This window comes from Pecten maximus, chromosome 8 (genome assembly GCF_902652985.1).
Source record: "Pecten maximus chromosome 8, xPecMax1.1, whole genome shotgun sequence".
Taxonomy (NCBI): Eukaryota; Metazoa; Mollusca; class Bivalvia; order Pectinida; family Pectinidae; genus Pecten; species Pecten maximus.
The window spans coordinates 22,023,757-22,094,416 of NC_047022.1; the positions used below are offsets into that span (position 1 = coordinate 22,023,757).

A 70,660-nucleotide genomic window follows, 5' to 3' on the forward strand; every position below is an offset into this window, starting at 1 on the left:
CTTAATATCATTGTAGTATTGAGCATCAACATCCTTATCGTACTGAGAAAAAGACATGGATGAGGGACTTTTGTTAAAAGTGTTATAAGAATGTGCCCTTGGAAGCCAATTGTATGTTTTTTAAAATCATATTCACGTATATTCAAATAACTCAAATCAAAACAACGTTAATTAGTTTTCCAAAGCTACGAGATTTGTTAGACCGACAAGCTTATTGAGTAAGGGATTCGGTAGAAAATATACATGAAAAGTTTACGACGGCGCGTGACGATGGAATATTATCTATAATACATATTACAACTTTTTCTGTCAACATAAGGCGTACAAAAACACATTATCTTATCTATGTCTACTAGTTTAAACGCCGTCAGATTTCAGTACATTAGTACCTGGTTCATATTTTCTGACATATAAAGTAATCACAACAAGAGGAATTATTCTACATGTAGTCTTTAATAGGCATTAAAAGATGCATTACAAACAGAACACGGATTGGTCGTCGACAATCCTAATGGATGCTTGTTGATGTGTGAACTGTATGACCTAGTGACAAAACCAAATCATCGTTTAGTTACTAATGATAAAGGCCATGATCTTATTTACTTTAACCAATTCAATTAATTATCACTTATATTTGATATTAGATTTATGAGATTTTATATCAAATATATTCCAAAGTTTGGAGTTAAGAAAATACATAAATACACACAAAAAGTTTTAAGATATGCCTCTTGATACTTTGGTTTGTTTGGTTGTTTTTGTTTAACGTCCTATTAACAGCCAGGGTCATTTAAGGACGTGCCAGGTTTTGGAGGTGGAGGAAAGCCGGAGTACCCGGAGAAAAACCACCGGCCTACGGTCAGTACCTGGCAACTGCCCCACGTAGGTTTCGAACTCGCAACCCAGTGGTGGAGGGCTAGTGATAAAGTGTCGGTACACCTTAACCACTCGGCCACCGCGGCCCCTCCTCTTGATACCGTTTAGTACAAATATACTGCTTATATTTAATATATTTCCACAAATATAACCAACTGATAAAATTTTCATATCTCTTACCAGATCCACTGACTGTGACGGTCAATGTTTTGGCAGCATCACCAACTGTGAAGGTTTTCGTTTCCAACACATTTCCATTTTGTTTAATTGTCACTGAGTAGTCTCCCTTGAAAGCCCGTAGATTGTGATTAGCTAAGGACTGCGACACGTTTGTCCGCCAGGTTTGACGAAGCAGCTGGCTGACCTTTTCACCAGCCGCGTTCGGCTGAAAAAAAACGTAAAACGTTTTTTCAAGAAACGTTCGGCTCATCAAAATAAGAATAGCAAAGAAAGTAGATATTCTGTCCTTTTCAATAATAGGGAAAAGAGAAAATATTTTTTTCGGTGATGAAAACAAAAAATATGAAATTTAGAATTTCTTACAAACATGTAGTATTTGTTATAGAACAAATTCTTTGTTGAAAACCACAGGTATCTTAACGCATCCCTTAACTTTAAAAGAACCAAATCTGTCCTTATTTCAAAACAATAAGGGTAATGAATGGAAAGATCAGAAAACGGAATGTTTTACACCATCAAAATCAACACTCACGTGACACTGAGGTCCGAGGGCGAGAGCACATTGTTTACATTGCATGGCCTCTTGACAGAACCCCCAGATGATGATGCCCTCGACGGCAGGGATGACTAAAGTACAGAGTGAGAAGGTCCTCGAAGGTCTGGGCCTTTCTGTTAGCATCAGAATCAGCCACAGAAAGCTCAGTAATCCACAGGGGAAGGTTAGCCTCTGCCGACTTGTCCAGGCGATACTACATAATACATTGAGTTAAGTTTATCTTTATTTGCCGTTTATGACAGTGATATTCATATTAAAGCGTGGTAAATAGCATGTATACTTTTGAAAATGATTTGAGTACCGAAACATTCTGTAAGTTGGTTCTTACCAAACAAAGACAAAATACACCGTCAACACGAATGTACATGTGTCTGTCGCTTTTATCAAAGCCAGATATCAAAGGTATTCTTAACTTACACATTCTCAAATAAACTTGGGATGGGTAAATTCACGTGATGTAGAAAAACACAACTTGCAAGCGCTATGACGCCATTCATATTATGGTAGCGCCATCATTTGATGTAGCGTAACTATTAGGCAAATTGATAAAATAATTACGTTCGACGCATTTTAATGATGACGCGATAAAAAAAATCACATCAACTTACAATTTGATACTCGTATTAAGGTATTAAGAAAAACATATCTTACGTGGGTCTGTACCGTGGACAGTGATATCTTTAACACTCGTGTAAGAGTTTGGCCGGCCAGCACTGAGCAAGCCTCGTGTTGACCCAGCCAAACTCTTACACTTGGGTTTAGATATCCCTGCTCATAGAACAGACCAATGCAAAATTCTATTATTCTCTGTAAAGATAAATCTAAATGAAATTTAAAAGATAACTTATAGCTATCAACAACTACATGTTGTTAAATTTTACAGATGGTGTGTTATTTAGATATTGTTTCATTATAAACAGGTAGTAATATCATACCGACCCCAGAAGTTGCGAGCAGTACATCGGTAAAGAAAATGGCATCCTTACCTTTACAGTAGACATGTCGTCATGGCCGTGATTAAAATGACTTTGTTCCCCGATGCCATAAATTGGAATCCCAGCATCACGGAATATTCGGCCTTGTTCTTTCAAAGACTTTAGAAAGATTTATATCATATAATTCATTATCAGCGCATTACTATAATGCCATAACGATTTCATCATAATAACATTACCTGTACGTAAGTTTTCATGATCCTAAAATGATATACATATCGACTGATAATATCAGTAACACTGTCACGTAAACCGAAAATTAACCCCATTTAACGACATGAATCACAATTAAAATAAATGATATTAAGTTAATGTGACATCAAATTTATTGTATAAGCCACAACCAATCAGGTCTTCTCGCTTGAAAATCAGGTAAAAATACGAATTTCCTGATAATACAGCCAAATAATACCGCATAACAAATATGGACAGACATGACGCAGTGTGTTTATTTAAACCATATTCATATCACCCGTAAACTGTAACTTACAGTCGTATAACGACCCGAATTGAGAGCGTTGTATTCGTTCAAGAAGAGTTTAACTCCGGGTTCAGCACTGTGCAGCCACTGAAACATATCCATGGTTATGTTTGGGTGTCCAGTTTTCTTCTCGAAATAATCGCCGTGTAGGTTCTCATTGTTGACATCCCAATGGGCAAACCTTTTTCAGAAAAAGTAATTATGCAGTATTACTTTAATCACTTCCAAAAACATAAACATAAAAAAATATATCATATAATCGTAACATTTTCAGAATAATTAATATCATGTTATTCTCCAAATATAATGTAGATAATATAAATCAGACTTTAATTTTGAACAAATGTTTGATTATGCATAACATGGATGTGCACAATGGCAAAATTTGTTTACTCTACATGAAAGTAATATTTTGACTGTATACAAGAGAATATGATGCTACAAAAAAGATGACATTAAACACGTAACTTCGGGAATTTATTATATAATATATTTATATCTCAATCAAACAACTCACTTCCCCCGGGTATGTGAAATCATGTCATTAATGTGAGTATGCATAGCTTGTAATACTTGTTGTTCGGACAACTGATCGAGCCAGGCCGGATAATGGCCATGTACACCCCAGTACATGTTGTGTCCCCGCACCGTCATACTGTCAAACAATAGCACCATGTCAATGAAATCATTTACAATTCATATCAAGAGCAACATAATATACTTTAGTATTTGTTTTTGTAAAAAAAATACAAGGATGGTGATAATGACCATCTTCCAATTTTGGTTTGACACAGTAATTATAACGGCTTTCGAGCCATTTCGACTTTAGCATTGTGGAGATGGACACATTTTTCTCTTTAACATATCCCGATTATTATTTCCCTTACGATGGTCGTGATCTTAATCATAGTACACAATAAATCAATGGTATATTCCTGTGACAATCAGTGGTTACCAGACGTATTCAGTAAATATAATTATATTGTTCACTCCGTTTTAACACATCTAAATGAAAACATATTGGTATAAACAATGGTTTAAACAACACAAAATGCTATAGACAATGACTTAAACAATAAACAATGGTTTAAATAATAAAAAAAAAAACGTTTTAGACAATTGTTCAGACAATGAATAATTTCATAAACAATGACTAAAAAATAAACAATGGTTTAAACAATAGAGAGTGGTATAACAATGGTAGAGACAATGGTTTATATTATTTGAAAGCTACAACACAGTAAAGTATGCAATGTTTAGAGAATATGAATGACTTACCCTTTTGCCAGTAATGCATTTAAAGCTCCCATACCATGGTCAAAGTTGGGATGGCCCTGCAACGAGAGTAAGCTTTCTTATATCTTAAGAAGAATCTATTTTGAGAGAGCAACATATGTCTTGGAACGTGTATGATAAATTCACTATTCAGGATCATTTTTTTTTTGTGTGTGAATACAGAATTTATAATAATGATATATAGATGTTTCATAATCTATAACGTTGGTGTGCATTACTCATTGGAACAGGTAAGTATTTCTATTGATCAAGGTAACGCACGGATGCTCATGTAAATAATATATATATATATATATCGGCGATGCTTGTAGGGCAATGAATGAGTGTATCGAAAAAGATAGAGAGTTGTTTACAAACTTTACACTAATACCGATTTAGTTTAATTGCCATAGTGGATGGTTTAAAACTGTGTAGTGCAGTTATAGTATGTTTAGAAATTGGAATATATATAATTATTGAAAGCATTATAAACATATACCTGTGTGTATTCCATTAGTCTCCACTTAAAGGCGTTTGCAACAGTAGCCCATTCAAAATTATCGTACAGGTATTTCTGATATCCAGTTGCTGACGGGTTGGTCACAAGGTCAAATCGGACGGCAGTTCCGAACGCAAATGCACTCGACGTTTGATTAAGCTACACACAAAACGTAAAATCATGATGCACAACTCATTAAATCTGCATATTTATGTAAAACATCACATAAAAGTCTTAAATGCTCCTATAAGTATTCCATTTTATAATGACGTTATAGTGCTAGAAACCAAATAAAATTTTATTATAAACCAAAATTACATATTTGCGTTTTATAAGCAGGATGTTTTATTTTCTAGTTTTTCTTCTTTTTCATTATGACAGCATAATAAAATGTCCTATTACGATTCATCTTGACCTTTAAGAAGGTATCCTATACTTAACACTGTGGTAAATACAATAGGAATATATACATACCACATTTTCATATTGAAATGTAGTTTAATCAGAATGTTATAATTACTTTTATACGGAAATAATGATTGTCAAGTGATATTCGATTTAAGTCTAACAATACGTACCTCAACTGTTACACCGTGAAGATTAACGTTCCCATGATTAGCTACTCTAATTTGGAACACAAGATAAACTATTATTTATTATATTGAATTAGTTATCAAAGTTAATCAATAATATAATTCATATCCTAGATATACACACATTGCCCACTTATATTAATGTTATGAACAAAAAATGTAACTCAACACTAATGATTAATATACAGCGTATTTTGATATTGGAAATATACTATGGCAATACATAAAAAGTTTTATTCAACATCATGAAATTTAATTTTAAAAGAAATATCAATTGATATCTTTATAATATCATTTTGGCATTAGAAAGTTTTCATGGGATAATCTCAATCAACAGAGAGAAAAAACACCGACATGATAACAAAACTATAATTCGAACTCAAAATCGACAAAGCTAGAACAAAACAATAAAAATATATAGATTTGCATGGAAATTCTTCAACAAGACCAGGTGTTCCTGAAGAAGAAGATAAAGAATTTCCTATAGATGTGAAAAACTATCATGCACAGACAAATGTAAAGAAATAAAGAAATAGAAAGCACGATAGGAAATGAATTAATATTCAATATCCACATAATGAACATCAAGGTCAATTAATTCCATAATGGGTTCGCGTACATGCACATGAACGCAGCATAGTTCTACCTGAAGGGATTTGGAGAAATCATCTAGAGTATAGAAGCCTAGTGTATAGGCCCACCAGGTTAAACACGTATTATTGTGAAAATAAACCAAAAAATATAAATTCCACGAATGCCAACTATGCCTTTCCAAAGGAAAGTGCAACGTCTAAAATTACTAATATTGGCCTTTAGATGAATCGGGGAAGGGGAATGATTGATATATTTAATATCCTGACAGGGAAATAAAAAATGTTATCCCGGGCTGTCAAATTTTATCGCACCTAAAAGAAGGGGAAAACGCCACTGAAAGGGGACTTGAACCTTAAGTATGTAAACAACAAAAATGAAATGAAAATTTTTTTCTTTAGCAAACAGTAGATTTTGTCTTTATCGTATGTGATGATTAAGCCAATGGACACTTAACTACATAATTGTAAGGATTTTTCGAGCTTAACATAAACTGATCCAGGCAATATATATGTATTTACTATGAGGAATAGACTTGTTAGTTGTCTTTGTTGTAATTATCAGATACAGACCTGCCCTACAGCCAGACTAAGATAAACACATATACAATAGCATAGGTTAATGGTGATAACTCCAACTAAATCATTAATTAAACTTTCGATATATACAATATATTTCAAATATGCCATTTGTACGGTGGCTGATTTGTGTCATTTCGTTATTTCGTCTTTTCGAAAAGACGAAAATGAAATATCTAAATTCTCGTTCTTTCAAACGAAAAGACGAGAATTAAGGTTTCTTAAATTTCGTCTTTTCGGGGCGAAAAGACGAAAAGACGAGAATTAAGGTACGTTAAATTTCGTGTTTTCGGGGCGAAAAGACGAGAATTAAGGTTTGTTAAATTTCGGGGGCGAAAAGACGAAAAGACGAAATTTTTAAACACGAAAAGACGAGAATCAAGGTCGCTAATTAGCGTGTTTTAATTTCGTCTTTTCGCGTATGACTTGTCGTCTTTTCGAGGCGAAAAGACGAGAATTAAAGTTTGTTAATTCTCGTCTTTTCTGGGCGAAAAGACGAAAGAACGAGAATTTAGATATTTCATTTTCGTCTTTTCGGGCGAAAAGACGAAATATCGAAATGGCACAAATCAGCCACCGTACATTTGATAAAATTTACGTATATTATGAAAATTCCTACTTGATATGAACATCATTTTTACGCATTTGCTCTATCCTGTTAAGAGCCTCAGATTTCCAGTTGGTATCTAGTACGAGTTCCTGAAAACTTGCTCCATCAACAAGATAGTTCACGCCAGGTTCGTTTATTTGTATATAGACGGTGGCCTTGTCCGAACCTAATACCCAAAACGAAAACAAATCTACACAAGAAAGCAAACATAAAAAAGAAGACATAAACATCGCTACTCTCAATGTAATAGTTCTGATTATGTCTCAGATTGTTGAAATATATTTCATGGTAACATTATAAGCATTACACCTAAGCGCACGTAAAAAGTGTTGAACAAGTGTTGAAATGTTTGTGATACATATTATTGAACATATTGATAACATTTCTGGAGGTATTTATGATATTGTTGCCATAACAATGTAATTGTACAAATAGTGATCTTAGAAAGATTATTGTCCGGGATCAGACATGCTATTTTACCTGTAAGTTTATACGTAGTAAATGATCATGTGACACAGTTATTTATTTACCATCAGGTATAACTTTGTCGAATCCTATCTCAACCCACTGTGACGTTTGTTGTACGTATGGACTCTCTCCGCACGTTATAAATTTACCGTGGCCACCTGCAATGTTAACATGATTTGATTTAAAATAGTTTTCTATACTAAGAGAAACAATTATTATTACCACCTGCTTTTATGAAACACTATATGCAAAATTGGATTAATTGATTTTTATGTTTACATTTTAAGTTATTACTAGTCGATTTGTATCAAAATTATGTTTGTTTGTTTGTGTGCTGGGTTTATCGTCACGTCTTTTTGGGGTGGGGTCTCCTTGTAGTAGCTGGTGACTACCTAATGGGAGGCCCGTCGCATACCATTCCGAGCAATCTGGGTCAACTCATTTCGAGAAATACAAACGACATCGGTAGGGAGCGTCGAAACACGCACCTTTGATCTTCACCTGAGGTTAAATATAGCCTGCGCTGACTGTGTTAACCATCGGTAATGTGAGTTTGAGTTAACTATCGGTCAGATGAGGTTTAGTTAACAAATTGTCAGATGAGTTTTAGTTAATCATCGGTCAGATGAGTTTTAGTTAATCATCGGTCAGGTGAGGTTTATTTAACAATCGGTAAGGTGAGATTTAGCTAACCATCGGTCAGGTGAGGTTTAGTTAACCATCGGTCAGGTGAGCTGTGTTTACCATCGGTCAGGTAAGTTTTAGCTAACCGTCGACCAGGTAAGTTTTGTTTACCATCGGTTAGGTGAGTTGTAGTACCCTATCGGTCAGGTGAGTTGTAGTAACATATCGGTCAGGTGAGTTTTGCTTACCATCGGTCAGGTGAGTTGTAGTAACCTATCGGTCAGGTGAGTTGTAATAACCTATCGGTCAGGTGAGTTTTAGTAACCTAACGGTCAGGTGAGTTTTAGTAACCTATCGGTCAGGTGAGTTGTAGTAACCTATCGGTCAGGTGAGTTGTAGTAACCTATCGGTCAGGTAAGTTGTAGTAACCTATCGGTCAGGTGAGTTTTAGTAACATATCGGTCAGGTGAGTTGTAGTAACCTATCGGTCAGGTGAGTTTTAGTAACCTATCGGTCAGGTGAGTTGTAGTAACCTATCGGTCAGGTGAGTTGTAGTAACCTAACGGTCAGGTGAGTTGTAGTAACCTATCGGTCAGGTGAGTTGTAGTAACCTATCGGTCAGGTAAGTTGTAGTAACCTATCGGTCAGGTGAGTTGTAGTAACCTAACGGTCAGGTGAGTTGTAGTAACCTATCGGTCAGGTGAGTTGTAGTAACCTATCAGTCAGGTAAGTTTTAGTAACCTATCGGTCAGGTAAGTTTTAGTAACCTATCGGTCAGGTGAGTTTTAGTAACCTATCGGTCAGGTGAGTTGTAGTAACCTATCGGTCAGGTGAGTTGTAGTAACCTATCGGTCAGGTGAGTTGTAGTAACCTAACGGTTAGGTGAGTTGTAGTAACCTATCGGTCACGTGAGTTTTAGTAACCTATCGGTTAGGTGAGTTGTAGTAACATATCGGTCAGGTGAGTTTTAGTAACATATCGGTTAGGTGAGTTTTAGTAACATATCGGTCAGGTGAGTTGTAGTAACCTATCGGTCAGGTGAGTTTTAGTAACATATCGGTCAGGTGAGTTGTAGTAACCAATCGGTCAGGTGAGTTTTAGTAACCTATCGGTCAGGTGAGTTGTAGTAACCTATCGGTCAGGTGAGTTGTAGTAACCTATCGGTCAGGTGAGTTTTAGTAACATATCGGCCAGGTGAGTTGTAGTAACCTATCGGTCAGGTGAGTTTTAGTAACATATCGGTCAGGTGAGTTTTATTTAGTCATTGGTCAATAGAGCAGTTTGATATGCCCACAATTTATCAAGAACATCGCTGTCATTTTAGGCTTTTTTTATTGAACTCAAATGGAAACATTTTTCCTTGTTACTCAGTAGCAACATTTTAAAACTTTCTATCGATCACAGTAAGCAATTTTAAGCTTTCTACCGATCACTGGTTGAAGTTGTGCGGGGTTGTAACTTTTAATACCTTTGGTTTGACATTTATTTATTTTATGACAACATCTCCGGCAAACATAATATTGCCCGAGAGCGGCTATTGATATAAAGCTCGTTCTTCAAAAAAGAAACTTACTGGAGTGAAATATATTCTATATTCAACAACCACTCGGTGTGTAACCTCTATACCTCGGGGTTATGATGTGATGAGTTATCCCTGACAACTTAAGGTGATGATGTGTGAGTTAATCCTGACAACTGAGGGTGATGTTGTGTGAGTTAACCCTGACAACTGAGGGTGATGTTGTGAGTTGTCCCTGACAACTAAGGGTGATGACGTGGTGAGTTATCACTGACAACTAAGGGTGATGACGTTGTGAGTTATCCCTGACAACTAAGGGTGATGATGTGGTGAGTTAACCATGATATCTTATGGTAATGGTATGACGAGGTATATCGGGGTGATGGCTTGACGAGGTATATCGGGGTGATGTTATGACGAGGTATATCGGGGTGATGGTATGACGAGGTATATCGGGGTGATGGTATGACGAGGTATATCGGGGTGATGGTATGACGAGGTATATATGGGTGATGGTATGACGAGGTATATATGGGTGATGGTATGACGAGGTATATCGGGGTGATGGTATGACGAGGTATATCGGGGTGATGGTATGACGAGGTATATCGGGGTGATGGTATGACGAGGTATATATGGGTGATGGTATGATGAGGTATATCGGGGTGATGGTACATGCATGACGAGGTATATTGGGGTGATGGTATGACGAGGTATATCGGGGTGATGGTATGACGAGGTATATCGGGGTGATGGTATGACGAGGTATATCGGGGTGATGGTATGACGAGGTATATCGGGGTGATGATATGACGAGGTATATCGGGATGATGATATGACGAGGTATATCGGGGTGATGATATGACGAGGTATATAGGGGTGATGGTATGACGAGGTATATCGGGGTGATGGTATGATGTGGTATATCGGGGTGATGGCTTGACGAGGTATATCGGGGTGATGGTATGACGAGGTATATCGGGGTGATGGTATGACGAGGTATATCGGGGTGATGGTATGACGAGGTATATCGGGGTGATGGTATGACGAGGTATATCGGGGTGATGGTATGACGAGGTATATCGGGGTGATGGTATGACGAGGTATATTGGGGTGATGGTATGACGAGGTATATCGGGGTGATGGTATGACGAGGTATATCGGGGTGATGGCTTGACGAGGTATATCGGGGTGATGGTATGACGAGGTATATCGGGGTGATGGTATGACGAGGTATATTGGGGTGATGGTATGACGAGGTATATCGGGGTGATGGTATGACGAGGTATATCGGGGTGATGGCATGACGAGGTATATCGGGGTGATGGCATGACGAGGTATATCGGGGTGATGGTATGACGAGGTATATCTGGGTGATGGTATGACGAGGTATATCGGGGTGATGGTATGACGAGGTATATCGGGGTGATGATATGACGAGGTATATCGGGGTGATGGTATGACGAGGTATATCGGGGTAATGATATGACGAGGTATATCGGGGTGATGGTATGACGAGGTATATCGGGGTGATGGTATGACGAGGTATATCGGGGTAATGATATGACGAGGTATATTGGGGTGATGGTATGACGAGGTATATCGGGGTGATGGTATGACGAGGTATATCTGGGTGGTGTTATGACGAGGTATATCGGGGTGATGGTATGACGAGGTATATCTGGGTGGTGTTATGACGAGGTATATCTGGGTGGTGTTATGACGAGGTATATCTGGGTGGTGTTATGACGAGGTATATCTGGGTGGTGTTATGACGAGGTATATCGGGGTGATGGTATGACGAGGTATATCGGGGTGATGGTATGACGAGGTATATCGGGGTGATGGTATGACGAGGTATATCGGGGTGATGGTATGACGAGGTATATCGAGGTGATGGTATGACGAGGTATATCGGGGTGATGATATGACGAGGTATATCGAGGTGATGGTATGACGAGGTATATCGGGGTGATGGTATGACGAGGTATATCGGGGTGATGATGTGATGAGTTATCGCTGATATCACCGTCTACATACCACTGGAGGAGGTAGCATGGATCATAAGTTCAACATTGTGGTATGGTAGCGTGTGGCTGAGGAGCTTGATATACGCTTTGAAAACGTAGCGATGATTTCCTTTGACGTTCACTGTCTGAGAAAGACCGGCCCAATTATGTGATCTGTGAAACATGAACATTTTTTTCAGAAAAATAACGTCCGAAAAATTAACAAAAAAGCACATATAATAGTGGAAATATGGTACTAGGACAGGATTTCTATATCTGATATAGCAAAGGAACGGTAACAATGAATTCCGAATGTAGTATACCTTTGAGTTATCTTCGCACTGCTATGGCCATGGTAGCTGTCGGAACTCTTCGACAGATGGCAACCATTGCAGAACCAATTGCTTGCACCAAAACTACTTTCAAAATCAGGATTATGTAAGAGCTCCGATGCCGCTTCAGCTCTACCAATTAGTGATACAGCTAAAAGTAAGGCTAGCATGATGGCCTCGCTAACTCGACCGAAAATGAAGTACTACAAAGATACTGACTTATGTGTGTATTCGAGTCTTATCTACTGACACATAGCTGACCTGTCCAAGATACGTCTACAGTATTATGTAAACTATGGGGCAGTGAAGTACAAAAATAGAACACGTATTCCTACATTGCACATACAGTATTATTATGAATCATATTGTTTTCAATGTAACAAATGTAATGCTGAAGTCCCTAAACTCACTCAAAAGTCTTGGAAGGACGAAACAGCTGTGTAATGCAGTTTATATTCGGAACCTGAGATTATAGGGCCGACAGTATAACGGAATGAGCTTTTGCGGAGTGTATTAGAACACAGAAACAAATCATAAATGTTATACACCATGACCTCTTCAATAGTTATCAAGCAATGTGAAAAACAATTATAATTGCATTAAAAGGATGTTGTGATTTCGGAAAAAAAGATTGACGACCTACAGTAGAAAATTTACTCTTTCTACAATAAAATCTCTTCTTGGTTTGACATTTAGTTTTTCTAACAACTGATAAAGGTCTGACTTTAATATGCCTCACGTAAAACTCATATTTGATCAGTAACTCCAGCGCACAACCAGTAATTTTCAGTAAAAGCAGAACAGATTGCACATATTTTTTGTGCATTTGTTTACAACAGGTAGGGTATCTGTCCTTTTGTATTCAGTCTCGTTTGTCCTGGGGAGGTCATAGTAAGGCCCACACATCCCCCCCCCCCCCCCCCCCCCCCCCAAAAAAATCCATAAAATCTTCGTAATGTACACCAAGTTCGCGAACCCTATATACATGTATAATGACTTAAGGCTAGGTCTGCCTCGAGACATGACGATGATAAGACACTACCGAGCCCTATCGGTCTTGTATAATCTATAAAATATTATATGAGCAGTTTTTCACCTCAAACCGGCATCTTAAAATATTATACCTAGGTTAGCTGATCTTGGGTCCGTCAGGAGACATAATTTGTAAGTGAAGTCTGGCAAATAAACACAAACTCAAGAGATATAAAGTTCATGTAGTTTTATTAAGCCGGTATCAATAAACAAACGGCTACATGGCCCTACTCCTATTGAATAGACGACGACATAATAGTCAAGGCAACAAGGTCATACTCCTATTGAATAGACGACATAATACTACCGACTACACGGCCCTACTCCTATTGAATAGACGACATAATACTACCGACTACACGGCCCTACTCCTATTGAATAGACGACATAATACTACCGACTACACGGCCCTACTCCTATTGAATAGACGACATAATTGTAGCATAGCATCACTGGACAGCTAATGTCAACAACTGGCGGCAAAAAACGCTTAATACCTATTAGCTCAGTTATCACAAACCTAGTTCTCATTTTGAGACAATCTATATTTTACCAAAAGTGTCGTCGATGATCGAAAGACGATTACTCTTTCGGAACACCTGGTCTGATTCTCCTGGTACTTTTCGAAGGTTGTCCTCGATTTATCAATTTGGGGTTAGAATTACGGGCCTTTATCATTATGTGATTATTCACTGTAGTTTTGTTTCATTTTTTCTTAGACATAATCCAGTGTACCTGATCCGAGCTATGCAATATTGTCAACACAAGACCAAGAAAAGTTCGGATCACACTTCACCGTCCTCAAATATGGTTTTCTACTATTTGTTCTTACAATTATTCATGATTGTTTTCCATGAAATTTCTAAATCGACTTCTTAATGCGCGAGCATTAAAGGAAAGGTCTACAACATTATCTGAACCGCTCATTTTTTCTATTGTATTTATTCTTATTTCCAGGCGCTACGTGATCAACAAAAAAAAGGGAAAATGGAAAAGTTCAGCTACACATCAGCAAGCAACCCGAATCAACAACAGTACAAGTCCATAGTTGATGTTCTCAATGAAAGAGCTAAGTCTACCCCGATAAAGAAATATGCATATACAGGTTACCTGACGGGAGAAGGAAAACTCTCACATATGACGAACTGACGCGGAAATCTACAAAACTTGCTAAGTATCTGGTATCTAAAGGGATATCAGTCGGAGACAGCGTTGCTATTATGGGATCAAATAATCTGGAATGGATCGTTGGTGAGTTCGCCATTTTTATGGCTGGTGCCGTGGCTGTCCAGTGTCAGGGAACCTGTGAAGTGTTCAACGAAACTGTGAGTCTGTTGAAAGCTTCCAAATGCAGAGCTGTTCTGCTCGATCCGCAGCTTGAACCTGTGTATCAGTCGGAGATGGAGAATTTTTTTCAGCAAAAGGAAACGCCGATGGTTGTGTTACTTAGAAAGCCTACGGGTGTTGATTTACCTTACATTGGTGACGTATTATCCGCAGAGGAGGAACCTGCCGTGTCATTGCCAAGAGTTCAACCAGAGAGTTCAGCTCTTATTTTCACGACTTCTGGGTCGTCTGGAGTTCCAAAAATGGTTGAATTTACGCATATGGCAGTAACCAATTCACCAATGGCAAACTTTTTCTCTACAGAGAATGATATCACTTTCTCAGATAGACCATTTTTTTGGTTAGGGGGAACCCCAATCTACAGCATTGTAGGAGGATTTCCTCGAATTTTCACAAATCCAAAAATTGTTCTGAAAGGGGAGAACATTCAATATGTTTGGAAAATCCTGAAGATGGAAAGGTGTACTATTACATCGCTTTTCCCGTATGCTTTGAAAAATCTTCTTGACAATGAAGAAGATATCCTGATAATGGAATACAAACCTATTTTGATTGCCACTGGTGGCCAAATACCTGGAAGTCACCTGAATGCAATTTCTGGAAAATTTTGCGAAAATATATACAGTGTCTATGGAATGACAGAAACAGGTATCGCAACAAAGGTATTCCTGACAGTGGATACAGAAGTAGGGCACGTTGGAGAAATGGTACCTGGATATGAAGCCAAAATTATTGGAGACGACGACAAAACTCTGAACTGTGGTAAAATTGGTGAAATTGTCTTACGATCTCCGTGGATGTTGAAAGGATATAGGGACTCTCCAGAATTAACCAAGGATTCCTTCACTGAACGAGGTTGGTTCCGCACTGGTGATATTGGAGTATTCACTGAAGACGGAAAGTTGTTTGTTAAAGGAAAGGCAGCAGATGTTATAAAAAGAGGTGGCAGAAAGATTCGGATCAGCGCTGTGGAGATGGCAATTAGTAATTTTCCCGGGGTAAGAGAGACTGTCGTGGTAGCAGTACCGGATGAACGTCTTCTGGAAGATGTCTGCGCATGTGTCATCCTAGAAGAAGATGACAATAATTCAGAACAGAAGTTACAACAAATGTGCTGGGATAAACTTGAGGATAATATTATGGGGGATTCTCCAACGTTTTATCTTATGTTTAAAACCTTCCCCCGTTTTCACAATGGCGAAATAGATAGAGTAAATATCAAGAAAGACTCCATGGGAATGTTAAAACTTAGAAACGTTTGATGAACTGTGTATCAGATTTGCAGAATTATGACTTTCACTGTTGAGGTCTGCCCGTGAATCTTAAGTTCTTTATTTTTGCATGATCTAACGTTGGTATCCAGACGCAGGCTGTAGATGAAAAGGGAGATAACTTCAACAATTATCCCAAATTGACAGATGCTTAATCATTCATGAATTCCAAAGCCATAAAGTCGCTTTGTATAACCTTGCGTTTGAGGGTATGTCCGCTAATTTAAGATAATTTTATTCAGTCATTGAAGTGTTTTAACTCAGCAGATATACCTTCGATATTCTACATCAGCTATATCATAACGCTAAATATTTGCTATCAAAACATCTATCCTGTTAAGTCTGTTAGAATAGCGATATAATTTGGTCTTTCTCCCACATTTTACAGCATAATCTGCGACATTATAAAATGTGCAATTAAGTAATTTCTAAAACGACTTATTTAAACAGTATATCAGTATAAATCGCACAAATAATAAATATACATATATATGTGAAAATAAGATAAATGTGTCAATTCCATTGTCTTCTATTACTTAAAATTAATATATCTTTTCGTTTTAATTACTAACGGGTTCTACATTATGTGGTATGATGGCAAAGTGGTAACAGACTTGCCTTTCACCTAGGTTCGATTCCCCGATCAGACGTAAACAGATATGGGACCACGTGGGTAGTTTATTTTCTCTCCTATACTATATACTGCCATCTAACATGTTTATACGACTCGTTTCGCAATTGTTGTAAAATAGGTAGATTTTACATTCGAAGCTTCGGCTTTGTCCTCATTAATGTTGCATTTTTTCCTGAATCAGTTGACGATATTGCTTAACAGAATATAATGAAAACGTTTGATTAGGTTTTTTTTAAACATCTCCTTTGAAGACCCGAGAGTGATATCAGCCGCTCCCACAGGGTGGGTCCCAAATCTGGTCAGTTCCCTCGTGACATCATTGTCCGATTCATTTCATATCGTGTACGTGCCTCAGTATATGCAGCCAGATTCTCACTCTTCAACAAAAGTACTGTTTCTTCTCCCTCTTCTCAACGTCCCTACAAGTTATATGTAAACGAGGCGCTTACAAAGCAGAGAGCGATGGTCTTTTCTAAGGCCCGTTATCTTAAGTCAACAGGAGCCATTTCTGGAACATGGACTAATGATGGGAGAATAGTCATCAGGCATACTAGTGGGGCCAAGGCCCAAATTACCCACCTCAGTGAACTGGGTTCCTACCCTGACCCCCCTCAGCAGGATCAGCGACGCGATCCGCCATCCCGTGTCAGAACTCTAGCCTCTCAACAGAACCAGCGTAAACCCAAACACCTATCTAGGCCTGGTACTTCAGCCCCATCCTCCTCAACCAACCGATTTGTCACTCTTTCCAATGATAAATAACATTGTTTCTTTGTCCAATATGTAAATATTGAATATATGTATTATGTTCTAAGCATCAGTGTATATGTTAGCAATATGTACCTTTTTGTCATATATAAGTCTGTTTTATGTCGTGTATGAAGATAATGTGAATAACTATATTTATATACACGTATGTCTATAGCACCCATTTCGGTATGTACAACAGCTGTACATGTATTAATACACGCGTACGGTAGCACCCATTTTGGTACACATACACATCAACTGCTTGTTACATGGTAACTTTCTTATTTATTATTCACTTGTTCTGTCACATTACTCCGATATGTACACAGTAATGATAATATTGGTATTATATGCCATGCATGCGTCTGTAAAATGTACTTACACTAGGTGTAATGAAAAATGAGGAAACTTTGCCACTGTTTTAGATTGAATCTTTATTAACTATTTTTATCACTGTATCGTTGTTGTTGTCATGTGCAATATAAAATGCACTCAATGTTCAAAATCTGGTAAAGTATTAGCACGCGCTGGCTTGCTCTGCTGTATTATACTGTACAAAATTGTATCGGTATTCAAACACACAAAAATATAGCTATATTCTAGTATATTGCTAGGTTGAAATTGCCAAATATTATATGCGGACTTACCGTGGATACGAATATTTAAATCCAATCACTCTATTGTGTACAATTAATCCTTTTTGACAATCCTTCTGTATAATACTATAGTCTATATATTGAAGTTACTTCCAATGTCACGTATTTATTCGCTACGCTGTATGTTAAACATTACGCTCGCTTTTCTCAAGCAAGTGTTTGAATGCATTTTTTGTGAAAATGCGAATGAATCAATGTTTGATATTGAGTCGTGGAAATGTTCCGTATTACAACGTTATAAACTTATTCGCTCCGTTTAGCTAAAGGAAGGCGAACATATCACAGGGGCTTGTTGTGTTAGTTTAAACAATCTCGTTTTTATTAAAGATTCTACTACATTTCTCTCTCTTATACGCATACTCAAAACAATTTAACTTTTATAATTATGTAATTACCCTACTCAACCAATTTATTTTTTGTTTATCTACAATTATTTGTGTGTATTTATAATTATTTTGTATTAAAATTCATGGTGAAATATTTCGAGGACCTATGCTTTCAAGCGTCCACTGCACCTTGATGAGTCATGATCACTTCCGTTTCCCAAAGTTTGTACATGTGCTTCCAAGTTTATGATGTTAAGAACAAGTTGCTGTCCTTCCAAAAAAGGACAACAATACCTGGACGTAGCAAATTTGTGATATGACTGATTGAAGTTATGACGATATAGACAAACAATTGGGAATATTACTGCTACTATGTTAAAGTAAAATCATCTCATATGTAGGTATGCTATCATGGGGTGAAACTTAAGTTATTGTGACCTTTAAGATATAACAAAGGCCTATCACCAAGGTGATAGTAAAAGATCATGAGGCAGAACCGTAATCTATAACTACTTAATAGGTGTAGGATGCAAGTTGATACCAATGTATCATGAAGGTCATTGCAAGGGTCAAACACTTTGGTTAATGACCATTTTATATATATATATATAAGTCATGGTAGAGGTCACCAGTGGTTCTAAAGTCAAATTTTTGTCTGACCATTGAAAAGAAACTCCACAAATTTAAATTAAGATATGTTTTAAACATTTATTCTTTTTAATATCATAATATTGTGACTAGATGATATTTAAGAATGACTAGTATTAGCTCTAAAGTCTAAAATAAAACAAAACATGTATACATATAAATGGGAAATTGGATATGAGTATGAAGTATTGATTGTTTTACATTGAGTATTAAAATAAAATAAGCATGCTAATATGAAAAGAAAGTTGGAACAACTGAACATTAATTTTCGGTGTATAAGCTGTCAGGATTTTTTCAGGAGTTTACATAAGCAGATTTGTTAACATATATACATGTATTACCATGAATACTGTAGCTTCATGTATAGGTAAATTATCTAATTTTGTACTGTAAAGGAGTCATTGGGGTACCATAGCTAGATCAGCAAGATCAAAAGAAAAGACAGGCAGGATTTTGTTTTCTTCAGAAACTTGAGACAAACTATTTAAATGGTGTATAATGTATTTGTTGATAAAATTTATTTTTCAATATATGGAAGTGGTAGAAAAAGTTGTATGAAAGATACATACAGTGTAATTTAAATAACTGTACAATGGCTTTTAGGTACTAAAAAGTGCTTATAGGCCTATTATATATGGATGTATCAGTAAAATGTATAATGTATTTACGAATTATAAGTATGATGTAATCAACTTGTACCAGATGTTTTCTTTAAAGAAACCACTGTAAAGGGGTTATTCCTATAATTTAGACCCATCCTTTAATTTGAAAAATTGTACCCACTTTTCAATATCAGTGTGGGCAATATTTTAATACTTTGTAAAAATATCTTAAATCATTGAAATTGCAAAATATTTATGCAACAGAAAAAATACATCATTAAACGATCTACATTGCTTTCTAAGCAATTGAAACAAATGGTACAACAAGACTAATAAAAAGCAAAAAATCTAAGCAAATTCTACCAGCACTTTACATTAAAACACAAAGATGTAGTCCTAGTGATATAAGGTATACAGAAAGGCAATAATTTTATATTGCAAAAACTTTCGGACCTGACAGAAACTTTGTTAAACGATGTACAATATGCTTTCTAAGCAATTGAAACAAATGATACAAAATGTTTTATAAAAAGCAAAAAGCAAAAAATCTAAGCAAATCTACTAGCACTTTACATATAAAATGTGAACGGTGGTTAAAGGTATGGAAGTTTCACAGACACACTACTGTGGCACTAGTTGGTTGTAGGGGGCGTTTGCAAACGAGATTCTTGATAATATTGTTTTCAATATGGCACTTTATAACAATCGGAATTAATTTCATCATCGTTTCAAATAGTTCCGTGCGATCCAGTCCTGTTTCAGGTTCCATATTTTTTGCGGAAAGCATCTTAATGAGCTCTGGCTTGAAGATTTGAACTTTTTTGGTGGTTCCGTCATCGGACTCAAACAAAACAGATGCCCTGGCGAACCAGCTTGATGAGCTTCCTCTGCATTGGAGTGAACATGTCGGGCAATGCATGACTAATGTCCCTTTCTTTTCTATTATTATTAGTTTTTTGTTATTGCAAGTCGACTTGGGACACGCCAAGTATTGGTCCACTTCAAAAACGCCAACTATAGTGCCCCGAACTGTACAATCTGCAGGGGCGTTATCATCGTCATCGTCAGTGAGATTATCTAGGGTGGCATCATGGCTTATGATCTGAAGTATATAGAAAAGAAGAACTTGCAGTTAATAATATTAATTACAGCCTACAATTTCACATACATTTGTAGTTAATGATTTAAAATATGTTGATATGCTAACCAAGGGTAATGCCCCTGATTATTGGTATCTTACATATGACTTGGTTGGGTTAATATTTATTTTTGCATAAATCATAAATTGTGTCGAGTGATGGCGAATATAATGGCAACATTTTGAGAAACATTGGCTTAAAAGCACCTTTTCAGTAACAAAACAGAGGGTCCACCGAAATCTGGTATATAACAGAGCCGCCGGCACACAGCACACTACAGCCAATTATGAGCAGAGCTTATCCGACCCTCCTATTAAATTTACAAATACACCCCCTTGTCTTTCCCACTCACAGTCCACCGAAATCTGTCGTGTATCACCATGTAGGTCACGCTCTCAGCACAACCCAGAGTTCTGTGTGTAAAAACACAGTAACACTAATCTGTATATATGCTTATATTTACATTCATAATTTTATTTTATTTACTGTAGCTTAAGACGCGTTTAAATTTGCCGCTTCTCCTATCACTGACGTCATCAAGTTCAAATACCGGAACAGCCGAAATTTCCAGAAGGAATAATATAGTCCCTCATGTCGTTATCAATAGCAATCACATGAAATGTTTTTTTTGTACAATTTGGCTTTATATTATATTTTATAAACGTTTGTAGATATCTTCAAATTGTTCACAATTGCATAATTTCTGATTGTTTAGAAATAAAGCCGTTTTTCGGCGCATGATATACGGTTAACATTTAGAAGTGATGCGGCATTGAATGGGTACTGCACAGGACAGACTCGATTCCTCGGAAACACTTATGTTTCTATCGACTGAATTTACGTTATTTTCAGAGGAATATCATCTCTTAAATTCTAAATGAACGTCGTCTTGACAGTAGGTGAAAACGATTCCAAGGATATTTCATTAGAAACAGAATCCAGTCTAACCGGTCACGTCAGTGTCACTAACTTAGCAGACGATGTTAAACTGCACAGGGGCTCGATTTTGGAGTAAGGTAGGCCTTTGACATCAGTGAATAACCACATAACTATAATTCAGTATGCATACACAACCAGAAACCATGTCGATACTGCCGATTTTTCGCAAGATTTTTTTTTTTTTTTTAAAGGCTGGACTTTAAATGTTGTCGTGTCTAGCATTTCTGACAATTCGACAACGAGCCCCTGTGCGACGACAGTGACAATTTGATTACTTCCTATAGATCAGGAATAGAGCTTATAATAATTTTGTGTCGAGTCGGTCGACTTCATTTTTTCTATTATCAAATTTTACTCTCATAACTTGCGTTGCTTTTTTTGTTTCGGTTTATGTAGATAAATGCTAGCATTCGAAATCTCTCCTGGCCGAATGTAACTGGGGACCATTGTTTTGACCAGCAACACCTGGGGCTGTATCCCTACTCTGACCGAATCACTGTAAATTGTAGTATACACTCTGATGAATACAATTTGGTTTACTAACGACATATAGGCAAATGCAACACAGAATGTAAATATATTTCACTATCGTCATTACACTTACCTTTCCACGTTGTAGTTGCTTCACTTTGGGTCTACTTGTTTGTGGCAGATTTTCCGGATCAGGCGCACGCCGGTTTTGAGTTAAGAAACAAGCGTCCCGGCGACAGGATATAAAAATCCATCATGGCTGACACAGGTTTCAGCAGAGAAGACCTCTCCATGTTTATGTACATATTTGAGGAATTGTTTGATAATACTGAGGAAGAAAGATTTAAAAGAGACATAATTTGCTTTCTGGCATATGCTGATGAAAAGTGAGTAATTATTTAAGCTTAGTTATGTGTGTTGTTGCTGCTAGAAGCTTTTGAGTCGTCAAGAGATATGTACATGTAGTACTATTCTGTCTGTTGCAGTTGTCATGTAGCTTACATATATACATACACTACTGATGTACACACAATGCTTGTTGTAAATTGTTATTCACGCATTATATTATATAATTATTTAGTGTTCTGGAACGTTGAATGTTGTCGCAATGTTGCTTTTAAAGGTCGTATCCTTGTACTATATTTCAATTAACTATTCTTAGAATCCGGCGTGTACTTTTATCACATACAGTTACACGTACATGTACACGAGTGTTTAGTCTACTTTAACAAACTTTTATGCTACCAACAATATTATGATAAATATAAATATAATTTTATACTTCTATATTTATAATATGACATATATATTACCTGTAGCAAACAACTGAATAACAGGTTACTAATATGCAATTTCTTCACAGGACTCGTCGAATAAGAAGAAAGACCCAGGGATTTTTTGAAACAACTGTTCCTGAATTTTTCCCGGATACATTTCAGAGGTTCTTTCGTATGACAAGAGGAACAGTTGAACTGTTGTGCCAATCTCTTGCAAGATGCCGGGAACTAAGAAAAAAAAGTTACAGAGGGGGTAGAGATGAGGTGCCTGTTCAGAAAAAAGTGCTAATGACCTTGCGATATCTAGCTTCTCAAGAAAACTTAATGGAAATAAGCGATAGATTCGGTGTTACAGAGTACAGCTTTTTAAAACATCACAACCAAGTGATTGATGCAATCAACAATAACTTAATGCACAAATTTATCAGGTGGCCAAGTAACGAGGAAATGGACAACATAGCCATGAAATTTAATGACATGGGTACTTATGAATTTTCAGGCATTATAGGAGCAGTAGACGGAACACATATCAGGATCGAACCACCCTCAGAAAACCCACAAGCCTACTTCAATCGCAAAAAAATCCATTCCCTAATCTTGCAGGGTGTATGTACAAGTGATATGAAATTAATTCATGTAAACATAGGGTGGCCTGGGAGAGTCCACGATGCAAAGTTTTTAAGAAATTCTGATCTTTGGAATACAGGTTTTGAAAAATGTCGGTATGGTCGTTTCCATATTCTAGGTGATGGTGCCTACCCAATCAAAGTATGGTTACTAACTCCCTACAGAGATACAGGACATCTCACAAGAAATCAAACCAAGTTCAACAAGAGTCTTTCGTCAAAGCGTCAAGTGATAGAAAGAGCCTTTGGCTTGCTTAAAGGTCGCTTTAGACGTCTAAAATATATTAACAAGAGATCAATTGTAAACATGTGCACAGTTATTCAGTCAGTATGTATTCTTCACAATATGTGCATTTGTAACGGAGAAGATCTGGCAGAATTTCTTGAAACAGACGTCAATGATGATGATGATGTCCATGTTGTCCAGTTTGGCGAGAATGATGCAGAAGGAACCCTTAAAAGGATCAACATGACAAACAGACTATAGTTCATGTTTTCGAAAAAAAATGGAAATGTTTCTTTTGATTGAACATAGAAAACAAAGATGAATGTAAAACATGAACAATTTAATGAACACAAAAGAATAGCAAATCACAACTTGTATTTGCCAACACAATATTCAATGACGATATTAAAATAAAAAAATAAAAAAAGACATCATCATTTCAAGTTTTTAGTCATTACAGTTAAAAATTCCATTTTCTAGTGAAATAAATGGTCAGCAATGTATAACCTTTGTAGTTATAATCTTTCAAAAATTGGGATAATCATACTTTAGTATAAGTACTACATCAAAATTTCAAAATGCAAATCAACAACATACCACCAGGTAATATTTCTATCTGTCATTTTTCATGTGATTCTGGACATTTGATGTCCAACATGACGATCAAAACATTATTATCCATCTAAATAACTTTGCACATTCTCCAGAAACTAGAGTGCACTTATTAGTGTGTTGGGAAGAGTAATACAATCTCACCGATCACACAATATCACAGCTACTTTACCATTACAAAAATATCACAGCTACTTTGCCATTACAAAAGTTAAAAAAAAATAAGGAAAAAATATTGCAGCTTCTTTGTCCCATACAAAATAATACGTATAGAGAATACATCAATAAGTTTCTCTGAATCATTTTTTCCCTACAATGTCCAGGAATTGCTTGAACACAGTAAGCTTTTCTTTATGCCGCCGCTCTGCATCATCATTTGATTGTAAAATAAAAACATATTAAAATTTCATATAGCAGCATTCAATACGGGGATTTTGAGATACCGAATTGATGTGGCAGATGTATGATTTGCTGTTGATTAGTCCCACCTTATTTTATGATGCCACATTTTGACACGATTTTTGTGACGTCACCATCACCGGAAGGTGGGACTAATCCACAGTAAATCATACTTTACCAATGTCATTTTGGTATCTCAAAACCCACGTGTTGAACAACCTCAATCTGACATGTTGCTTTAAAAGTATCATCAAAATAGTAATTGTTTTCATAGATGAAAAATATTTACCATTTCAACAACCATCTTTACAGCCTGGATGAAACTTTATTTCCTTCAATGTGCCATGTTGCATAGCGATGTACCTAGGCTTTGTCTTTGGAAAAACTATCAGATATGAAATCTTGTTGAAGGTCCATGGATTATTAAGGAGCATCCCCTTTTCTCGCTCTGCGATCAATTTCAACAGGCCTTGTGTGCAAGATTTTGATCCCAGGCAATGGTGAACCCCCCCCCTTGCCACTCATAAACACTTGTCCTTTTAGGCAGAGGATTTTGGCATGTATCTACAAATGCAATTATATTAATAACTTTACTCATTCCTAGAATAGTTCAAAAACTCTACAATTGGTAATTTAGCTAAACTTTATAGATCATACACACCTGTTCTGGGTCTCTTGTGTGTCTTCTTAACATCTTCACTAGTACCTATAGAATAAAAAGACTCATCAATACTTATGGAAAATATTTTATTAGATGTTGTTTTAAATGAGTACCATACTTTTTGAGGAACATTGACAATTATAAGAGGAAATACATCAAACCCCTTCATAACTGTTGCAAAATAAATAAAAATCAATCAATCATGAAAATCATGAAAAACAAGGGATTTAGTTATACCTTACACTTGTACACTTCATTCTAACAACTAGTCGAAAAATAATTGCACAAATTAGTATAACAACAGTTTTAACTATAATTTTCTAAGATTAATAATTCATAAAAATTACCAGATTCAATTATGCATGATGGATTAACATCTGGCATGTTTTGGAAAACTTCATCCAACTTGTCCTCCATACTGTCTGTTGGTGGACTCTCCCCAGACTTTCCTCGTTTTCTCTGTATCCTAGCATGTCTTTCCTTAAGTGTTTTTACTTTTAACCTGCATTTTTCAGCAGAGAAAAAGAATCCCTCTTCTTCTAGTGATTTGCTTATATGTTTCCACTTAGATTTCATTGGTTGTTTGCTGTTACTTAGCTTTTGAAACGTTTCTAAGAGTAAACTTTCACTCTCATTACTCCAGCTGCATGTGGCCGTGCTGTCACTCGAAGAGTGAGGAGGAGAAGGAGAAGACCTTGTAGCAGACATTGATGAATCTTCTTCGATGTCAGGCAACTCATCTGCCAGCCCTACAAATATTTATCATAATCTTGTGATGTCCGTTCCCTCAAATTCGATATATACTATCTATCGTAAACCTAGATAGTACAATTAAGAAATTTCAATATTAATCTTTTACATATGCATTTTAATATTACTATAATATTATATACTGTAGTAGGATGATTATAATAAACAATACGAACCTTCTGACTGTTCGGTGCTAGTATGATCTTCTTCGTCTGTATCATTTGCCAACTGTTCCCTTGCCAACTTCATGACTAGTTCAATAACAGATGGATCTAAAAATGGAAAAGGAAGTGAGATTCCATACAAAATAATGGAAAGTCATTTTTAAGAGAACATGTGAAAAAGAACATTTTTTTTATCATTATGCATTATTACGGACACCTAAATACTTCATGATTTCAATATCATATATAACGTGTAACATATTGAATATAATATGTGTATGGTTTCACTTAAAAAAATTGGCCTAGTTTTTACCTTTCCTTCTCAAACAGTTTATCGTGTCAGCGTCGACACGTATAGTCACATCCTTCCCATCAATATTAACCTTTACGTCCATTAAATCTGGTGTAGTGCTGAAACAAGCAAAACCATGTGTCATGAGCCCATTTCACACGAAAAAAACATCGCAATTGGCGATTTGCTAGTGCCTGACTGCACAGAATATTGTCACTTATTTTTAAAAAAATCTGTAACTTGTCATTGCATTTCTAAGGAATATATAGACTAAAAATGTAAAAAAAATAACATATTTCTGCACTCGGTATCAAACGGAAATATTTTAAATGTATGCAAATATCAATTAACCAGTGTTATGAGCACATGTTTACCTTTTAGCCGCCATTTTGAAAGCCGGGTCGCCGCTGAACACCGGCGTGTACCGAAGATGCGCACGCATAACCGGCTCAGAAACAAGTAGAAAATCCGCATCGCCGATTACGCCGGCGGCTTAGAAACAAGTAGACCCTTTGACTAGACACACCACGCTGCTTCTGCTGCTGTACCGGAAAAGAATTTGTTGGGCATGCGCAATTAATCTGCCACGGATAGCGATTGATAGTTCAGGCTCCGAAGCCGAACATCGTACCGATGCCAGGAAATGACATACGCCTAATGGACTGAAGTGTTATCCACTCCAAACCTACATTTATCGACTAAATCGTACACGTTTTGTTCCTTATCTAAAATTCACAGTGCATCCGGTTTACCAGGGAGCAGGCTACTATATTTCTACCAATCGTCGCTGATATATTATATGCCTGGACGTTCAAGCGTCCAGGAAATGATTTGTGTGTGTGTGAAAGTTTTATTTGTAATTTCCTGTATGTCCTGTATTTGTCCTATGTGTATACTCAACTGCTGCTCATGTCACCTACCAGCAGACTCATTTAACAACGTAAACCCGCCTTGGATGATCGACCGACCCTACTTGCCAGCAATTTTTTTCTCATTTGACAAAGGTAATATTTTAGATATTTTTATGTTACCAGCTATAATTATGGTCGATTATTGGCGCTTTGCTAGATCTAATTATTTTTGTAGGGATTCTTGTCATGGCTATCCAATTACATTTCTATTATCATATTCTAACAATTGATCATATTTCCTTGTATCACTTCTTATATTTTTATCCTGTTGTAATGATATCGAAAGAAATCCTGGACCTCCACATAACTTAAACCTGGTTCACTTAAATGTGCGTTCTCTCAGAAATAAAATATCAATTATTGAAGCTAAATTTGAAAAATATTGATATTGTATGTATAACTGAATCTCATCTAAATCAACAGATATCTGATGTCGACATTCGATTACAAACTTTTAGTAATAATTTTTTAGAAAAGATAGAAGTACAGGTCCTGGTGGTGGAATTATAGTTTATCATAAAGATAATGTCGTTATAAACAGAAGATTGGAATTAGAGCGAGATGATATTGAATTACTCTGGCTCGAGGTTCGTGTAGATAATCATACATTTCTTCTTGGTTGTATCTATAGACTTGATAATAATTTTGATTACTGGGTCAAATTAGATGACTCATTAACTAGAGCTACTGATACTTCATTGGATGTTATACTAACAGGTGATATTAATATAGACATGTTGAATATTCATTAAACGATCACTTGTCAAGACTACTTATTAAACATAACTTATCTAGCCTTATTAGTGAACCTACAAGAATAACGCCTGATAGTGCCACATCCATTGATGCAATCTTTACTAATAATCTGAACCTAATTAAAAACACTCATGTATCTCCACCATTCTGCAGTGACCACTCTCCAGTCCATGCTCAAATTTCTTTTACTTTATTCAAACAAGTAAACTATAAAAAAAAAAAACCTCTATTAAAATATGATGAGGCTGACTTTGACAGTATAAATAATGCTCTCCTCAATATTGATTGGTTGAACATTTCATCAAATCAAGACTCTAACACATTCAACTCCTTTATACTTGATTCAATTACTGAGCAAGTCAATACTTTCATTCCTTCAAAAGTTATAACCATACGTCCAAATGATAAGCCTTGGATGAATAACATTATCAGACTGAAAATGAGACAACGTAATAGAATCCATAAAAAAGCAAAACTAACAAATAACCCCCGCTTTTGGGAGAGATTTAGATTTTTAAGGAATGAAACGATTGACTTAATTCGTGAAGCAAAGGGGAATTATATTAAAACTCTTGAAAACTCTTTAAATGAAAACACAGTCCCTTCAGACAAGTGGTGGAAGATAGCAAAGTCTATTACTAACTTCTCAAATAAATCTACATCGATTCCTCCTCTTGAATCCAATGAACAACTTATCTGTCATCCTATTGATAAAGCAGAGCTCCTCAACAATCACTTTACTAATATTTCAACATCATCACCTGATCTTGAGTTGCCCCAGACAGCACAACCATATGCTCTCCACTCCTTAACTAATATTCATGTCACTGAGCAAGATGTAATGGACCAACTTAGTATCCCCAATGTAAACAAACCACCTGGCCCTGATGGAATTGTTCCTAAAATTGTAAAAAAAAAAAAAAAGCTTAGTAACTCTCTTATTTTACCTCTTAGTATTCTTTTCAACAAAACCCTAGAATCAGGAGTACTGCCATATAGTTGGAAACAATCAAACATAAATGCTATATATAAAGGAAGTGGGTCATCTAATGATGTTTTAAACTATAGGCCAATATCTATAACTTCATGTTTCAGTAAAATAATGGAAAACATTATATTTAAATATCTTTTTAATTATTTAATTGAAAATTCAATCTTAACCAAGCACCTGTCTGGTTTTATACCAGGTGATCCACAGTTAATCAATTGTTGTTTATTTATAATGAGATATCTAGTAATATGGACAAGGGAAAAGAGCTCAGGTTTATTTTCTGTGATGTAAGTAAAGCATTTGACAGAGTCTGGCATGAAGGTCTTATACAGAAGCTTAAAATGTATGGAATTGATGGAAATTTACTTTTATGGTTTCAAAATTATCTCTCAGACAGAATGCAAAGAGTCTCTACCGATGGCTATCACTCACAATTCAAAGTTGTAAAGGCAGGGGTACCTCAAGGATCAGTTCTTGGACCTCTTCTCTTTCTCCTCTATATAAATGACATCACTGATAATGTTTCAACTAATATCAAACTTTTTGCTGATGATACTTCTTTGTATGTAATAATAAATGACAATCTAGCACAAGCAGCACAAGCTCTAGCAGATGATCTCTCTAATATTAATGAATGGGCAGGTATTTGGGACATTAACTTTAACCCTAACAAAACTAAATCAGTTATCTTTTCAAGAAAACACAACAAAAATCACCCTCCAATAACTTTCCAAAATAGACAAATTACAGACACAACAGTTCACAAACATCTTGGACTTACACTACAAGTAGATGCAACATTGAAAGAACATATCCTTAATATATATAGAAAAGCATACAGTAGATTAAATATTCTTCGATACATAAAATTTAAAGTGAATCGTAAGTCTTTAATCAAAATATATACAGCATTTATAAGACCAATTTTAGAATATGCAGACATAATCTGGGATAACTGCACTCACCAATCAAAACAAGTATTGAGTCTGTTCAGTTAGAAGCAGCCAGAATCATTACAGGACTCAGATCAGGAACATCACACAATAAATTATATGAAGAAATTGGCTGGGAATCTCTATCAGATAGAAGAAATAAACACAAACACATAATGATGTACAAAATACTTCATGGACTATCACCACAATACTTTCAAGATATCCTTATTCCTTTTATTAACAACCAAAATGATTACCCGTATTCCCTAAGACAATCACGACTCTTCAATCCTCCTCTATGCAGAACTAACAATTACTTTGACAGTTTCTTCCCCCCAAATGTGCCGCACAACTAACAATGTTAATCCTGACCTCTTCAACTCTTCTTCTCTAGCAGCTTTTAAATGCAAACTTAATAATAATATTAATGCTGAATGCGAATCACTGCAAATTTTCAAATTTGAAGGAAATAGAAAGGCTAATATCATTATTTGTCAGCTTAGAAATTCATGTAGCAATTTAAATTTTGATTTATTTAATGATCATTTATTAAACTCTCCCACCTGTACCTGTGCCTGTGATATTGAAAATGAAACTGCTTCACATTATTTCTTTGATTGTCCTAGGTATAATGCTATTAGACATTCTCTGTTTACCTCAGTAGATAGTTATGCAAATCATAACCATTCTAACATTAGCATGTGATAAGTTTGTAAATATACAAATATTAAATGATGTTCAATTGTTCGTTGGGAAATCGAGACGCTTTAATCTCTATATGCTTTAAATATATAAGTCATGATATTATATAGTATATATTATATATTATATTGTATTGTACTATGTTATATTATTTATACCTTAAATTTAATGAATATGGAGTATGTATGATTATACACGTCCTGAAATATCCCTTCATCTTCATTGGTCACATGTGTCAGCAGTTGAGTTAGCTAAGTCTTGTATATATGTGAAGTATAGCGTCTGCTAAACATTTTGAGTGATAGTAATTTTTTCTGACAATTTTTGATATAATATTTTACATTTATATATATTATTTTCGCTTAATTATTGACAGGCACGACCTGTGCATACATGCACATGGACTTTTGGTCACATGTATACATGTATATATAAGCAAAATTTATGAATGATGTGTGAATGTTTATGTTTGAGTTATCTCCCTTAAATGTTAGTTATACATGTAATTTTTTCATTTTCATAGTAAATTTATATATTAATTTTATATTTATACATTCCAATTGCCACCATAGGAGAAAATTTATATGGGCTTGGCCTGTTATTTAATCCTTTTGACAAATAACATCAAATGTCAATAAGATTTGTTGAAATGAAGACAAAGCATGCTAGTAACAATAACGCAAATAAAGAAATATATGAAATACACAAATATGTGTAGACAAGATAAGTTCTGTAAGTTTCCATTTAGGATGTGTCTCTGTGCCTCTTTCTCTGTGTCTCTATGTGCCTCTGTCTCTGTGTGTCTCTGTGTCTCTGTGTGTCTCTGTCTCTGTGTGTCTAGGTCTCTGTGTCTGTGTCTCTGTCTCTGTGTCTCTGTGTCTGTGCCTCTGTCTCTGTGTCTCTATGTGTCTCCGTCTCTGTGTCTATGTGTGTCTCTATGTGTCTTCGTCTCTGTCTCTCTGTCTCTGTGTCCCTGTGTCTCTGTCTCTATGGCTCTGTGTCTGTCTCTGTCTCTGTGTGTCTCTGTCTCTGTGTCCATGTGTCTGTGTCTCTGTCTCTGTCTGTCGCTGTTTCTCTGTGTATATCTGTCTCTGTCTCTGACTCTGTTTGTCCTTGTCTCTGTGTGTATCTGTGTGTCTCTGTCTCTGTGTGTCTCTGTGTCAATGTGTCTCTGTGTCAATGTGTCTCTGTCTATGTGTCTCTGTCCCTGTGTCTCTGTCTCTATGACTGTGTCTCTGTCTGTGCCTCTCTCTGTGTGTCTGTGTCTGTCTGTCTCTGTCTCTGTCTCTGTCTCTGTGTGTCTCTGTCACTGTGTCCATGTGTCTCTGTCTCTGTGACTCTGTATCTGTGTCCATATGTCTCTGTCTCTGTGACTCTGTCTCTGTCTGTCTCTATCTCTGTCTGTCTCTGTCTCTGTCTGTCTCTGTATATATATATGTATGTCTGTCTCTGTCTGTCTGTCTCTGTGTCTCTGTCTCTGTTTGTCTCTGTGTGTCTCTATGTATATCTGTCTCTCTGTCTCTGTGTCTCTGTCTCTGTGTACATGTGTCTCTCTGTAAATCTGTCTCTGTGTCTCTGTCTCTGTCCCTGTCTGTGTCTGTGTTTCTGTGTGTCTCTGTCTGTCTGTCAGTCTCTGTCTCTGTGTCTGTCTGTCGCTGTTTCTCTGTGTATATCTGTCTCTGTCTGTCTCTGTGTATATCTGTATCTGTGTCTGTGTCTCTGTGTGTCTCTGAATGTCTCTGTCTGTCAGTCTCTGTCTCTGTGTCTGTCTGTCGCTGTTTCTCTGTGTTTCTCTGTCTCTGTGTTTCTCTGTCTCTGTGTTTCTCTGTGTATATATGTCTATGTGTCTGTCTGTCTCTGTATGTCTCTGTCTGTCTCTGTGTATATCTATCTGTGTCTGTCTGTCTATGTGTGTCTCTGTCTGTCAGTGCCTGTCTCTGTGTCTGTCGCTGTTTCTCTGTGTATATCTGTATGTGTCTGTGTCTCTCTCTCTCTCTCTCTCTCTCTCTCTCTCTCTTTCTCTCTCTCTCTCTTCCTCTCTCTCTCTCTCTCTCTCTCTCTCTCTCTCTCTCTCTCTCTCTCTCTCTCTCTCTCTCTCTCTCTTTCTCTCTCTCTCTAATTGCTCAAACGTTTTGAATTAGGACACTAAGTAGTATGGTTCTAAATCTAAAATGGCGGCGATTACGGCCTGTGATACTATAATTGCTCACTTTGAAAATTCACATGAAATAGGAAACTCGGGAAAATATACATCTGCTAACACAGTTTTGTAAGTAGAAATCATTATATATATGCCGCTGCTGGCTCACAATTCACAAAGTTTTCCTTATACAGCTCTTGAAACACTTGAAAGCATATGTAAACAAACAACAGCTGATCACACATGTAGCACAATCAGCACAGACATACATAAACATTCCTTACAATATCTATACTTATGAAAATGGTACAGCATCATGAGATGATATCATTCTTATGGGGTTTTGCAAGCATATGTTTATCTCAGTAAACACGGTTCGTCTTTACAAGCACCCGTCATTGTTTATCTCTTCAGAACCTCTCTAGAATTATCCTGTTAGTATCTACTAGGTTTTCTCGTATTTTATCGGTGATAGTATAGCAGTACGGGAGATCACTCGTGCTTGAATTCTTGAGCGATTTCACTAGTTCGTAGATATGAAAGTCAGCATCGTTTTTACCTCACTCCGGAGCACTGAGGCTCGGTTTCGGAATTATGAGTAACATATGACATCAGTTAGCAACCACAACACTATAGATTTAGTAATTAAATATATAATCTGAAACCTTTTAAAAATCGGGGTTATCGATGTATACAAAAAGAGTACAGAGAAGAAAATACGAGAAGCATTAGCAGTCAACCTATCTAATTATTATAACAATACTTCGTGTTATGCGGAAATTTTCTTGAAGGACATTAAATATGAACTTTAGGAGTCTCGATAAGTTATGGTAAAAATCAGTACTTACTAAGAAACTATTAATTATTAAGGGAAATAAGGAATACTGAGATAAATTATGAGTTGTTAGGATTAGAAACTAGGAGATACTAGGAGAAATTAGAAGTAACTGGGAGAAACGAGAAACATTTGTAACAACCTGATTATTTTACATTGATCAAACATTGTCAAATCGGTGACAGACAATTCATCAGGTATCGCTCATACCTTACAAGTGATCCTTAAACAAAAGTCAATACATTGTCACATTTAGCTTTAGATCATTTATTGAGTCCTTGAAATGTTCACCACAAGCCTACCGCTAGACAGACCGAAAAATGTTTACTATTCATAGCACGGGGTATTGCAGTTTGTGTCCCCAGTCAGCTTAACAGATTACACATACCACTGTCAAAAAAATGAAAATAACATTTTCTATGCAAGCGCCTGTGGTTCAGGGCGGTGTCAAATCTTCTGCGTCAATCGTTAGTCGTATGTTGGTACATTTTAGCTGTGTCTGGAGGACGTGACGAGTCTGGCGGCTAACAATGCAAGTATCAATGTAAACCATTAAAGAGAAGTAATGAAGACATTTTATCAATAACTAGTCATTTTGGATTCGAACTGAAGTAAGTCGGGGGCCGTGTGGTTATAGTGTCCCGACACTTTATCACTAACCCTCCACCTCTTTGTCGCGAGTTAGAAACCCACGTGGGGTGGTTGCCAGGTACTGACCGTAGGCCGGCGGTTTTTCTCCGGGTACTCCGGCTTTCCTCCACCTACAAAACCTGGCACGTCTTTAAATGACACTTGCTGTTAATAGGACATTAAACAATATAAACCAAGCTAAACCGATAAATTAAGAACAAAAAATCATAAGAATCTAGATCTAGATCTAGATCTCAACCCTTTAGGACGTTGGAACGAACGTACGACATGGTAAACAGTCGCCATGGGAAATACAACTAACAGGAAGTTTTAACAAATTCTACCAGGGTAATTCTAATTTTTGGTCATGAATGTGTTTCGGAGGTCATATTGAACAGAGACCAAGCACTAACATTTCATTTTAGCCTGCGGGGTTTGATTCCATTGTACTAACAAACGTGCTTAGAATAGGTTGATATAACATCTTTCGCAAAGGTTGCGAAATAAAATTTATAGTTTAAAGCCAATATGTAGATATACATGCACACCGGTTTGGATATGATTTATTTAGAACTTGACACTTTAACCTTTCTACGAGACCAGAACGCCGACCTTTGATGAAGTTTGACGAAGTGTACCGTCTTTTCCGTTCCGACTGACCGATTTTCACACACCAATCACCAGTATGTGATGTAAGTTGTAAGCGTGATCGCTGTATAGCAGAGGCTCGGTTGTTTACTGGTAAGACACAAGGTAGAGTAGCCGACGCACGGGTGATGCGTTGTATCCTTGAACAAGATACTTTACTGTGTTGTGTTCCAGTCGAGCTGTTAATAAGTACATGGTAGGGCAGTATAACAGATATCGTGTGTTTGCGGTGGGTGCCGAAATGGCAGCTCCGGCTGTATGCTCCCCAGGGAGTTGAGAAAGATATCGGCTGGTTGGTAAAGACCCACTAACCACATATTATAATTTGAGAATCACTTTATCCTATGATAAACGGAAAGAGTACATCACTAGTCATCAACGATGATCTGTGTATGTAATTGTTTTAACGTTTCACTCCGAATAGGTCGACTTATTATCGGGGGATATGTCATTTGTCTAGGTGCCATTTGTCGGTATCAGATGCACAGCAAAATCTACACTTGGTTTTCTAATTTCTTTAGTATCGGAAGCCGGCATAGATACGAATATATACGAATAACCATAGTCTTCGTTGATTCCATGACAGCCGATCGCGGTTACGAATGGGAATACACAGAGACAGTGAAAGTAGAATTTCTATATTGCGCAACATGCCGTTTTTATTTAAACCCGATACATACCTCATTTTGTTTTAAATCATTTCCCGATATCTTATCATTAAGAAAACCAACAAAAACTCTGAGAAACACTAAATGAAGCCGTCATGCCAGGCAGTATACACAACGCGGAACTTGTTCACAATCTAACGTCATTATAATGCCCAATTTGTAACGTGTGCAACAATGTATATTTTACATTAATGCACTAATGAGCAACATAATATGATGCAACATTAACATGAATGCGATGTTATACTAACAGAAGTAACGAATATGTTGAGACAATGGACTACACGATAGTACAATGGGATTTATCAACGTCCTCGAATTTGGCTATCAAACATTGAACAGTGATCACATTTTCTTTATCATGAATGTTTACAATTGTTGATAAAATCATTTCCTTCTTTTACATCAATTAACATGTAACCAAATACTCACGCCACATAGAGAAATTCCAACAAGTATATCTAGCACATGTGTAGAAATTAATTAACCTTATTTGCATTTTTCAGACGCTCCTCGATCGGAAAAATTGAGAATGTCCAAATTCAGTTACATCTCAACTCCCAACCCGAATCAACAACAGTACAAGTCCATCGTAGATGTTCTCAACGAGAGAACTAAGTCTACTCCAGATAAAGAAATATGCATACACAGGTTACCTGAAGGGGGAAGGAAAACTCTCACTTATGACGAACTGACGCGGAAATCTACAAAACTTGCTAAGTATCTGGTATCTAAAGGGATATCAGTCGGAGACAGCATTGCTATTATGGGATCAAATACTCTGGAATGGATCGTTGGTGAGTTCGCCATTTTTATGGCTGGTGCCGTGGCTGTCCAGTGTCAGGGAACCTGTGCAGAATTCAACGAAACTGTGAGTCTATTGAAAGCTTCCAAATGCAAAGCTGTTCTGCTCGATCCACAGCCTGATCCTGTTTACCAGTCGGAGATGGAGCAATTCTTCCAGGGAAAGGAAATGCAAATCCAAGGTAGAGAAAATCCGATGGTTGTACTACTTGGCAATTCTGCTGGTGTTAATTTACCTAATATTGGCGATATACTCTCCTCAGAGGAAGACCTTACTGTGACAATGCCTAGAATTCAACCGGAAAGTTCAGCTCTTATTTTCACGACCTCTGGGTCGTCTGGTGTTCCAAAAATGGTTGAATTTACGCATATGGCAATAACGAATTCACCAAGGGCAAATTTTTTCTCTAAAGAGAATGATATCATTTTCTCAGATAGACCATTTTCTTGGTTAGGGGGAACTCCAATCTACAGCATTTTAGGAGGATTTTCTCGAATTTTCACAGATCCAAAAATTATTCTGAAAGAGGAGAAAATTCAAAATGTTTGGGAAATCCTGAAGATGGAAAGGTGTACTATTGCAAATCTTTTCCCGTACGCTCTGAAAGATCTTCTTGACAATGAAAAGGAAGTCCTGATGACGGAATTCAAACCTATTTCGATTGCCACCGGTGGCCAAATACCTGGAAGTCACCTGAATGCCATTTCTGGAAAATTTTGTGAAAATATATACAGTGTCTATGGAATGACAGAAACAGGTATCGCAACAAAGGTATTCCTGACAGCGGATACAGAAGTAGGGCACGTTGGAGAAATGGTACCTGGATATGAAGCCAAAATTATTGGAGATGACGACAAAACTTTGAACTGTGGTAACATTGGTGAAATTGTCTTACGATCTCCGTGGATGTTGAAAGGATATAGGGACTCTCCAGAATTAACCAAGGATTCCTTCACTGAAGGAGGTTGGTTCCGCACTGGTGATATTGGAGTACTCACTGAAGACGGAAAGTTGTTTGTTAAAGGAAAGGCAGCAGATGTTATAAAAAGAGGAACATGTAAGATTCTGATCAGCGCTGTGGAGATGGCAATTAGTAATTTCCCCGGGATAAAAGAGGTTGTCGTGGTAGCAGTACCGGATGTACGTCTTCTGGAAGATGTCTGCGCATGTGTTATCTTGGAGGATGACGCCAATATTACAGAACAGGAGTTACAAAAAATGTGTCGTGATAAGCTTGGAGATAATGTTTTGGGAGACTCCCCAACGTTTTTTCTAATGTTTCAAACATTCCCGTCGTCTAAACAACGGAAAAATGAATAGAATTAGTGTAAAACAACAAGCCATGGAAATGCTGAGCCTCTGCTGAAAATATACAAACTGTTTCAGTTTTTCATGGATGTGACGTCATTCCATGAATTGCTCATCGATGCCTTAAGAACGTGGTGCAGAAATCCATTTATCTTTTATACTGTACAATATTTACATTTGGCACCAGTCTCCCATTGCCTCAGTGTTAATCTAGGCTGCACCTATGAGCGTATAAAGGCATTCGAGATCATAATGAGATGTTTGATCAACATGATGGAAATGTTGATCATTGTCTGATTGTTTGCGATTCAATCATAGAAAGGAAGTTGATTTGAAAATGCTATTCTTTCAAACCAATACACAAGGACATATATGAAAATAAAGAATGTATTTATTCAAGATAGGTAGAGTTTAATATAAGTAAATGTAAATATAACTACTCAGTATTAAACGCTTGTTGTGTTTATTGTCAATATAGGACGCCATGAATATTCATCTGTCACCCAGATTGCATGTATATCGACAATAAATACAATCTAACAAGCGTGTAATTGTTAAATATAAGCATTTATACAAAGAATACTAAATCAAATTAGATAAACGGAAAGGCACAAATGACTTGTGTTTTGCATAAATAAATCTTATACATGTAAGTCTGTTTAACTATTAGAGCATGTTTTACTATTTTCAGATAATTCAAATCGCCTTGCGTCCGTGGTCCGTCCGTCCATCCGTCCGTAAACAATTCTTGTTATCGCAATTTCCCAGAAAGTACTGAAGAGATCATTACAAAATTTCACGTGCACCTTCCTCCTGTAACGGTTATCGTCCGTCAACTTTACCTACTCTCACTGCGTGTGAATAAGACCAACTATATTTATGTTATTAAATCATCTTTTTTATATTCATCTATTCCTAATATTCGCCAAACAAATACTACTATTACATGTAGTTCGTATTTATAAGTATACGAACATATTTATTTGTACTGTAAATGTGTCTAGCTAGTACACATGTTTATAACGAATACGTCTATAACGTACGGTCACGTAGGTCAACGTTGTTGATATTTACAGAAGTTAATATTTACCTATAATCCTGTTTATAAGCTTCCAGAGTTACATGATTCATTTCCTGGACATCTTATACTCATCATTAATATTGTATGAGAGATAATTACTTTTTATGTATAATATAATACATTTTCACTGTGTGAAATTTCGTGCGTGAGCGTTGAAAAAGGAAAATTCAAAATGCTCTTGTTTCGGATTTTTACTATAAAAGGGACAGAGATCGTCTGCTCTTGGCCATATTTAGTTGAGCCGTCTACCGAGAAGGTAGAGAGAGAGACAGACTATAACCTGATAAGCTCATATTTCCATATACATAATGGAACCAGAGATGGTAAGAGTCACATGGTTATATCCCTTGACTAATCTAGAGTAGTCTAGCCCATTTTATTGAGGCAATCTATAGTAACTGTTAGTTCGAGTAGCTCCGTACGCTGAGCAAACTATCTTTAGATATCTGTGTACTAGAACAAGTGTGAGTGTATGTATTGAAAACCCAACTCATTATAAATATCATTGAAAATTCATTTATTAAATTGTTAAACTTAAATCAAACTCTTTGTTCTTTGTTCTGTTGGTGATAATGGTACCGAGACGATCTCTTTTAATGTAACAACACAACTGTAGCGACCGAAACTCTTTGTTCTTTGTTCTGTTGGTGATAATGGTACCGAGACGATCTCTTTTAATGTAACAAGTCACTACCGACAACTGTAGCGACCGAAACGTTACAATTGGTGTCAGAAGTGGTCTTGATCCTTAGTTGTGCACATCCTAAGTTGGGAGCGATCGGAAAAGAACATGGCCGACAGGCGGCCATCTTAGATTTTGACATTTGACTTTTGTTATCGCTAAATCTCAGAGAACACTGAATAGATCTTTCTCATATTTCATATGCAGATTTCCATAAGTCCCTTATTGTGCATATTCCATTTTGGGAGCGATCAGAAAAGAACATGGCCGACAGGCGGCCATCTTGGACTTTGACAATTGAAGTTTGTCATCGCTTGATCTCAGAAAGTACTGAAGGGATCTTTCTCAAATTACACATGCAGGTTCCCCTTGATCCCTAGTTCTGCATATCATATTCTGGGACCAATCGGAAAACAATATGGCCGACAGGCAGCCATCTTGGATTTTGACAATTGACGTTTGTTATCGTTATTTCTCAGAAAGAACTGAAGGGATCTTTCTCAAATTTCAAATGTAGGTTTCCATTAGTCCCTTATTATGCATATTGCATTTTGGGACCAGTTGGAAAACAACATGGCCAACAGGCAGCCATCTTGGATTTTGACAATTGAAGTTTGTTATCGCTATTTCTCAGAAAGTACTCAAATGATCTTTTTGAATTTTCAAATGTAAGTTCCCTTTGATCCCAAATTGTGCATATTGCATTTTGGGATTGATCAAGAAATAACATGGCCGACAGGCATCCATCTTTGAGTTTGACCTTTGAAGTTTGTTATCGCTATTTCTCAGAAAGTACTTAAGGGATCTTTCTAGAATTTAATATGTAGGTTGCCCTTGGTCCTTAGTTATGCATATTACATTTTGGAACCAATATGAAAACAACCTGGCCGACAGGCAGCCATCTTGGATTTTGACAATTGAAGTTTGTTATCGCTATTTTACAGAAGGTACTGAAAGGATCTTTCTCAAATTTCATATTTAGGTTCCCTTGGTCCCTTGGGACCAATCTGAAAACATGGCCGACAGACAGACATTATCGCTAAATCTCAAATTTCCTATATAGGTTCCCCTTGTTTGAAAAGTACTGGTGGGATGTTTCTCAATTTACACAGACTAGTAAGAAGAAGGGGGAAATGGAGAGAAGATCATGTGTCTCCAAATCATGATATTGAAGCTGATTTTATCAATGTGAATTTAACCATTATGTAGGAAATGTAAAATTTGCTATTTCAATTTTTATTGGTGCATTCTGCATTTATCTTTAGTTGCCATGGTTACCACTTTAGCATATGACCATTTTGATATCTCATATGCACTTTACTTGTTATATGTGTTCTAGTTTCTCAATACTTATCATAATTAGATACCAGTTCATGTACAGAGATAGGATGATTAACAAAAGGTCATAATAACTAGCATCTGGTATTACTAGAATACTAAAAACAGATTACCAGGTATATTGATAAAAACTACAATTATTGAAGGCTTGCATATCAAATGGTTATAACCATCTTTGTTCAACATTCTGTGTGTGTATGTCTTCTTGGTAGAGAAGTAGTCGACTTAATTCACAGACAATAGTCAAGTAGAAATACCCAAAAGGAACATGTGTTATTTATGAAATTTTCAGTTTGAATAATCTAGTTTGGCAGACAAACAAGTTGAAAATAATAGTTTACTTAAGATCAAACTTGTATGATTCAGCTTGGTAGCAATTGAAAAACAACACCAACACAAATATTAAGTTACATAATTTCAATCAATGACATAGAATAGTGGGAGAGGGTAACTATAGGGAAAAGGTGTCTAGATCTGCTGTCTCTGGTGGCAGGGGGTGGTATTTATCTTCCAGTATTGTTGACACCACAAATATCCATCAAAATAAAGTCCTAAAGCTGATGTACCTGAAGTTTGAAATGGAAGAAAATCAATATCATAAGCATCCATATATATACACTTATAAAATATTTCATTTGAAAGGCATTACAGAATTATTCAGAATAACATGGTAATATAATGTTCACTTCAACATTATAAATGAAACTTATACAGTCAATAATGAAGTATAGGAAGTGAGTTCACATATATGGATAGCAAAGCAGATAATTATGATCAATTCAAACAAAAACAAAATCCACAGAAGCTATAAGATTATGAACATATTAATTGTACTGAATTCATAATTAAGATAAATCTATTAGCCAATGCTCTCATAAAATTTTGTAAGCCAGGCTTGCTAGTAAAATTGAGACTGATCTAGACCTTATAAGTAAGGGGAATACCTAAAATACAAAATAAACTATATGCAAATGCCGTTGATTGCTTCTTTCACAGCAAAGAACTGTTTTGCATGGTCCTGTATAAAATCACATCTGTATTCCGGGATGTACCATTCTGAAAATTGTCCACTAGCCCAAGGTCTAGTAGCCTATTTTTTCCATAGCACTGATCAGAATTCTACTATTCTCCCATATTTGTTGAAGAAAAAAATTAACTTCAGAAATTAATCATATGGAATATTACATAAGCCTTAAAAATGCCCATCCCACCACCAAGTCTGAGTTTCAAATACTCATAACAATGTTCTGAAAATTCAAATAAGCTGAAAGCACACTAATGAGTTTCTTCTTGCCCTATAGCCAGATATTAGACATTTTGATGGTCAGATCATTATATGTCTCATAAAGTACATCTCTCTATCAAAGTGTCTTATGTTTGGTGTTGAGGTCAGAGGAAACTTGGGTTACTCTCCACCAAAGATATACACGTTATAACCCTGCTTCAGTGTCACCCTCCTCATTAATGATAATTTTGAAAACTAGTAATTACTTATTTTTTCTGTCATGTGTGCATCCTTAGAGGATTATTCAAATCATTTTTTTTTTCAACAATGTTTCCAGCGAATACTTACTGGAACATGTGCGTCTGCATATATCTCTACAACTGTATAAATGTATGTCAGTCTATTTCATATAAAATAGTCTGACCCAACATACGATCCTTGAATTCGGACAAAAGCTAGGGTGTGGCACATGTAGATCCTGAATCCATTTGTAGTAAGCACAGTAACACTATACAAACTGTATATACAACGTATAAGGGGTGGGGATATGTGCCCTAACATGATTACATATGTATGTCTCCAGCCTATACTAGCACATCATGAACCTTGTAGAATTCACAACCAGCTTAACTCAAGAACAGCTATATGGTATTTTCAGTAATCCTCTATCACCTCTATTAGCAACCATACAATGTGACATTTGTTTTCTTAATTATATACACCACTGTTGCAAAATTGAAACTCGATGCATATTTCTCGCTTTTCCATCTCCCATTTATTTCATTATGTGAAATGCAGAAAAAAATGTATCCAATTCTAGTTGGTACATGTCCAGAAATTTGGCAAACACAAGAACTTTTTACTATTTGTACCTGAAGGATTACATAACAAACGCATATACAAAGTCTAAATTAAATCCATAGAGATACATGTAAATATTGATAATTCTGATACAAAATAATCATATGAAAGTTAGTGTAACATTCCCCTCCCACCCCCAACAAACAAAAGCAAAGCGGTTATATTTCATTTGGACACAATATTATACAACTGTAGGCCTGTCTTGTAACGGAATAACTGGAATGCAGATACTCATGTACATGTAAAATTTACATGTATGATAGTGCTGGTACATTTTGAATTAATGTGTTGATAGAGCTTCACTTTATGCACTTACCTTACCTACAATTACATAAATACATGTATGTAGGCATATTTGACTGTTTTGTCTGTTTGTTGTCCATTTACACTGTACGTCCGCAGCTCTTCAAAATGCCCAGTCTCACTTTGCAGTTTGTTAGTTCAGCTGATAATGATCACTGCGTGTTGTTTAGGGTGGCGACTTGTATCGGTTATAGCCTATGCGCGGTCGGCGAAAATAATCGGAACCAGGCACATCACCACATGTCTGTCCAACCGTTTAGAAACCGAAAGTGATCATCTAGGAGATACCCGATTACTATAAATTGCTTCTGCTGTCGTCGGCTTTTTCTTTTCTTTTTTGTTAGGTATCAACATATGTGCTATTACTTTATTTATCTTGCGACAAAAGTGATGTTTCCTGATGAAACCAAGACCATCTATTGCATTATGAAAACGGCAGAAACAAAGAATTAAAGTTGACGATCGTATTCGCGCAGGTGCTTGTGTTATCGACTCGCTCTACTGCTGTGTTTCGTTAAACTAATGCGGATTTGTGGAAACTTTGCATCATTTATTTGGTACGTTATGAATGATAGAATTGTGTATTTTGATCAGTTTTTTTCTAGGCTTCAATTGTATATATGATTTATTACCATTTTTATGCAATAAACATCAAAATTTTCGATTTGTGCTGCGTACGGTGTAGAACCATGCATCACATGTACTTTAACGACAAAAAACATCTCTTTTTGGAGGATTTCTGTAAAATGGTGGAATATACATCAAATTGAGAGTATTAACTTCCAATGTTCTATGAATTACAGGCATTATTACTCTCTATGTTTGAAGCAATGTGAGATACAAAATCGAATCCGCGCTTTGACAATTACGCCGACTGAAATACGACGTCAACAATTCAAAATAGTCGAAAAAAAATTCGGCATGATTTTTCAACTCATAAAATGCATCATAACAAATTGTCAAATGAAATTTTACAAAGAAAAAATGTTGTTGGATATTTTCTCCAGTTTTAATAGGTATATTCAGTATCTCAATAGGTTAACAAATAAGGGAGATACGACCATTTCCCTTACACCGACGTGCTATTGGCGTAGTTTGGCGTATAGTTGGGAGTTAAGGGTTAACAGTAGTTAATGCACATCAACACACGCTAGGTGAGTTAGCATAATCGTCAACAAGTGGCCATACATTAAAAACGTTCTAGTGAGATCGACGTATATGTAATGTAATAACTTATATAAACAGCCAGATATCACAGAAAACCACTGTCCTTTCAAAAAAACACAACAACAGTCCTGGGTGAAGCAAACTTTCTTCAAAGAGTATAATATGACAGAATGACAGATGAACGAATCAGTGGAAACGATTAGATGAAGGATATCATACAGTACATGCGTTGGTAAACTACATTTTCAGCTTCTCAGCTTCTGTGACTTTCATTGCCATGTCGCAAACAAATTATCTCTGAATTGTTATTTTGTCACTATAAAAAATCATTGCACTTTAATTGAACACTGAAATTGTGGAGAACCTCAAACAACAACGTCAAAACAATAAAACTAATTATAAAATAATACCTACAAGACATGCATGTACCTGCTCATATGCAAGTTTAATATAAGATAGAATTACAGTGAAAATATACATGATAGTTCCCCTTCCAATCATGGATTAAGAAGAAATTCCCAAAGAAAAAAAAAAGATTTAAAAACATGCCAGACCGATAAATACTTATGAATATCGATATATTAGTAGGTCACCAAAGGTCACATGTAAAATACGTCATCAATACCAATCAATGCAGTATACGTTTCATTTGCACATTTTATAGCTGTATAAAGTTATTACAACGGCCAATATATACATGTAGATCACCAAAGGTTAAAGGTCGATTTCGTCATCAAAGTTGTATGCATTTCCTTTTATTTTCTTTTGCACATATTATAACTAAGAAAGGTATATCAAAGGTACATATATAGGTCACCAAAGGTCACAGGTCGAATCGATCATCAATGCTAATCCCATTCTGATCTATCATAGTTACTTCCCTTGGATCTACTATCAGTTCTTATGGTGTACCTTGTTTTTTTTGTTTTTGTTTTGTTTCTGGACCAAGGCTAGGTCACCTGACCCATCTCAGACAATCGGTACTTTACGCTACACGATTTGTCGCGAAAAAACACCTTAGTTTCAAAATATTATCGTAAACGTTCTAACCAATCACAGCAAGCCTTTTATACACTGCTCGGCTTCACAGATTTGACAAACTTTATAATCAGACAGATGTGAAGAGCTTGTAGGGTGAACTTAAATTGATCCGTTCCCAGGTTAGTTCAAACACAGTAAAAGAAATATTATAAAAACTGTCGAATTATACGACATTTTGTATTTTAAAATAAACGAGAGCTAAAAATGCGAATCGACATCGAAACCTCGAGGAAGTAAATCTACCATACATGTATATTTAAACATCATTCGAAATCATACATTTTTTGTCATAGATGGATTTAGAATTTTATACAGAGTGAAATGAGGTATACTTTAAAACAAGGTCAAATCTTGGTTGATTATGATTTTTTATGCCATGGCGACCAGTGAGTATCAGTACAGCAATTTCCTGTTATCGATTAATTATAGGATATAATATCTGTCAGCGGAAGTATTTAATCTGTATGTGGAGCTGTGAGTCCAAGGAGTCGTCATCTGAATGGATTATCATCAACCTCAGTTGAATTTAGTTTCAATTTCAAAATATTTTATTGTCAACACAACAAGTATTTACATTGAATATCATGAATATCATAAAGAATTGGTGTTGGAAAAAGGGATTGGACAACAGGCTCAGCCTATATTAGTCCTTTCCTATAGATTTCCAGTTTAGTGAACATGTAGTAGGAAAAGTTAATAATTGATATATATAAACAAGGAAAGCACATTCTCACTCGTTGAATTTAGTGTTGTTCCTCGTATTAGTGAGGGTGGAATATTACAAATAACAAATAATCAGTATCGATACCAGACACCAAACAATTATTCCTGGCGAATTTACCTCTAATCTAAACAATAAAAACAATGCCTTTATATAGAATGTTACATGCCTTTTTAGCGACATTTGAATTTCTGCTAAGATAAAACGAATATGGTTTTTACATTCCGTTGTATCTAGTTCCGATTATGTTTGCTATTTGAATATCATCTGCTCAACAATAAAGCAAGATCGGTTAATCTGTCCGTTGAAGTTTGATTTTGTAACAGTCCACTTGTCCACCATGTAAGCATGACAGAAATAAGGTCTAATTATAATACTGTATACTATCAACGCTTTACGGGATAACAACCTTCTGTTGTGGCTTATATTAGATTAATTTTACAAAATGCTTAGAATATTTTATTGTATATCCCGTGGGGTACATCCTGGTGTAGATAATACAAGAACGCAGTAAATTAAAACTATCAATTTCTTTCCAAAATGTCGACTTCAGTTAGGAATACTTACATATACCATTATTCCTATATCAGTTTACCGACTCTTTTCTTCTTACAGTTTGCCAGTTGCAAGCTATGTAATAGTAGATGTATTATGAAATAAACTCGTTCGGACAATGTACACAAATAGTACAAAATCATTAATGTCCTCGAATTTGGTCATTAATCATGGAAGTGTGGTCACATCTTCTTTACGATCAATGTTTACAAATGTGTATCAAATGATTTCTATTTTATGTATCAATTAATCTATAACTCATGCCACGTAAGAAGTTCTAACAAATAACTGTATCACTCACTCTACTAAATGTGTAATAATTAATTAACCGAATCAGACGCTCCTCGATCGGAAAAATTGAGAATGTCCAAATTAAGTTACATCTCAACTCCCAACTCGAATCAACAACAGTACAAGTCCATCGTAGATGTTCTCAAAGAGAGAACTAAGTCTACTCCAGATAAAGAAATATGCATACACAGGTTACCTGAAGGGGGAAGGAAAACTCTTACTTATGACGAACTGACGCGGAAATCTACAAAACTTGCAAAGTATCTGGTATCTAAAGGGATATCAGTCGGAGACAGCGTTGCTATTATGGGATAAAATACTCTGGAATGGATCGTTGGTGAGTTCGCCATTTTTATGGCTGGTGCCGTGGCTGTCCAGTGTCAGAGAAACTGTGCAGAATTCAAGGAAACTTTGAGTCTATTTAAAGCTTCCAAATGCAGAGCTGTTCTGCTCGATCCACAGCCTGATCCTGTTTACCAGTCGGAGATGGAGCATTTCTTTCAGGAATAGGAAACTCAAATCCAGGGTAGAGAAAATCCGATGGTTGTACTACTTGGAAAGCCTGCTGGTGTTGATTTACCTTACATTGATGATATACACTCCTCAGAGGAAGAACTTTCCGTGATATTGTCTAGAATTCAACCGGAAAGTTCAGCTATAATTTTTGCAACCTCTGGATCGTCTGGTGCTCCAAAAATGGTTGAATTTACGCATATGGCAATACCAATTCGCCAATGTCAATTTTGTTCTCTACAGAGAATGATATCGTTTTCTCTGATAGACCATTCTCTTGGTTAGGGGGAACTCCAATCTACAGCATTGTAGGAGGTCGTACTCGAATTTTCACAGATCCAAAAATTGTTCTGCAAGAAGAGAAAATTCAAAATGTTTGGGAAATCCTGAGGTCAGAAGGGTGTACCATTGAAAGTCTTTTCCCGTATGCACTATAATATCTTCTTGACAATGAAGAAGAAATCCTGATGATGGAATACAAACCTATTTCGATTGCCACTGGTGGCCAAATACCTGGAAGTCACCTGAGTGCAATTCCTGGAAAATTTTGCGAAAACTTATTCAGTGTTTATGGAACAACAGAAGTAGGCCTGGCAGCAAAGGTGTTCCTCACGGCCGAAACAGAAGTTGGATACGTTGGAGAATGGATCCCTGGATATGAAGCCAAAATTATTGGAGCTGACGACAATACTTTGGGCTGTGGTGAAATTGGTGAAGTTGTGTTACGATCTCCGTGGATGTTGAAAGGATATAGGGACTCTCCAGAATTAACCAAGGATTCCTTCACTGAAGGAGGTTGGTTCCGCACTGGTGATATTGGAGTACTCACTGAAGACGGAAAGTTGTTTGTTAAAGAAAAGGCAGCAGATGTTATAAAAAGAGGAACAAGAAAGATTCTGTACAGCGCTGTGGAGATGGCAATTAGTAATTTCCCCGGGATAAAAGAGACTGTCGTGGTAGCAGTACCGGATGTACGTCTTCTGGAAGATGTCTGCTCATGTGTCATCCTAGAAGAAGATGCCAATAATTCAGAACAGAAGTTACAAACAATGTGCTGGGATAAACTTGGGGATAATATTATGGGGGATTCTCCAACGTTTTATCTGATGTTTAAAACCTTCCCCCGTTTGCACAATGGCAAAATAGATAGAGTAAATATCAAGAAAGAATCCATGGGAATGTTAAAACTTTGAAACGTTTGATGAACTGTGAATCAGATTTGCAGAATTATGACTTTCGCTGTTGAGGTCTGCCCGTGAATCTTAAGTTCTTTATTTTTGCATGATCTGCCGTTGGTATCCAGACGCAGGCTGTAGATGAAAAGGGAGATAACTTCAATAATTATCCCAAATTGACAGATGCTTAATCATTCATGAATTCCAAAGCCATAAAGTCGCTTTGTATAACCTTGCGTTTGAAGGTATGTCCGCTAATTTAAGATAATTTTATTCAGTCATTGAAGTGTTTTAACTCAGCAGATATACCTTCGATATTCTACATCAGCTATATCATAACGCTAAATGTTTGCTATCAAAATATCTATCCTGTTTAAAAGTCTGTTAGAATAGCGGTATAATTTTTTCTTTCTCCCACATTTTACAGCATAATCTGCGACATTATAAAATGTGCAATTAAGTAATTTCTAAAACGACTGGTTTAAACAACAAAGTATATCAGTATAAATCGCACAAATAATAAATATACCTACATGTATATGTGAAAATAAGATAAATGTGTCAATTCTATTGTCTTCTATTACTTAAAATCTTAACATATATCTTTTCGTTTTAATTACTAACGGGTTCTACATTATGTGGTATGATGGCAAATGGTAACAGACTTGCCTTTCACCTAGGTTCGATTCCCCGATCAGACGTAAAAATATATGGGACCACGTGGGTAGTTTATTTTCTCTCCTATACTATATACTGCCATCTAACAAGTTTATACGACTCGTATCGCAATTGTTGTAAAATAGGTAGATTTTACATTCGAAGCTTCGGCTTTGTCCTCATTAATTTTGCATTTTTTCCTGAATCAGTTGACGATATTGCTTAACAGAATATAATGAAAACGTTTTATTAGGTATTTTTTTTAAACATCTCCTTTGAAGACAAAGCATACTTAGTAACAATAACGCAAATAAAGAAATATACAAAATACACAAATATGTGTAGACAAGATAAGTTCTGTAAGTTTCCATATACTGTGTCTCTGTGTCTCTGTGCCTCTGTCTCTGTGTCTCTATGTGTCTCTGTCTCTGTGTGTCTCTGTGTCTCTGTCTCTGTGTGTCTCTGTGCCTCTGTCTCTGTGTCTCTATGTGTCTCTATCTCTGTGTGTCTCTGTCTCTCTGTGTGTCTCAGTCTCTGTGTGTCTCTGTGCCTCTGTCTCTGTGTCTCTATGTGTCTCCGTCTCTGTCTCTGTGTCTCTGTGTCTCTGTCTCTATGAGACTGTGTCTGTCTTTGTATGTCTCTGTCTCTGTGTCCATGTCTCTGTGTCAATGTGTCTCTGTCTCTGTGTCTCTGTCTCTGTGACTCTGTCTCTGTGTCCATATGTCTCTGTCTCTGTGACTCTGTCTCTGTCTGTCTCTGTCTCTGTGTCTGTCTGTCTCTGTGTATATCTGTCTGTTTGTCTCTGTCTGTCTCTGTTTCTGTTTGTCTCTGTGTGTCTCTATGTATATCTGTCTCTGTGTCTATCTGTCTCTGTGTCTCTGTCTCTGTGTGTCTCTGTCTCTGTGTGTCTCTGTCTCTGTGTCTGTCTCTGTGAATCTGTCTCTGTGTCCATATGTATCTGTCTCTGTCTGTCTCTGTCTGTCTCTGTCTGTCTCTGTCTCTGTGTCTGTCTGTCTCTGTGTATATCTGTCTGTCTGTCTCTGTCTGTCTCTGTTTCTGTTTGTCTCTGTGTGTTTCGATGTATATCTGTCTCTGTGTCTCTGTCTCTGTGTGTCTCTGTCTCTCTGTGTCCATATTTCTCTTTCTCTGTAACTCTGTATCTGTGTATCTGTGTCTGTCTCTGTGTCTGTCTGTCGCTGTTTCTCTGTGTATATACACTGTGTGTCTCTGTGTCTGCCTGTCTGTCTCTGTGTATATCTGTATCTGTGTCTGTGTCTCTGTCTCTGTGTCTGTCTGTCGCTGTTTCTCTGTGTGTATCTGTCTCTGTTTCTCTGTTTATATATGTCTCTGTGTCTGTCTGTCTCTGTCTGTCTCTGTGTATATATATCTGTGTCTCTGTCTCTGTGTGTCTCTGTGTGTCAGTCTCTGTATCTGTGTCTGTCGCTGTTTCTCTGTGTATATCTGTATCTGTGTCTGTGTCTGTGTGTGTCTCTGTCTGTCTCTGTCTGTCAGTCTCTCTCTCTCTCTCTCTCTCTCTCTCTCTCTCTCTCTCTCTCTCTCTCTCATTCCATCTGACCTCTAATTCTTATGGGGTTTTGCAAGCATATGTTTATCTCAGTAAACACGGTTCGTCTTTACCAGCACCGGTCATTGTTTATCTCTTCAGTATAGCAGTACGGTAGATCATTCGTGCTTGAATTCTTGAGCGATTTCACTCGTTCGTACTTCTTACATATTGTGGGCCAAGATATATGAAAGTCAGTATCGTTTTTACCTCACTCCGGAGCACTGAGGCTCGGTTTCGGAATTATGAGTAACATATGGCATCAGTTAGCAACCACAACACTATAAATTTAGTAATTAAATATATAATATGAAACCTTTTAAAAATCGGGGTTATCGATGTATACACAAAGAGTACAGAGAAGAAAATACGAGAAGCATTAGCAATCAACCTATCTAATTATTATAACAATACTTCGTGTTATGCGGAAATGTTCTACATTAAATATCAACTTTAGGAGTCTCGAGAAGTTGTGGTAGAAATTAGTAGTTACTAAGAAACTATTAATTATTAAGGGAAATAAGGAATACTGAGAGAAATTAGTTGTTAGGATTAGAACCTAGGAGATACTAGGAGAAATTAGAAGTAACTGAGAGAAATGAGAAACATTTGTAACAACCTGATTATTTTACATTGATCAAACATTGTCAAATCGGTGACAGACAATTCATCAGGTATCGCTCATACCTTACAAGTTATCCTTAAACAAAAGTCAATAAATTGTCACATTTAGCTTTAGATAATTTATAGAGTCCTTGGAATGTTCACCACAAGCCTACCGCTAGACAGACCGAAAAATGATTACTATTCATAGCACGAGGTATTGCAGTTTGTGTTCCCAGTCATTTAAAAGGTTGTTAAATATAGACGTAAGAATATGCATCTAGATTAACATAACAAACAAATGTAATACAATATGGTAGTTTACATTCCTTAACACGATCACCTGGTTCAGGGCGGTGTCAAATCTTCTGCGTCAATCGTTAGTCGTATATAGGTAGCTGTATCTGGAGGACGTGACGAGTCTGGCGGCTAACAATGTAAGTATTGCCTTTATTCATATACATATTCATATATATGTAATATTATCATTTGCACTCAAATGCAGATATACTATATATAAACCAAGAAGTAATGAAGACATTTTATCAATAACTAGTCATTTTGGATTCGAATTGAAGTAAGTCGGGGGTCGCGTGGTTATAGTGTCCCGACACTTTATCACTAGCCCTCCACCTCTTTGTCGCGAGTTAGAAACCCACGTGGGATGGTTGCCAGGTACTGACCGTAGGCCGGCGGTTTTTCTCCGGGTACTCCGGCTTTCCTCCACCTCCAAAACCTGGCACGTCTTTAAATGACACTTGCTGTTAATAGGACATTAAACAAAATATACCAAGCTAAACCGATAAATTAAGAACAAAAAATCATAAGAATTACTAGATCTCATCCCTTTAGGACGTTAGAACGAACGTACGACATGGTAAACAGTCGCCATGGGAAATACAACTAACAGGAAGTTTTAACAAATTCTACCAGGGTAATTCTAATTTTTGGTCATAGATGTGATCCGGAGGTCATATGGAACAGAGACCAAGCACTAACATTTCATTTTAGCCTGCGGTGTTTGATTCCTTTGTACTAACAAACGTGTTTAGAATAGGTTGATATAACATCTTTCGCAAAGGTTGCGAAATAACCTTTACAGTTTAAAGCCAATATGTCGATATACATGCACACCGGTTTGGATATGATTTATTTATAACTTGACCCTTTAACCTTTCTACAAAACCAGATTTCCGACCTTTGAAGAAGTTTGACGAAGTGTACCGTCTTTTCCGTTCCGACTGACCGATTTTCACACACCAATCACCAGTATGTGATGTAAGTTGTAAGCGTGATCGCTGTATAGCAGAGGCTCGGTTGTTTAGTGGTAAGACACAAGGTAGAGTAGCCGACGCACGGGTGATGCGTTGTATCCTTGAACAAGATACTTTACTGCGTTGTGTTCCAGTCGAGCTGTTAATAAGTACATGGTAGGGCAGTATAACAGATATCGTGTGTTTGCGGTGGGTGCCGAAATGGCAGCTCCGGCTGTATGCTCCCCAGGGAGTTGAGAAAGACATCGGCTGGTTGGTAAAGACCCACTAACCACATATTATAATTTGAGAATCACTTTGAGACAGTTATGTTGCTGTGATATAGCGGTATATGAAATTCAAAATTATTATTAATTATTATAACTGCGGTAAACTATTAACAGCAATATCTTGTTTAACTTATCAAATAATTGTTGGAAATAATATCAATTAGTGGAAGTATTAAACTCTTCGTCGAGCTGTTAGTATATGCAGTGAATATCTGAATGGGTTATCATTATACATGTAATATGTGCTGAATTTGAATGCTGCACCTTGTAGGAGGGGGTATCTTACAAAAAGGAAACTTTCATTATCGATAAAAAAACAATTAACTACTTCTCACACAAAAATAATACTATTTATGTAGAACGTTACACACCTTTGTTTGTGACATTGAAATATCTGATAAAATGATATGTTGATTGTTAACCCTCCGTCACATCAAGTTCAGTTTACGTTTGAAACATTGAAATAAGGCCTGTTCTACGTTAACGTTTAATACAGTAACAGTCAAAGCGAGACAGGAAGAAGTATGCCCTGTACTATATAGCATTGAAGTTTTACGCTATAACAATCTGCGTAGCGGACCCTCTGCATTTATTTCAAATACTTAAAATACCTTATCTTATATCCCAAAGGGTTTACATTGGAGTTGGTAATACGGAGGAAGTTACTTTAAACCCGTTTACTTGTTGCCCTACATTATTCCTCACCTTAAATACAACACTTTCCTTCTCATGAATGTATTTCTTAGTTAACAGTCTCGTATATGTTCAGTGCACCTGTAAAATGAAAGCCACGTCACTCAGGCCACTCTCATTAAGTTTTGCTTAGGTCACTGGTAAATGGAATAACATTAACATCATTGGAGATTTTCGCTAAAGTGCAACCTCTAAATCAGATTTTTCTAAAGTAATATATATGATAAACGGAAAGAGTGCATCAATAGTCATCAACGATGATCCGTGTATCTAATTGTTTTAACGTTTCACTGCGAATAGGTCGACTTATTATGGGGGGAGATGTCATTTGTCGTTATCAGATGTACAGCAAAGTCTACACTTGGTTTTCTAATTTCTTTAGTATCGGAAGCCGGCATAGAAACGAATATATACGAATAACCATAATCTTCATTGATTCCATGACAGCCGATCGCGGTTACGAATGGGAATACACAGAGACAGTGAAAGTAGGATATATTGCGCAACATGCCGTTTTTATTAAAACCCGATGCATGCCTCATTTTGTTTTAAATCATTTCCCGATATCTTATCATTAAGAAAACTAACAAAACTTGTTCATAATCTAACGTCATTAGAATGCCCAATTTGTAACAATGTACAACAATGTATATTTTACATTAATGAACTAATGAGCAACATAAAAGGATGCAACATTAACCTGAATGCGATGTTATACTTACAGAAGTAATGAACATGTTGGGACAATGTACTACACGATAGTACAATGGGATTTATCAACGTCCTCGAATTTGGCTATCAAACATTGAACAGTGATCACATTTTCTTTATCATGAATGTTTACAATTGTTGATAAAATCATATCCTTCTTTTACATCAATTAACATGTAACCAAATACTCACGCCACATAGAGAAATTCCAACAAGTATATCTAGCACATGTGTAGAAATTAATTAACCTTATTTGCATTTTTCAGACGCTCCTCGATCGGAAAAATTGAGTATGTCCAACTTCAGTTACATCTCAACTCCCAACCCGAATCAACAACAGTACAAGTCCATCGTAGATGTTCTCAAAGAGAGAACTAAGTCTACTCCAGATAAAGAAATATGCATACACAGGTTACCTGAAGGGGGAAGGAAAACTCTCACTTATGACGAACTGACGCGGAAATCTACAAAACTTGCTAAGTATCTGGTATCTAAAGGGATATCAGTCGGAGACAGCGTTGCTATTATGGGATCAAATACTCTGGAATGGATCGTTGGTGAGTTCGCCATTTTTATGGCTGGTGCCGTGGCTGTCCAGTGTCAGGGAACCTGTGCAGAATTCAAGGAAACTTTGAGTCTATTGAAAGCTTCCAAATGCAGAGCTGTTCTGCTCGATCCACAGCCTGATCCTGTTTACCAGTCGGAGATGGTTCAATTCTTCCAGGGAAAGGAAATGCAAATCCAAGGTAGAGAAAATCCGATGGTTGTACTACTTGGAAAGCCTGCTGGTGTTGATTTACCTTATATTGGCGATATACTCTCCTCAGAGGAAGACCCTACTGTGACAATGCCTAGAATAGAACCGGAAAGTTCAGCTCTTATTTTCACGACTTCTGGGTCGTCTGGTGTTCCAAAAATGGTTGAATTTACGCATATGGCAATAACAAATTCGCCAATGTCAATTTTTTTCTCTACAGAGAATGATATCGTTTTCTCAGATAGACCATTTTCTTGGTTAGGGGGAACTCCAATCTACAGCATTGTAGGAGGATTTCCTCGAATTTTCACAGATCCAAAAATTGTTCTGAAAGAGGAGAAAATTCAAAATGTTTGGGAAATCCTGAAGATGGAAAGGTGTACTATTGCAACTCTTTTCCCGTACGCTCTGAAAGATCTTCTTGACAATGAAAAGGAGGTCCTGATGACGGAATACAAACCTATTTCGATTGCCACTGGTGGCCAAATACCTGGAAGTCACCTGAATGCAATTTCTGGAAAATTTTGCGAAAATATATACAGTGTCTATGGAATGACAGAAACAGGTATCGCAACAAAGGTATTCCTGACAGCGGATACAGAAGTAGGGCACGTTGGAGAAATGTTACCTGGATATGAAGCCAAAATTATTGGAGATGACGGCAAAACTTTGAACTGTGGTAACATTGGTGAAATTGTCTTACGATCTCCGTGGATGTTGAAAGGATATAGGGACTCTGCAGAATTAACCAAGGATTCCTTCACTGAAGGAGGTTGGTTCCGCACTGGTGATATTGGAGTACTCACTGAAGACGGAAAGTTGTTTGTTAAAGGAAAGGCAGCAGATGTTATAAAAAGAGGAACAAAAAAGATTCTGATCAGCGCTGTGGAGATGGCAATTAGTAATTTCCCCGGAATAAAAGAGGTTGTCGTGGTAGCAGTACCGGATGTACGTCTTCTGGAAGATGTCTGCGCATGTGTTATCTTGGAGGATGACGCCAATATTACAGATCAGGAGTTACAAAAAATGTGTCGTGATAAGCTTGGAGATAATGTTTTGGGAGACTCCCCAACGTTTTTTCTGATGTTCCAAACATTCCCTCGTCTAAACAACGGAAAAATGAATAGAATTAGTGTAAAACAACGAGCCATGGAAATGCTGAGCCTCTGCTGAAAATATACAAACTGTTTCAGTTTTCATGGATGTGACGTCATTCCATGAATTGCTTATCGATGCCTTAAGCACGTGGTGCAGAAATCCATTTATTTTTTACATTGTACAATATTTACATTTGGCACCACAGTCTCCCATTGCCTCAGTGTTAATCTAGGCTGCACCTATGAGCGTATAAGGGCATTCAAGATCATAATAAGATGATTGTTATGTCATTTTGATCAACATCATGGAAATGTTTATCATTGTCTAATCGTTTGCGATTCAATCATAGAAAGGAAGTTGATTTTAAAATGCTAATCTTTCAAACCAATACACAAGGACATATATGAAAATAAAGAATGTATTTATTCAAGATAGGTAGAGTTTAATATAAGTAAATGTAAATATAACTACTCAGTATTTAACGCTTGTTGTGTTTATTGTCAATATAGGACGCCATGAAAAAATACAATCTAACAAGCGTGTAATTGTTAAATATAAGCATTTATACAAAGAATACTAAATCAAATTAGATAAACGGAAAGGCACCAGTGACTTAATTGTTTTTTGCATAAATAAATCTTATACATGTAAGTCTGTTTAACTATTAGAGCATGTTTTACTATTTTCAGATAATTCAAATCGCCTTGCGTCCGTGGTCCGTCCGGCCGGCCGTCCGTAAACAATTCTTGTTATCGCAATTTCCCAGAAGTACTTAAGATCATTACAAAATTTCACGTGCACCTTCCTCCTGTAACGGTTATCGTCCGTCAACTTTACCTACTCTCACTGCGTGTGAATAAGACCAACTATATTTATGTTATTAAATCATCTTGTATATATTCATCTGTTCCTAATATTCGCCAAACAAATAATACTGTTACATGTAGTTCGTATTTATAAGTATACGAACATATTTATTTGTACTGTAAATGTGTCTAGCTAGTACACATGTTTATAACGAATACGTCTATAACGTACGGTAAAATAGGTCAACGTTGTTGATATTTACAGAAGTTAATATTTACCTATAATCCTGTTTATACGCTTCCAGAGTTACATGATTCATTTCCTGGACATCTTATACTCATCATTAATATTGTATGAGAGATAATTACTTCTTTATATGTATAATATAATACATTTCCACTGTGTGAAATTTCGTGCGTGAGCATAAACGGAAAGTTCAAAGAACAACATATAATATTCTGATCACGAACGCTGTCGGTATAGATGAATTGTGGCATGCATCCATATCATCATGACAAACCAATGTAGAACAGTATGACCTTTTATATTTCTTACGACGATGACCTGGACTAGGGAAGTGTCAAATCCAAAGCGTCAGTCGTTAGTCTTGTGTAGCTAACTATATCTGGAGGACGTGCTGTGTCATTTTACCATATGTACAGTCAAACTTCGATGTTTCGAAGTTCAAGGGACTAACAGAAAAACTTCGAAACAGCGGGACTTCGAATTATTAATGGTTGACAATAGATCGATGTTTTCAGTGTCTTCGTGTTGATCGTCGCCTGTCAGGCTCACATCGAAAAGTTTAGTTAATTTATACCTCAAACACAACAAAATAAAAATTCTTTTCATTAATTATACCTAAGTATTTTATTAATTAAACAAAATATGTATCGGTTACAAAACACTTATATATCGCGTTTAACAGATTAAGCAAAAGAAGTACAATGCACACTTACGTAAGTCGTTAGGCTTTTCTGCTAAAGACACGTGCGTTTACGTTATGTGCATGTAAAATGCGGAATGCCGATCGGTTGGAGAATGCATGCTTTAATGACAAATAATCGATTTACTTGGATATTTATGTATAAGTTTGAAACGTGACACTTTGAATATGAGTGAAGCCATCGCTAATTGTTTGTGTTTAAAATATTAATTGGTCCGATTGTTTTACAGTTCCGTAAAATTTACTCACCGATCGCTGATTTCAATGGCGGCGGAGATTATCAGAGGCGACTACCGAAATGTTTTACCGGAGTGATTAAATGTCATGGCTTCTAAATACACCTTTTATCTATCAATTTGGTCTGATTATTAATTAGCCTCATGACCGGGAGTGACAACACACGCTATCGTTATCCCTATTGTCAGTCAGGGCATTTGGGGGAGAGGTGTGAAATCTTGCCGCAGGGGTCACGACAAACACCGGTCCAGTGGTCAGTACAGGTAATTTTTTTGTTCGAATCATGAGATGTCAATTACCTATAATATAGCTAACGGGTCATGAAAAAAGTTCGATACATCGAAAACTTCGATTTATAAAAATTCGAATCATACATAGTTTCGTTAGTAGTGTTATATAGAGAGAAAATTAGGGACCAAGCAAAAAGTTCGATACAGCGAGAAATTCGAATCAACGTGTAAATATCTTTATATAAATATCCAATACTCAAACCATAATAACAAGTCATTTTCGTTTCCGAGTCAAGTAAAACAAATAATATAAAGTGCTTATTGGTAAACTTTCAGGGCATAAGCACGAAGATAAGCCATGATAAATAGTCGCTATGGGGGAATATAACTTACTTAATTGTATTGGAAATTATGTCGACCAGGAATGTCCTCGAATGGTCGTACGTCACGGTGGTTAATCACCTGCCCTCCATCCTAGTCATCGATATTGGACTACATCGGACCGACAAGACTTATAAGTATAGGTGGATATATAGAGGATATCTAACAGTGTTTTAAGTAATACCAAATATATTTCACGAGTTGGGCTAATATTTTGATATTTTTCACGAGTGCGCAGCACGAGTGAAAAATATCTAAATATTAGCCACACGAGTGAAATATATTTGGCATTACTGAAGACACTGTTATTAGATATTCTGTTTATTACATATCTTATCAACGAAAAACCTACCCCGTATGCTAACTAGGCCTACGGCTATAATTTGTAAACAAAAAATGTAGTTCCCCCTGTCCAGGTGCAGACATATATGTCGGGCTTTCTGATTGGTCAATTATTTTGGTATTTTCTAATCATTAATTTGATTGGTCAAATCAGCAAAAGTGATATTTTTCACTAGTGATAAATATGATAGGTTTCACTAGTGAAAAATATCACTTTTATAGAATGAATAATTTTTGATATTTCACTGGTAAAAATGTAATAAAACTCATTTCGCTAAGGATGTGAAATAACCTTTGTAGTTCAAATCCAATAAAAAGATATATAGACGATGTATACTTTTATGGATATGATTTTCGAAGTTTGATAAAGTGTAGGTGTTTTCCTATTACAACATGGCCATTTGTTTGGGGAAAAAAATTGATTTAAACTATACTTAACAGATTATTATCCGTACCATCTGGCCGGTTTTCACAGATCACTCGCTATAGGATGTAGGGAGGAATACACAAAGAGATCCAGTTTAACGCCACGCGCATATAAATGAAATTCAATGTCACAACAACCCCTTATCTGCGTTCATTTTATGAAAAAAAAAGTTGCTAGTTTCATATGTTTATACATTTTAAACCGATGAGAGTGAATTAAGTGCTAATTTATAAAATTAATGATATATCAGACTCTTGAAAAAGGAGGATAAACACAAATAAGTCGTATTTTCTATTTATTTGCAGTTGTTGTCATGGTTTCTGACTGAAATTAAGAGCAGTGATTTTTGTTAAAGATTGTATTTCCGTTTTATCTGCCTAGTCTTCAGTTTTAAACAATTGGTTTTGTATTACAGTTATGATGGTTTAGCTAGCAGTCTTCTATATATATATTGGAACTTGTAAAGAGGATCTATCCAGATTTTATGGCAAATCTTTTTTCGTTTTTTGTTTTTTTTGCATTTGAAACGTTACCATGGCAACCAGAATTGAAAATAGGTAAAAATGCAATATTTTACTTAAAATACATGCACATGTGCTCCTATCTGCATAAAAATGTAAAATGTAAAAGTTTGCAGCTTAGACTGCTGTATTAGCATTATAAATGTTAATTATAAATCATATTCTATAATTAGGTTCAGTTGTTTTAATGGTTTTAACATTGATAATTAATCTTTTAAAAGTTATATTTATTCCTTTCCTATTTTATAGTTTTATTCTCAACAGCTGACGTGTCTCCAAATCATGATATTGAAGCTGATTTTATCAATGTGAATTTAACCATTATGTAGGAAATGTAAAATTGCTATTTCAGTTTTTATTGGTACATTCTGCATTTATCTTTAGTTGCCATGGTTACCACTTTAGCATATGACTATTTTGATATCTCATATACACTTTACTTGTTATAGTTGTTCTAGTTTCTCAATACTTATCATAATTCGATACTCGTTCATGTACAGAGATAGGATGATTTACAAAAAGGTCATAATAACTAGCATCTGGTATTACTAGAATACTAAAAACAGATTACCAGGTATATTGATAAAAACTACAATTATTGAAGGCATGCATATCAAATGGTTATAACCATCTTTGTTCAACATTCTGTGTGTGTATGTCTTCTTGGTAGAGAAGTAATCGACTTAATTCACAGACAGTAGACATGTAGAAATACCCAAAAGGAACATGTGTTATTTATGAAATTTTCAGTTTGAATAATCTAGTTTGGCAGACAAACAAGTTGAAAATAAACGTTTACTTAAGATCAAAATTGTATGATTCAGCTTGGTAGCAATTGAAAAACAACACCAACACAAATATTAAGTTACATAATTTTAATCAATGACATAGAATAGTGGGAGAGGGTAGCTATAGGGAAAAGGTGTCTAGATCTGCTGTATCTGGTTTCAATTTCCATCTCCCATTTATTTCATTATGTGAAATGCAGAAAAAAATGTATCCACTTCTAGTTGGTACATGTCCTCTGTAGGATTCGAACTCGCGTCGTGATAAAAATATATTGAAAGACTATCCCATTAGCCCACTCGGCTATAGTAACCTTTTATGAAATGGGTGAATATTAGATATTTAAAATTGTGACAGCCGTGACTCACGACCGTGTATTATTGGCACGAGCGTGGGTTATTGGAAAATAATACATGGTTTTAAACCGATCAAAACCGGCGTTACATAGCAAACATGGTAGAATATAAAATAATACATACAAGACATGCATGTACCTGCTCATATGCAATCTTAATATAAGATAGAATTACAGTGAAAATATACATGATAGTTCCCCTTCCAATCATGGATTAAGAAGAAATTCCTAAAGAGAAAAAAAAAGGATTTAAAAACATGCCAGGAAAAAAAATAAAAGAGGTTGTTGTGGTAGCAGTACCGGATGTACATCTTCTAGAAGATGTCTGCGCATGTGTCGTGTTGGAGGATGGAGCCAATATTACGGAAGAAGAGTTACAAAAGATGTGTCGTGATAAGCTTGGAGATAATGTTTTGGGAGACTCCCCAGCGTTTTTTCTGATGTTCAAAACTTTCCCTCGTCTAAAAAATGGAAAAATAAATAGAATTAGTATAAAAACACAAGCCATTGAAATGCTGAACCGCTTCTGAAAATATACAAACCGTATTAGCTTTTCAATGATATTTATGACGTTAGTAATATTGTACTAATATGACTTACGTGTTTTGTGTATAAATTCGAGCACTTATTCAACAACATTTGGTCTCAATGAAATATTTTATGGGTTATTTAGATTAACAGTTTTTATTGTATTCAGTCCAAATATGTTGATTTCTAATGTGTTTTGTTACTTGTGGATGCTATGTTCTGCAATGAAAATAATTTGCCTGTGGGATGTAACATTATTCGCTGATTTGGTGACATTATTTCAAAATAATATTTTCAGAACGAGCGTATTATTTAATTGTGAAGTATTTAAACAACAATGCTTTTAAGGTAATTCTTTTAAACTGATGATAGGTGAAAATCCCTGCTCGCCATTAAATCTTTTCCAGAATTTTTTTTTCTTCTTCTTTTTTTTTTTTGTATTTTGTCCAAGATAATTTTTTTCTTCCAATTCCTTTATTTATTGAAAAATTGCTAAACAAAATATAATCAGCGTTAAGACATTGCATATGTAGTTAAATTTGAAATAAGTGGGTTGATTGGTCGATTTTTTGTTTGTTTTTTGTTTTGTTTTTGTTTTTGTTTTTTTGTTTTTTTTTTTTATTGATTTTTTATTATTATTATTTTACTCATAGGACATGCATATTAGCTTAAAATCACTGAATGCATATGAATTTTAACTCTTAAAAAATCTGAATTTATAGTCATGTTGCGATAACACAATTCTGCTTCTCCTTTTTGGTGTATGACTTGATGTGAACGAAGAAACAGGGCAATAATTTCCATACTGTATAAAAGAATTAGTTACTTTAACTGTTTTTTTAGAATAAGAACCCTCAACATTGTTTGTACGTTGTTAATTACTGGTGTACATGTTTACAGGAATGTTATATTTTGTCATATTTCGATTCCGAAAACGCAACATGTCAGTCACGTATACACTATGGGTGAAAAGTAAGGACGTTGCACGCAGCATTCATTTTTATCAAGAATTAATAGTATACAAATGTAGCTTGCGAACGGAAATCTCCATGGATGGAAAATGTAGAAATAATACTAAAATTGAAATGAATCCCTGACCTCAGCTTTATGTCTGTGATGAAGACCCTAGATATATGTACAAAATGGAAGTGTTTGGGTATGATGGTGCATAATGAAATTTAACTAGCAAGTCACGAAAAAAGAAACATCGGCCAATCAACATCGAATGTGACGCTGCATATATATCAACCAATCAAATGCCATTTCCACCCCTTCAGTCCGCCTACACACAACCATCAAATTATCCAGGTAACCAACGGCAGTGACCACGACTGACCATGAAGTCCTCTCGCTGACCAGCCTAATGAAATGTTTCACCACTACACAAACGTGTAAACTGTCATAGTATATTGTGACTTCACCCAGTTAATAGGTCGTAGGTATATTAATTTAATTTTTATTATCTGAAATATATATGTAAGATCCAGGAACTTGAATTACTTAATCAGCACGATATCATATTGAAAATGATTTCGTGATATGGGTACATTGCGTTATGTCAATAAAAAGTTCAAACACTAATAAGCAGATGAATATTGGCCGTCTCCGTTTTATTTTCAATACTATATCATATATACTGAGTTAATCAACATCAAAATAATTCACATTCCTTGCAGTATTCATGACGAAGACATACCTGTTGAATACCTGATAATGTAAGCCACACTGACATGTATTAGGATATGTTCATATTCCTTCTTACCTTTATATATAGGTCGAAAAAGCCTCGTGATATTGAAACTTTATTCATATTTCCTATGAATGTTTACACAAAACGTTATTTCTGTTTTATGTTTAAAGAAACAGCCATTTGATGAAAAGTTATTTACACTGCCATCAGTATTCATCAGAATCAAAATTACATTCAAAACTAAAGTCGCATAAAATCATAGTGAAGGGGAGATAATTCAATGAATAGCTCTGTCAAATCGTTATTGGTCCCCTACCGGTGAAACCGGGGGGACTATAGGTTTTGTTATAGTCCGGGCTAACCGCGGTGCTAAAATGGATACATTTTATGCTAAAAAATTACACTTTATGCTAGAAATTGACACCTAAAGCTTAAAGGTTACAGTGGTATGCTAAATAGGATACATCTCATGCTAAAAATGATACACCTTATGCTAGATTTTGACACCTTGTGCTACTTTTTGACACTTTATGCTATTTTAATACATTTGAAATTTTGGTAAAGTCCAAATGAAGTAAAAAAAAAAAAATGGTAAATTTCATCGAAGTGTTTTCTCGATGATTTGAAGAATTTGCAATCGAATAAAACATTGCAGAATTTACATTTTCGAAAAAAAAATCGTTAGTGATTGAATATGGTTACACTAGGGTTAGCATAGTGAGTATGATAACAGCACACCATATTTATCAGATATCGTTTGATAAATGAATATTTCTGTCTTGTAAATGATTAGTTCATAGTAGAATGATGTTAAAAATAATTGAGTCTTGAATCCAAAGTTTTACCAATTGCAAACCTTTGCGGTTAAATTAGAAAAAAAATAATGAATACTTGTTTATTAACAAGAATGCGTCTCTTTTTATGTTTTTTTGCATGAGAATGAAGCTTGTACACAATAATACTCTGACCGCAGTGCCCATGTAATTATATGATGAATTCATGCAGTTATGTAACGAACCGTGTGCTTTTGTAATTGTATTTGTTTTATTATCTGCAATTATGTAATGTATAATTATATCTTCGTTGATTTTAACATTCTTCTGATGCAAAGATAATTTACAAATGCATGAAAATATTGTTTCAGTTTTAAAGATTTAAAACTAGTTTTGGAAACCCTACCCCAAAGAGGGAAAGCATAGAGCATTATGGTTCACGTGTGCATTCCCCTTTCTCAAATATAATACCAGAAACGTATGTGCCAAAATCACGACTTTCGGGCAAGTGAAAATCAGGATGTGTTGTCAAATGCAAAAAAAAAAAAAACAAACAAACAAAAAAACAAAAAGCAAAAAAAAGACAAAGAGGCTCTAAGCGTTTCGTTTTACATTATTTTTCAGATGGACGACATCGAAGATGTTGAAAAACAAGGATTCTCGGCAATAATACAAAAACAAGAGGGAAGATGTAAAAGGAAATGGGAAGATAAAAAATGAAGGACTTTCGGTAAGTCTATCAGTACTAATAGTAATACTAATATACTACTAATATTTGTTATTTACATGCCACACATGTTTACACAAAACTATTATGGTTAATGGTTTCCACGAAGGTTTTGAATATTGTTGCAAGTTTCTTTTTTTGTTTGTGCTAGAGACTGATGACATTATTCTATTTATTTCAGTCATCTGAATCAGAGCAGGACATGGTTCCGCCGACACCCCAAAAGAAACGGGAACGGATATCACGCACTTCCTCTCCAACACATGGAAAATCCGCAAAAAAAGAAGAGCTAAGCAACCAATTAGATGTGAGATATGTAATAAGATGCAGTCAAATATATGGCGACACATGAAACTGAAGCATAAAATGATATTGAAACAAAAGAAAAACGGTTTAAGAACAAAAGGTTAGTATATTGCCAAAATATGCCCCATAGCAAAGTGTTTACAGCCGTGCTCCCGACTCAGGGACCATCTTATCAACGAACATGATATCACGGATGTGAATTACCGGAACTCTCTTGTTAAGATGGCATCGGTTGTAAAGGAAGACGCCTCCCCTGAAGAGAGACCAGCGACAAGGCGAAGGAAAAGTAAAAGTACTAAAATATGGCCACCGCCAGGACAGGCGTCATGTATGGAGATTATTGTCGAATCTGATGAGGACCTTGAAACAGAAACAGAGTATGATGATCTACTGCAAAACACAGACTCCTCTCCTGAATAGGAATCAGAAGATAAGAATGAAACCCCTGAAAACATAGAAACTATACAGTACCAGAGCAAAGCACAGACAGGCCCGTGTGGCGCATTTGGTGTTAAATTAATCAGACAATTTTGTGCATACCTCGAGGGTGGGGAATACTCAAAATCCAACATGCTGTCAGCACAGTACTGCAAGCAGGTCTTTACAATTTGGACGTACTGCCAAGGAACCGACGCTACATCGGCTTACTCTGTAGAAAAACTATTGAACATTGACTTTATAATTGACCAGTGGGTCCCCAAAGCCCTCGACAAATACAAAGTGGGAACTGTAAAAAGTTATCTTTGCAGTTTGGTGGTCTTCCTTAATTTCTTGATAGTGAGAAAACACTACACTCCCACGGAAGATGTAACTGTCGCCAAGTCAAGGATTCAGACTCTACAAAGGAGATTGAAGAAAAAATCAGGACAAAGACAGACGTCGGTTGACACGGACGACATCAATCGGATGCCAACAACACAATAAATCCACGAATTCCACAATTCAGAATATATCAAAGACATTGAGAAGGAGTTTGAAGACTTTCCGGTAAGATTGACCGGTTCCGACCAATATAACAGGATGCTGGGGTTCCTGATTGCCAAAATCATCCTAACAAATGGACAACGTACAGGGGCCATCCTAGGAATCACAGACGAAGTCTTGCGACAGGCAATTCAGAAAGATGATGGAGCAGTACTGCAGGTAAGAATCGTTATTGGAATGTACGGAATAAAAATACCACATTTCAAATAGATTATGCAGCAGAATCACACGCAGCAATATAAATCTAAATGAATGTTCAAAACCAGTAATATTTAAACATTTATTGGGGTTTTTTTTCAGGTGAAACAACACAAGAACAGCGCGTATGGCGCCGCTGTTCTAGGCTTGCCAGGACCACTGCTGGACTACATGCGTACATACCGGATGCTAAGAAATCAACTGCCTGGTTTCGTTGAGAACAAAGACAAAGAAGCTTCGTTATTCTATTCATACCCAGTGGCAGGGAACACGCCGCCAAACTGTTTGACACATTCAAACTTAAACAAAATAATTAACTATGTGTGGAAAAAGGTCCATCCAGGACGATCGATTAGCGCAACACTGCTACGCAAAATGGTGGCCGCTGTTGGAGAGGAAGTGCGTGATATCCGTTCCCGTTTCTTTTGGGGTGTCGGTGGAACCATGTCCTGCTCTGATTCAGATGACTGAAATAAATAGAATAATGTCATCAGTCTCTAGCACAAACAAAAAAAGAAACTTGCAACAATATTCAAAACCTTCGTGGAAACCATTAACCATAATAGTTTTGTGTAAACATGTGTGACATGTAAATAACAAATATGAGTATTATATTATTATTACTATTAGTACTGATAGACTTACCGAAAGTCCTTCATTTTCATCTTCCCATTTCCTTTTACATCTTGCCTCTTCTTTTTGTATTATTGCCGAGAATCCTTGTTTTTCAACATCTTCGATGTCGTCTTTCTGAAAAATAATAATTGAATATAATAATAATAACATACCCTTAACAGAAATATTGATATAGATTTATCAACATATAGTTAATCGATCGACTAAGCTATACTTACAACATATGAATCATTGTCGAAAGCATGGTCTTCTTCCATGGTGTCCACCTGAATGAAAAGATTACAAAGGATATAAAAAACAGCGTATGCAATCAAACATGAATGAAACATGAACTAATGATAGAGGAACATGTAGTCTAGCAACCTATTGACAGACTAGAGCATCATTCTTGTGCAGACTCTTTTCTGAATTAAGAAATAATTTCATAATAACTATTAGTTTTTAGAAATTATCAGAATCTTCTAATAAATTATTCATAATGCCATATGAGTTTTGAAAACAAAATTACATTTTGTTTCTTTGTAGTGTCGTCGTTGCCACTCACTGTTAGACGTATGCTTTCATCTGGAGTCTCTATGCCACTCATACAATGTAGTTACGGCAACCTGCAGCAAATCTACGGTGTTGCCAATCTGAAATAATAATTAGAAGTAATGGATCAAGTGGATATTGTGTTTTAAAAAGTTAACCTGATAAAAATAAGAAACGATAAATAGATATGTAAATTAGTGACTTGTGGTGAACAGCAAATACTTACCAGATGTGTCTTGCACATGTCCTCAGTGTTGTTACTGTCATCACTATTGCCACTGCAAGTGGTTTCCATATCGACCTGGGTTTTGGTGCAATCTGGGATAATATCCTGTACGATTTCGTCAATCTGAAAAAAATGAAAGATTATTAGTGAAACATCAATGGGATATTGTGTTTTTTAATAGGTTATCCTAATATATATATATATATTTGTGATGAACAGCAAATACTTACCAGATTCGTCTTGCACGTGTCCTCAGTGCAGTTACTGTCTTTACTGCAGTCACTACAAATGGTGTCCTCATCGACCTGGATATTGATGCAATCTGGGATAATATCCTGTACGATTTCGTCAATCTGAAAAAAATGAAGGATTATTAGTGAAACATCAATGGGATATTGTGTTTTTTGTAATAAGTAATCCTAAAAAATATATTTGTGATGAACAGCAAATACTTACCAGATTCGTCTTGCACGTGTCCTCAGTGCAGTTACTGTCTTTACTGCAGTCACTGCAAGTGGTGTCCATACCGACCTCGGTTCTGATGCACTCTGAGATAATATCCTGTACGATTTCACCAATCTGAAAAAAATTAAAGATTCTAAGTGATACATCAATGTGATATTGTTTGGTTTTTTGCTGTTGATTTTTTATATCGTTAACCTGAAAAAATATAGATAGATAATAATGAAAATTTACTTCTGTCACTGCCGGTGATGCTCATGTCGCATCCCTCAGCGGACAGCATTTTCTTTGCTGAAAACGGACACACTCTGCTCATATCTACGGTGCCGTCAATCTAACAAAAATAAAAGATCAGTGATGCATCAAGTTTGAGTTTGTTAACAAGTTAACATGTAAAAAGTATTGATCTGCAAAACAACATATTTTAAAGTTATATATTAAATACTTACCACAATCGTCTTTAAAGAGTCTGACAATGGGCACTCTCTACTAAGCTCTACGATTTCCCCTTCCTGAAAAAAAATCATTAGGGATGCTGAAACTCGTATCTCGTATTAAAGATGGCTTAAATCTTATCAAAATATTGACATATGATCATGTAGTCTTACCCTAACTCTAATACTATTATTTGTTAAATACACACCAAATATCCTCTCATACTGTCATCGCTCCAGTAGTCGTCTGTTTGGACTTCAGGGTCTTCATCTTTGTGGTCACTCTTTACATTGAATGTTACTACCCCACTTTCATCCAGAGAGTTGATGCCGTCCTCCTTCTGTCTGTTACTGTCATTTGTATATTCGTCATGCCAACCCTCTGATTCATTAAAGCTGTCTTCATGCTTGCGGTCACCCTTGACATTAAGTGTTACTACGCCACTTTCATTTGGAAGGTTGGTGTCCTGCTTCTCCTGTTTGTTACAGTCATGTGCTTGTTCTTCATGCCAAAATTCTATTTCCTTCAAGTTGTCGTTGACTTCAACCAGAGTAGTTGGCTTTGCAACCTAAGAGAAATATGAAATTGGTAATCCATTACTTTTCCTAACCAAAAAGGTACTGAAGAAATTGTACATACAAGAGTTGATTCAGATTAGTTAAGTATATACAGTACCATACAATTATAAACTTACCGTGCGTTTTGCCTTTCTTCTCCTTTTCCCCATCTTAGAGTCAGATGTGAAGTGAAACTTCAGCCGAGATTTCTTTTATATACCATTGTTTTGGTGTCATCAAAATAGCATAACCTAACCCTAACCGTGGATTATGCTGTTTTGAATACTTATTATGCTAAAATGGATCCAACCCTAACCCTAAACGCGGTGTAGCCATTACAGCATATAAAGTAACCACTTTAGCATTAAGTGTAAGGAATTCATCATAACCTAACCCTAACCCTGGCTTATGCTGAGATATATACAGATTGTGCTAAAATGGATCCAACCCTAGCCCTAAACGCGGTGTATCCAAATATCATAAATAGTAACCACTTTAGCATAAAGTGTAAGCAATCAGCATAACCTAACCCTAACCATGGGTTATGCTGAGTTATATACATATTATGCTAAAATGGTTCTAACCCTAACCCTAAACGCGGTGTATCCAAATAGCATGATAGTAACCAATGAGAGTTAAACAAATACAATTACAAAACCTCACATTATTTAACAACGGCATAATGCAACTAAGTAAATAATTCACGCTAATAAAAAATGGACAAAAAGAATTTGTACGTTTAACATTGAAATTAAAATAATGTAAAGACTAAACCAGGCAAAAAAAAAGAAATGAAATTTGACATTCATTTAGCGACGTTATATTTGTTCAATGATTTGTTAAATGTAAAAGTTAACTCTCTTTTTCACATTACATCAGTTTTAATTAGTTTTGTCATTTAAGATAAATCTTCAAACTAAAACATGTTTTTTGTGCATGTAAATTATCTTTGCACCTGTAGAAGTTTCGAATCAACGTAATATATAGTAATACAATAAATACTTACCGAGACTAAAACAAATACAATAACAAAACCTCACATAATCTAACAACGTCACAATGCAGCTAAGTAAAGTATTCATTTTACAACAAATGGATTAATGCAAAAAAAAATGTATTTTGTACGTTCAATATTGAAATTAAAATCAAAATGATACAGT

The 70,660-nt window shown here is 36.1% G+C and overlaps 6 protein-coding genes across 7 annotated transcripts; 5 read left to right on the forward strand and 1 right to left on the reverse strand.

Moving 5' to 3' along the window:
• Window positions 1–434: 434 nt before the first annotated feature.
• On the reverse strand, window positions 435–12,440 carry LOC117333648 (anti-sigma-I factor RsgI6-like). Its single transcript, XM_033893053.1, has 13 exons — window positions 12,178–12,440; window positions 11,886–12,028; window positions 7,765–7,860; window positions 7,244–7,400; window positions 5,441–5,486; window positions 4,863–5,021; window positions 4,367–4,422; window positions 3,606–3,743; window positions 3,098–3,269; window positions 2,599–2,706; window positions 1,589–1,805; window positions 1,057–1,261; window positions 435–543 (listed from the first exon to the last, which is right to left on the reverse strand). The coding sequence occupies exons 1-11, from the start codon at window positions 12,354–12,356 to the stop codon at window positions 1,623–1,625; spliced, it is 1,437 nt and encodes a 478-aa protein (XP_033748944.1). The 5' UTR covers window positions 12,357–12,440; the 3' UTR covers window positions 435–543; window positions 1,057–1,261; window positions 1,589–1,622.
• Window positions 12,441–14,366: 1,926 nt separating this feature from the next.
• Window positions 14,367–15,827, forward strand: LOC117332203 (probable sulfoacetate--CoA ligase). The gene has a single exon (XM_033891086.1). It carries the CDS (start codon window positions 14,439–14,441, stop codon window positions 15,825–15,827), a length of 1,389 nt encoding a protein of 462 aa, XP_033746977.1. The 5' UTR covers window positions 14,367–14,438.
• A 6,429-nt stretch (window positions 15,828–22,256) lies between these two features.
• LOC117332204 (putative nuclease HARBI1) lies at window positions 22,257–23,890 on the forward strand. The gene is made up of 2 exons (XM_033891088.1): window positions 22,257–22,387; window positions 23,206–23,890. Exons 1-2 carry the CDS (start codon window positions 22,257–22,259, stop codon window positions 23,888–23,890), a joined length of 816 nt encoding a protein of 271 aa, XP_033746979.1.
• A 3,273-nt stretch (window positions 23,891–27,163) lies between these two features.
• On the forward strand, window positions 27,164–39,461 carry LOC117333219 (putative acyl--CoA ligase YdaB). Its single transcript, XM_033892401.1, has 2 exons — window positions 27,164–27,511; window positions 36,230–39,461. The coding sequence occupies exons 1-2, from the start codon at window positions 27,307–27,309 to the stop codon at window positions 37,846–37,848; spliced, it is 1,824 nt and encodes a 607-aa protein (XP_033748292.1). The 5' UTR covers window positions 27,164–27,306; the 3' UTR covers window positions 37,849–39,461.
• Window positions 39,462–48,084: 8,623 nt separating this feature from the next.
• LOC117332205 (probable sulfoacetate--CoA ligase) lies at window positions 48,085–48,807 on the forward strand. The gene has a single exon (XM_033891089.1). The coding sequence runs from the start codon at window positions 48,085–48,087 to the stop codon at window positions 48,805–48,807; it is 723 nt and encodes a 240-aa protein (XP_033746980.1).
• A 3,142-nt stretch (window positions 48,808–51,949) lies between these two features.
• LOC117333523 (probable sulfoacetate--CoA ligase) lies at window positions 51,950–57,077 on the forward strand. Of its 2 annotated transcripts, none has more exons than XM_033892848.1 (2): window positions 51,950–52,050; window positions 54,827–57,077. In XM_033892848.1, exon 2 carries the CDS (start codon window positions 54,853–54,855, stop codon window positions 56,488–56,490), a length of 1,638 nt encoding a protein of 545 aa, XP_033748739.1. In that variant the 5' UTR covers window positions 51,950–52,050; window positions 54,827–54,852; the 3' UTR covers window positions 56,491–57,077. The 2 variants fall into 2 exon arrangements, with proteins under 2 accessions (XP_033748739.1, XP_033748740.1); XM_033892849.1 differs by lacking the exon at window positions 51,950–52,050 and adding an exon at window positions 52,803–52,891.
• The last annotated feature ends 13,583 nt before the right edge of the window (window positions 57,078–70,660 follow it).

Excerpts from the sequence above, each read along its gene's own strand:
- LOC117332203 (XM_033891086.1), top strand. The coding sequence starts at position 14,439 with ATGGGATCAAATAATCTGGAATGGATCGTTGGTGAGTTCGCCATTTTT.
- LOC117332205 (XM_033891089.1), top strand. The coding sequence starts at position 48,085 with ATGGAATACAAACCTATTTCGATTGCCACTGGTGGCCAAATACCTGGA.
- LOC117333648 (XM_033893053.1), bottom strand. The coding sequence starts at position 12,356 with ATGCTAGCCTTACTTTTAGCTGTATCACTAATTGGTAGAGCTGAAGCG. Across the intron at positions 12,029-12,177 it reads AGTGCGAAGATAACTCAAAG|ATCACATAATTGGGCCGGTC; the intron begins GTATACTACATT and ends CATGTTTCACAG. Across the intron at positions 5,487-7,243 it reads AAAAATGATGTTCATATCAA|AGTAGCTAATCATGGGAACG; the intron begins GTAGGAATTTTC and ends GTTCCAAATTAG.
- LOC117333219 (XM_033892401.1), top strand. The coding sequence starts at position 27,307 with ATGCCTGGACGTTCAAGCGTCCAGGAAATGATTTGTGTGTGTGTGAAA. Across the intron at positions 27,512-36,229 it reads TTTTTTCTCATTTGACAAAG|ACGCTCCTCGATCGGAAAAA; the intron begins GTAATATTTTAG and ends TGCATTTTTCAG.
- LOC117332204 (XM_033891088.1), top strand. The coding sequence starts at position 22,257 with ATGGCTGACACAGGTTTCAGCAGAGAAGACCTCTCCATGTTTATGTAC. Across the intron at positions 22,388-23,205 it reads CTGGCATATGCTGATGAAAA|GTGGCCAAGTAACGAGGAAA; the intron begins GTGAGTAATTAT and ends CAAATTTATCAG.
- LOC117333523 (XM_033892848.1), top strand. The coding sequence starts at position 54,853 with ATGTCCAACTTCAGTTACATCTCAACTCCCAACCCGAATCAACAACAG.